Here is a 72,089-nt window from a genome sequence, read left to right as displayed (position 1 = left end):
GGTGGTGGGGGAGAGGGGGTGGTTGGGAAAGACCGGACAGGACAGTACAGTACAGGACAAACGCATATAGACACAGACAAGCAAACAAACAAACGAATGAACAGATATCCCCGCCTCCAGTCGAGTCCCCAAACCCAATCCCATAACATTGGCAACATACAAGGCCATAAACTCACCCACACACACACACTCAGAAGCACACATACAGTGGCAGGACTTTGCAGGACTATTCAGGACTATAGATCGAGTCGGGTGATACATATTCAGAGGCAAGGAACGGACCCATCCTTGGACCTTTGGGGGGTTGCCAGTGTAACTGGAACTGCCGAACTCAAACTCGCCGCGCAGGACGTTGCAGGACCTTTTATATTTACATGTCTTAAAATTTTAAAAAGGACACACGGGATGGGGCTGCCACGCCAACTGGCAAAGGACCTTGGCATCTGCTTAGCATATAAACAGGGAGAGAAATTTTCATAAATTTAGAAGAAAAGGTTTTAAAATCGGCCATCAATGTTTAACAAGTTGCGACTATTTTTGTTCAGTGTATGCGTGTGGGTTGCCTTTTTTGGGTGTAGTTTTGACAACCAAATTGCTGTTGTTGTTGTTGCTGCTGCTGGGGGGCATTGTGTATGCATGTGTTTTGTGGTCCTTTTGGGTGCCGCGGTCCAGGGAGAGACCCTTGGTCCTGGGTCCTGGGTCCTTTACCGACTTGGTTCCGTTTCATTAGTCGGACTCTCGTTTCGTTTACCTTTTCCTCACCCACACATACACACATGTGGAGTATATGGCATATCCTTGGACCCTATATGGGCCGCCGAATGCCGAATTGTATTTATACGTGTATAATAAAAGTACTTGACGGGAGGGCCAAAACACTAAATGACTATAAAAAGCACTTTGAAGAGGGTCAAATGGAGATAAATTTGCAAACACACATACACATACACACATACTGACATCGTTGTCGCTGGTCCTTGTGTTGGTAAAGGACATGCGACTGTGGAAAGGATATTTGCTTGTATCTAATGCGTTTTTATTCTTGAGCTCGTTTTCGTCTTACATTTTTACGATTCGGACGGTCACTTCGGACGGCATGTTTGGACGAGGGATAAACCCAAGAAAATATATAAGAAATTGGCAACGGAAGAGGGTGGTGGGGGAGGGGGAAAAGGAGCTGTTGAGAGGGTGGGTATGTCAGTTTTTTTTTTTTTTTTTTTGGAAAAACTGGTTGGGGTTATTTTATGGCCACTGTTAAAGCTTTTTGCGGCAACAAGCATTTTTTCGCCCCTCGCCTTTTGATATTTCATCGCCGTTGCCTTGGCCACTGAAAATCCCAACATCCCCTTTTCAGAGTGTCCTTTCGCCCCCATCCCCCGGCTCTCGTCCTGCTTTCCATATCCTTGCCCATCATTCACTTATTTGAATAGTCCTTGCCCCACGTCCATTTTCTATTTGGGGTCTACATACCACTCTACCTACCGACATATGTATGTCTGGGACTACTCCTTTTTTTTGCTTTCTGTTCTTCTGCTGTATCATTGAAGGATCCTTTGAGGCGAAAAGGAATTGTAACGCAGTAACCGGGATATTGGGCTTATTTTGTGATTAACTGTAACTCGATATACGCATTTCGGAAAGTGATTTGATATAATTTCACTGCCGAGCTAAATCAATTGGAAGTTCCTTTTTTTATTGCCTGGATATTGGGGATTAAGAATTGGAGCTTAGGCTAAGTACTCCCACTCTTGAAGGAAATAATCCTTAAGCCTTTAAATGATAACTGCCCTGTCCTCACACCTCCTCACAATCGATTATCCTAAAACAGCTTCAAAATATATAAAAGCCACATAAATATTGAAAACATCAAATGGCACTTTGAGAGGCCCAAGGGGACCTGGGAGAAGGTTAAACCTTCAGGAGGAGTGACCCAACACCTGGACACTCCAATCGATATTCGACTAGGACACTAGGACACTAAGACACCCCAGAACAAAAAAATTACTCTCCGAAAGTGTAACCTGATACTTGGGCAGCTTTTCTGCATCGATTTCTAATTGCGATCTGTCAATTATCCGGGAGAGTTATGGCCCCGGAAAAGTTACAGCTACGGTTACGGGCTGGCAGTGCCAGGTCCCTGGGTCCCGCCGGGAATTCTCCTGGACGTCAAGTGGCCTGGGCCCGCATCTGGCAAATGGTCGGCCAGTAAATTTGCAATTTTTATGCTTTTTTATGGCTTATAAAAAAGCAATAACAACACCGAGTCACCCAGCCATCCTTTTGCGGATTGTAACTCGACACCCCTGGCCCTTCGTCCTGCCATCCTGTCACCTCAAACTTTTCAGTTTCTATTCTTCCATAGAAACACTCTTAAAATGATTAATTTAAACTTTGATTTTTTTTTGTCCGGCTGTCGTGGAATAAATGCGATCAATCATCTCAATTTTCCGCAGCCGCATTTTCCGAGGCTAATGAAAAGCCTAATTGGGGTTCCTGGCATTTGGCCCTGGCTTGTGGCTGTCCTTTGGTCCTTTGGTCCTTTGACTGACCACTGGTCACCTTCGATGCCGTCTCAAGGACCAAATGGCCCGCGAGGAACCAGTTCTCACCTCCTTAACGAGGGGTTGATGGCCATCTTGGCCTTTAATGTTCCAGGATCATCTGGTCATCTTGATTAGCCGTCAGCCAAAGTTCAAATTGCTTAGGGATCTCAAGGGTTAGGACAAGAAAACTGAAAGGGATGTTCTTAAGGACGAAACAAGTATATTTATGAGAAAGTTTGGAATATTTATTCCAGACTGAACAGACTCTTTCAAAACACAAACACTTTATAAACTTAAGAAATTATGAAACCATCTTGTTTTCAAAACTGTACCCCTTTTTAAAAAATTCACATAAAACTGAAACAGCTGCCCCGATCGTACCAGGATCGTACCTTGTTTTCAACTGATTTCGAGAACCTACAATTTCCAAAAAGATCCCTTTCCGCTATCCTTGCAACAGTCGTGTCCCGAATATTGATTACATCTAGGACCGTAGGGGTCACCGAATAGTCCACTCCCCGATCTGATCAGAATTTTCGGTCAACCAATCGCACCTAGAATTTTCCGACTTAGGGGTGGCTGGCGATCGTTATCCTCGATCAACCCCTAACGGTATCGGGCGGAAGAGAGACGACTATATGGCTGGGTGAATGGGGTTGCTGTGCTTTCCGAATATCCTTTCAGGAGATCCTCAAAAAAAAAAAAAACGGAAATGTAAACTCGTGGGGCATTTACATAATCGGATTAAGTTACAGAACCTAAACAAAAGACGATCGTTTGGAATTCGGAAACAGAAATTAACATTTTCAATGGTTACAATGTAATTTACAAGATGCCTATCGCAAAGGGTTATATTCTTGTTATTTTTCAATTAACAAGGATGTGAAAGGCAAGTTGGGAAAGGGCTATAGTTTCTGAAAAATGCAAAGAATTGCCATCCCAAAAGAATGTTGAAAATATTTTAATATATTAATATTATCCTTGAAATCATCAGAGTTATGGGAGTGTGTGGGTGTGTCGCATCCTGGTGGGAGGTGAAACCGTTGGATGGCGGTTGGAAAGGAAATGGCAAATGTGCTGTCTAGACCTGAAACAATGAACGCCGAATATCTGTTTGTGATTTGTTTGGAATACTTTTTCCATCATTCGCTCACACATCCGGTTTCGGATCCGCGTCCATGGAGTTTGTTATTTAAATATTTTTCATGTAGTCCCCAAATTAATTTACACCCAAACGCACAAGGATAACCCGAGTGCCATCAAGTGACAATTAGAAGGCAAAAAAGTCGAAGGCACACACATGAAAGGATGCGTGTATATGGCTATATAGGATGGATGTCTCTCAGGACATGCACAGACACAGATACAGACAAAGACACATACATACGTGCCTGGGAAAACAAAAGGTTAAATTCGCTTTCAAATGGTCAGAATCTTTTAATGAGAAAGGGTCCTGCGTCCTGATGATGGCGGACAGGCAGGCGCACTAAGTGGGTGGCTTCTCTGCATTTGTATGAAAGTGTGTTATGTCTGTTTGTGTGTGTGTGTGCGAGTCCTTTTTCAAGTGTACAAGTTGGAAAAGGGTTAATGCTGCCGGCAAGCAAACACCACCGGCTATCCTCAGCGGACAAATGGACACACGGACACATGGACACGCGGCCACACGGACAAAAGGACACATGGACCTTTGAGACCGTAAATCCACCCGCTGCCGCCATTGTTCTTCGTCTCTTTCTCTCCGTCTAACTCCCTCTCTGTCTACAGAGTTCCACCCACGAATGTTGAATGGCTTGCTAGATGTCCTTTGGCCCAAAGGATTACCAATAATTAGAGAGGCCCGTTGTACACATCTCATTTGTGAGCTTATGAGGCAATTCTTCCGATTAGGCAATTAATTAGTGGGGCCAATCAATTCTTGACGATATTTTTGTAATGTCGTTCTGGCATATTTTAGTTGATGATATCCCTGAAAATGCGATCACACTACTCAGAATTTCACACCTCAGAATTTCACAAAATTTTAGTCAGTCAACGTTCGCCGCTCCAACGGCTAACATCAGACTCCGCATTAAAAAGTCTATTTTTTATTTTATTTATTTTCTTTTATTTATTTTTCTTTTATTTAAATATAAAATTTTTTTGGAAATTATTTTTTGAAACTATTTGGATAATATCAAGCAAGAAGATTTTCCTTCATACGATTGTACTCTGTGATGGCATTAATATGGTTTATTTCGCCGCTCCATTGGCTAACATCAGACTCTGCATTAAAAAGTCTATTTTTTCTTTTATTTATTTTTCTTTTATTATTTGGAAAATATCCATTTTTTATTTGATTTTTTAATTATTAATTGGTTGATCTTGTAGCCCAGCCTAGAGCCAGGATGTCCAAAAGCAAGAAGATTTTCCTTCATGCGATTGTACTCTGTGATGGCATTAATATGGTTTATTTATTTATTTATTTTTTCGTTTTTATTTAAATTACCTCAGTGATAAATATTTTATTTATTTTCTTGGTACTTCGGATTTCCTGACCTCCGATTTTCTTTTTATTTTTTTGTATTTTAATTATTTTTTTCATACCATTGGGGTTGCTTTTTTAATTTTATAATGAGAGCAAGAAACACACGCATGCCTCAAAATATTTACACACAACCGACCAAGAAAGCCCGGACTCTCCAAGCCTCAGTCCTTATGGCAGTTGCCTGGGATGGTGGGTTGGCCGGTCAGGATGGCCAGTCAGCCGTGGCACGTTTGGCCTTTGGTAATTCGTCGAGCCAGGGCCTTACAGTTGGCAGGACCTCTGGCAGGACATTCGATGCCGCTTTCGGCGTTTGCAACCCCCGTGGAAACTTGTTTCCTCGCCATGGCGGACAAGTTTTGATCTTCAGCTGCTTGCAAATCGGCATAGAAACAGGATTCATGTCCTGCCAGAGGAAAACTGGAGGCACGCACGCAGAGATTAAAGGTTACCACTCGCGACCTTGCCCAAAAAAAAAAAATCCCAAAAAAAAAAATTAAATCAAAAACAGAACGGGAAGCAGCTTGTGGCATGTACGTGCTCCTTTTTAAATCGCATCGTAAATCATTATGAGCTGCATAAATGCCAACAAAATGTTTCAATGTTTTCGATTGTGCCGCCGCATCTCGATAAACATTTCGATAGCATTGTGCCCCAAGCAGTTCATGAACTTTGAACGCGCCACGGTTCTGATTTCAAAGATATTGTTTTTTCTTATTTCCTGATTTTTATTTATTTCCGTTTTAATATTTTGTTAAAAATCTTGCAATCGCTGTTGTTGATAAACAGAAACGAGAGCAGAGCATCCTGCTTTTCTGATTTTATTTTATTTTCAATTAATTCTTTAACATTATTTAATTATTTTTTTAACCTTGCTTGCCTTGGGTTCTAATATCTACTTTATTGCCGCAGAGGAATGAGCCTGGTATATATTTATTTTTATTTTTATTTTTTTCGATTTATTAGTTTGCCTAAAACTTTTTTTTAAACCTTTATTGCCCATGGATCCTACGTCAGCTTTATTGCCATTGAGGAATGGGCCTGGTTAATATTTATTTTTATTTTATTTTTTTCGATTTATTAGTTTCCTTAACAATTTTTTATTAAACTTGCTTGCCATGGGATCTTATATCTACTTTATTGCCGCATAGGAATGATCCTGGTATATATTTATTTTTATTTTTTTCGATTTATTAACTAATAGGAAACTTCCTTAAACATTTTTTTAACCTTGCTTGCCTTGGGCTCTAATATCTACTTTATTGCCGCATAGGAATGATCCTGGTATATTTATTTTTATTTTTTTCGATTTATTAACTAATAGGAAACTTCCTTAAACATTTTTTTTAACCTTGCTTGCCTTGGGCTCTAATATCTACTTTATTGCCGCAGAGGAATGAGCCTGGTATATCTTTATTTTTATTTTTTTCGATTTATAAGTTTGCCTAAAATTTTTTTTTTAAACCTTGATTGCCCATGGATCCTACGTCAGCTTTATTGCCATTGAGGAATGGGCCTGGTTAATATTTATTTTTATTTTTTTCGATTTATTAACTAATAGGAAACTTCCTTAACAATTTTTCATTAAACTTGCATGCCATGGGATCTTATATCTACTTTATTGCCGCATAGGAATGATCCTGGTATATATTTATTTTTATTTTTTTCGATTTATTAACTAATAGGAAACTTCCTTAACAATTTTTTATTAAACTTGCTTGCCATGGGATCTTATATCTACTTTATTGCCGCAGAGGAATGATCCTAGTATATAGTTAATAGTTTGTTTAAAATTTTTTTTTTTAATCTTGATCTTTTAATCTTTTTAATCATGGTTTTTACGTCAGCTTAATTGCCATTGAGGAATGGGCCTGGTATATATTTATTTATTTAAAATTTTTTTTATTTTAGTTTGTTGAAATAACTAAGAAATTTAAATTTAAATTTTAGTTGGAACCTCGTTTCCAAGTACGCAATCTTTGCTGATTTTTTTTTATTAAAATCTGAAACAAATTGCTATAATTTCTATAACTAAGGCATAGATCGTATATCAACTTCTTACTTTCCATATCATTTCTAACAACTGGGCTTACAACCTTGGCTTTGGATTGTAATTATTATTTGTATTTTTTATAAAAACTCTTATTTATTTATTAAAATTATTATTTTTCCAATTTTTAACTTGCATATGCTCTTGTGTAAGTGAGCATGTGTGTGGACGCCACTATCTTGCATATGTGTGGGTTCTCTATAAGTGTGAGTTGAGAGTCTTTTTTTTTTTATCCTGATCCTGAGAGAGGGGAGGTGGGGAGGTGGGGAGGTGCGACGCAGACCTAGTCAAATAAAACACTTTCTAAAATTTGACTTGGGCAGAAACCACATTCATTACTCTTGGCCGGGCCAGGGAGAGTCCGGGCCACTTCTCGCTTTCCCTTCGGCCAGGAATTTACCGTTTTTAATCTCATTTCCAAAGTCCTTGCCGCATCCACACACACACTCATGCCTCATGCCTGACTTCAATGTGTTAGTGTGTGTGTGTAAATATGAGCATTGGTCTAAAGTTGGCTAGTATGGTGATGGAAAAATAAGTTCTTCTGGGGGAGAGATTGAAAATGATGGTCCGACAGATTTTCAAAATTACCAGCCGTCGGGCAGAAGTTGCAAGTTGCCCCAAGGGGGAGGTGTGGGGTTGGCAGAAGGGAAAAGGACAGCACAGGACAGGACATCCAGAGCCACAGCCACACATCCGTCTGGTTGGCTGGCTGGTGGAGAGGAAACCGCAGGACCAAAGCCTTGAGCTGGGTAAATATTTGTGGTTACCGAAAGGATACTCTTAGCTATGCGTAAATTCAAAAAGGCAAATTGGCAACTTCTGAGCTCTTCTAGGCTTCTGCTATCCTGTCTGTGTATTAGTGGGAGTGTGTGTGTGGCTTATTTGTCCACAAATGCGTGAGTGTGTGTGTGTGTGCGAAGATACAATATCCTTTGGCAGTGCGATTGCGTGAGGAATACAAACAAACACTGGCAGACACATGGGGCATGCCCCCTGGGCAGCCCAAAAAACAGCCAGCAGATTGAAATGGTTTCCTCAAACTAAAGTCCTTTTTTCCCCCAATCCCCCCTCACCACCCTTGGCCATATCCAGCCGCTTCCTGCCCCTTTGGCCCTGCTGATTTCATTAAGACGGTGACCAAATAAAATTTATTAATCCTTGGGCTAATAAATAGTGCGACATTAGCAAAAAGGCATCCAACCACAACCAGATCCAGAGCCAGTGCCAGTGCCAGAGCAGCCTCCAGCATCGTCCTTCGTGTCCTGCCCACCCCAGAGAGGGTTGACTTTACCATTATTTCATGGAAAAAGTGGCCAATATTTTGTAGCTCTTTTCTGGTTTTGTTTTTTTTCTGTTTTGTCCAGAGGGAAGCTGCCTGGGTCAAAGATTATCTCAATTAACCCCAGTGATCCCGATCCCGATCTCGATCTCCAGCCGGAAGCTGTGTGTGTGTCATTCGGTAACATCATCACTCTCCAAATGGGCTTAAAAACTAGTTATTTCTCTGGACATTGCCCGACCTGTTGACCTTTGGATCTTTTATTTCAATGATGCTCTCAGCATCATTAGCATCTCTCGTCCAGGGGGATGGTGTTGTTGTTTTGGAAAAAAGCTTATTAAATGGGTAATTTATTATGGATAAAAAGTGGATAATTTTGTGGAATAAATGTGTGATTATTATGTCTTTAAAGAGGGTTTCAAAAAACAAGGGTCCCCTCTTTAATCTCAAATTGAAAACTTAATAGAAACTTCCGAGTGACATCCCAAGTGGGGAATTTAATTAGCAAAGGGTCCTGCCTGATTTCTCAGGTGAGATCTGGTGATACGTGCGGCTATGCAAATCGCAGGACTCAACTCTTCTCTTGCCATAAAAATTTCAACATGTGCTGCTGCAATCCCAAAAGGGGTTTCCCATCCAAAACGGGGGGGCAGGGGGTTGGCAGGTCGCTACGGGCACCCATGGGCAATTGTCATAGGCACGCACCATCTAAATTCTCACTAATTACGCAATTAGACTTTAATTAAACAACACAAAATTATTTTAGGTAATTTGTTTAATTTTTTTCGCAAGGATATATAGAGTCCTAGTCTTAAAAAGTCCTAGATAGGGCTTGAAAAAGGACCAAACTATGAAAATAAATTCTTCTTCATTGTGTTTTATTGTTGGCTATTTTTAATTTAATTTTTTATTCGGCTACCCAAGAGTCTGTTTCTTCTTTTGTAGGGGATATGGGTTTTGGGAAGGACTTAACACTTGAAAGCTCCTTAAGATTACTTGTGGTTTTTAAAAGGGAATATCATATAATAAAAATATTTGTGGTTTAAAGGGTTTATTTCTAAAAGGATTCTGGTTCATTATAAACTACATTATATAATATATAATATCTTTATATTTATATGGAGATTATAGGGTATAAAAAGGCCGACTCTCTAACAGACTTTCATTACTTTTGTAATTGTGCAACAAAATTTCGTCCAGCTCGCAAAATGTAATTGTTTGTGTGTGACTGAATGTGTGTGTGACACAGGTGTGTGAGCCAGGTGGACAAATGGATTTTCCAAAGTAAAAGACAGAGACAGGGACACCAACTGAAAGAGAGAGAAGAGGAAGCCACAGAGAGAGAGAGAGAGAGAGACAAAGAACAAAGCCAAAAGCCAACTCGGGATTGCATTCGCATTCGCATCCGCGTTTTGTTTGAAACAACAACAGCTGAAAGGCGGCAGTGGCGGCGACTAAAAGGGGGAGTGGCTGGGGCACAAAACCATGGGGGATGCGGGGGGCTTTCCAGGAGGGGGTGGCTAGAAAGAATGCAAACAACCCAGTGAAAAGTTAGAGAAGTCATTGAATGTCAGCCATGCAAGAGGAGAAAAAAAAAGCAAGCTATGGCGGGGAAAGGTGGAAAAGTTGCACTCTCCACTGGCCAGGTTTTCCATGGGTTATCCTGTCCCACACCTGTACACCCCCTCCGGGAGTCCCCGCCTCTGTTACTCACACGATCCACCGGCTTAATGATTCTTTTATTCATTATTTTCCTTTTTTTTCTGCACGCTACCATTTGTACTCGCAAAAAGTTAGCATACTTTTTGGGGTTGCTTTTCAATTATTCATTTAAATGGATTTTAATATTAAATTATAAATTTATTCATTAGGATAATTCAAATAAAATTATCAAGAAAGTATAGTCTTTATTTTTATAATTTTAAAAATTTAAAAACTGTTTTCTAAATGTTTCTAAATTTAAGGATAATTATAAACTAAAAACTTGAATTCTCTTAAATCTTATGACTGTGTAGCACTCCTTTTCCGGGTGCAATTGTGTTAGTGTGTGGACAGTGGCGCAAAGTTAGCCAGTGTCTGGGGAGAAGGGGTCCCCATGGGCGGAGGGTGGAGGAGGTGGGCCTAGTGGGCGTCGGGGGATGCCGCCGGAGCTGCGCTTTGGGGCTCTTATTAACGAACCAGCGAATGCGCGAGCGAGCGTGTCCTGTGTCCTGTGTCCTGCCGTGTGTCCACACACATTCTCCTAAAGGATGTGAATGCGTATACGTGTGTGAATGTGTGCAACTCTAAACACAATGAGAGGGTGGTGTTGGTGGGGAAAAGGACTGCACTCCACACACTCATACACATCGCTGTGTTTCCAGCACGCACACAACAACACCAAAAAGGATGCATTGAAAGGACCTCGACCATCCGCTCTCCAGCTCTTTTTCCTCCCCAATGCCCCCACTTCCACCTCTCCCCTCCTCCTGTTCTATATCCCTGTCTCTTTCACTCTCTTTATATCTTTATGGCGCCACAAAGGTTCATGGACAGTATGAGAGTCCTTAGCTGGCACAAAAGAAAGGCTTAAGTTTCCATTTGGTCTCTAGAGCACGATATCCAGCATCAGGACACTCACACACACAGGCACACATGCGGGGCATGTGTTAGAGATGGCAGAAAATGTCGATATTTATTAATTAGAGGTATTAAACCATACAAATTTTAAGTTAAAATTAAATCTATTTCATAAAAGCCATTTCGGATAAATTATTAATTAAAGTTTGAGCTTCCTGTGTGGGGCTGTTTAATAATTTGCTCATGTGTGAGTCCTGTCACTGTCCAAGCCCAAAGGACTAGCCATCAAAATGAAACAAAACGCAGTCTATGGTACGTTTCAGCTTCAGATTCGGATTCAGGTTTTGGATTTGGATTCGGTCTTGGTTTGAGATCTCGCTTCCATTTTCGTTTTTCGGTTAGGTTTTTGGCGGCGCGTGCATCTTTTACGGTTTGCCCACTACCCTGTAGTCCTTCAAATGTTTGGGGTATACAGAGTCTTAAGAGTATTTAGATAAAAAATATAAAAATAATTGTTTTTAGACCCATTTACTATACCCCTAGTATTTAACTTAACCTCAAAAGTTCTTTAATTTCTTAATCTTAAATATATATTCTTTAATTTAAAACCTAAGCCACACTTCTTAAAGTATTTAAAGCACATTTAATAGTCTGTCATTTACGAGGACTTGCTTGCCGGCTTTACTTTTTGGAGCCGTAGACATTTGTTCTTTGACTTTCCCGGCTTTCCGGGTTAGACACTCCCTCGTCTCCTCCTCCCAGCCCCCCCTGCCAGAGGCGTGGGCTGTCCCCCGTTGCCCCGCAAAACCAAAATGCCCCTCGAATCGCGTCAGTGTGCAAGAAGTTTGTGGTATCATTCCATTGGCATTGGGAAGCCAAAAACAGAGATGCAGCCGGCTGTTTGGGGCTGTTTTATTGTTTTTCCAAACAAAAAAATATTTAAAAAACAAAAAAATTATATATAAATGATAAAAAAAACAAAGAAAGACCTTAAAAAGAGACAAAGTTTTTATAATTTTGGATCTCCAATTGGAAGATCTCGTATTCAGAAATAATATAACCCTTTGGGTGGACTGGCCGCCATGTTTGTTTAACGGTTCCCATGCTCCGCAGCCTTTACCGTTATACCATTACAGTGGGTGGCAGCCATTCTCCAGGCAGGACTTTCAATTAAAACATCACCCACCGCCCACCATCCCCTTGCCCCTGGCATTCACTCTGAAATTATTCAAGTGGTCAGATGGTGTTGTTCATTATTTCAGTAGTAGTTCAGTTGTTTTTGTAATTGTGCACACTCGATGGGGTTGAAATGCTAACAAACACATACATACATATTTAAATGCACATATACACGCATACATAGAGAGAAAGACTCCGGTTCCAGACTCCGGTTACAGATACAGATACATTCCGTGCATCCGCTCGCGTTCACATTGGGTAGCCATAGCCTGGTGCTTCAATTCGAACATAATAAATTAATTTATCATCAGAAAAGAATCTCGGCGAGCTAACTGTAAAAGTTTCACCCTTACAGAGTCGCATGTGTGCGTTATCCTTACATGAATGAATATATATACACACACACACACTTAAATTAGTCGCTGCACGAACAAATGTCCTGCGAGCTCCAAGTTCTCGTTCTGCCCCAAACCGACCACCCCCCTCCCACCCCCCCGAAAAAAAACAGAAAGCCAAAAAAAGGAAAAGCCAAACCACACACCGAATCGTAGTCCTTGTATCCGCTTCGAGTTTGCCGAAGGATAAGACGACGCCGGGGCAGGCCGAAGGCGAAAGGACGAGCCAGAACGGGGCAGAAGGAGGCGAGACGAGTCAGGACCCCATGCAAATGGAGAATGAATAATGCGCGCCAAGTGGGGTCCACACATTCGGCAGGGCCCTGTTATTAATTGCCCACCTTCAACCGCAACAAGGAAGGAACGCCGACTTCGGGCCTAGACGAAGCCTCGATACCCTCGCAGATAATGGCAAATAGCTCACCTACCGCAAGCACATGGTGTTTCCCGAATTTAGGTATTAGGGAAGTAGGATTGTGGGTAGTTTTTTGGGGATATGGTTTTTAGAATATGTTTTTTTTTTAACGAAAAGGGAATCTAAGCCAGTGGAAACAGTGTCCTATTCTTTTCTATAATTTATAATCCAATGTTAATTACATAGGTTAATTACCTATCCTTATAATTTCTAATCTATCTTTCAGTTCTTATGGAGAACAAGGAAAGTGGAATCCAGACTTACGTCCTGAAGTTCCTGATCCTCCTTCCTGGCATCAAAGAGGTGGTCACAACAATGTCTATGGGGCTAAAGAGATCCTGTGCTGCAAATTGCCACTAGTGCCTGGAAGTCAACACCCGAACAAGTATCCTTCCCTGCCCAGCGATTCCAGACTAACAGCCATATACTTATATGTATATCTTTAGAACCTTTTTATACCCTTGCCGAGGGTATTATAATTTTGGTCAAAAGTGTGCAACGCAGTGAAGGAGACATCTCCGACCCTATAAAGTATATATATTCTTGATCAGGATCACCTCCTGAGTTGATATGAGCATGTCCGTCTGTCTGTCTGTCTGTCTGTCTGTTTCTACGCAAACTAGTCTCTCAGTTTTAAAGCTATCGACTTGAAACTTTGCACACACCCTTCTTTCCTTTGCATGCAGTATATAAGTCGGAACGACCGGAATCGGCCGACTATATCCTATAGCTGCCATATAACTGATTTATCGGAATTGGTATAACTTTGGTGTTTTTAGAGTTAGAGAGTTCAAATTTAACATGAGCGCTATTTTTGGCAAAATAATACGACATGCCAACTTTCATAAGGATCGGCCGACTATATCCTATAGCTGCCATATAACTGAACGATCGGAAATGACCCAACTTTTTTGTTTTTGAAGATAGAAGTTTGGGACATTTTTAGGTTTGGTTTTTGTATTATAATAAATTGGGTTATATTATCATATTCTCATAAGGATCGGCCAACTATATTCGATGTTTGCGATATATATCCGGTTTTAACTGCAAGGGTATATAAACTTCGGCTTCGCCCAAAGTTAGCTTTCCTTTCTTGTTTTCAAAGAATTCTAGAATGTAATATTCTGTGAAACTAATACTACATCTTATATAAAATAAAATTAAATACACTTTATGGATATTTTATCTTGCCTAAAAAAATTGTGATTTTTTATGAAATTTTTAACAAATACCTCGAACATTAGGTCATCGATTCGGAAACGGGACACCATTTCAAAATGCATCAAAAGATGGGAAATACTATGAGGCAAATAAATTTTAACTTAAATTTTATCCAAAATCATAACCCCTAGAAAAAAATGTGAAAATTGGTAAAAAATTTTCTTGCCAAGTTTTGATATAAAATTATACTTCTCGAAGTTCTAAAATCGGAAATGTATAACATTTCACGATATCTCAAGTATTAGACGAGTTATTCAAATTTTTCCCCAAGAAAATCACAAAAAGTGAACCCGTATTTTGGTATTTTTTATTTTTCCAAAATCTGAACTTTTGATGCACTTTTTAGCGAAAACTTGTAATGCAGATCGAAGGATATTCATGTCCTGATTGCAAAATGGTATCGCTTTTTGAAATCCGTTTAGAAATGGCCGAGATATGAGCTTGGAAAGATCTGCCTGGGCGCCCAACTCGCAGAGAAACTTTCTTGAAATTCGTATGGAACGAAATCTGAAGTACCAGGCGAACAGAAATCAGCAGAAGGTGGCCGAATTCAAGCAGTGTAAGCAGTTCATGATCATTTTTCTGAGCTAGCCATGTGTGGGAAAGGGAGAAACCCCTCTTTGCTGGTGCTCCACCCCCCCATTCACCCTTATGAAATGGGGATCACAGCAATCATACTCCATAAGGGGGAATAAGATGCTGCTACCCATCATTATTAGAGGGGGAAAGGTAGACAAATTTGGCTGTACAAGTGATGAGAGAGCAGGAGTTATTTCGAACGGCACTTGGCACGCGAGCTCAACACGACTCGCCGTTCCCATACATTGTCGCTCACGACAGCCCCATTTCGTGACACGCGCTGAAAATCAACGTGTGCCACTTTGGTTTTGCCATCATTAGGTGGAAATCACCGTTGTGGATCGCAAATTTGGAGGCTGGGATTGGCCATAATGGACCATAGTATCGTTTTACTACAAAATACGAAAGTTAACCCTTCACTCGTCTTTACCTGTATATATTTAATATTTATTTTAATTAAGCAACAAAACTGCTAATTTAGGATTATAAAATCATCATTCAGTGAAGTAGAACGTATAAAAAATGCAGTAAACATAATAGGGGGACGGTGGGGCAACTATATATTGTCCTAACAATTAAGTCGGACATGAGAAACTTGGATGGGAATGTGAGGTCCATGGGGCCGGTAAAGGGACAATCGTGCAGTTTTTCTGTTGAAGCTAGGGCGAGGGGGGAGGTGAAACTGCTTGCACTGCTTGAATTCGGCCACCTTTTGCTGATTTCTGTTCGCCTGGTACTTCAGATTTGCTCCCATACGAATTTCAAGACATTTTCGCTGCGAGTTGGGCGCCTAGGCGGATCTTTCTAAGCTCATATCTCGGCCATTTCTGAACGGATTTCAAAAAGCGATACCATTTTGCAATCAGGACATTAATATCCTGATTATAGAAATCAAATAAAAAGCTAGCTAAAATTTGTAGCTAAAATTTCGCAAAAATCCTGATGAAAACTCAAAAATCCCCTTTGAAAAATCTCAAAAATCGGGTCCAAATTTTTTTGTTTAATTTTTGGAATCTTGGGATGCAATTCGAAGGATATTAAAGTCCTGATTTTGGAATGGTATTCCGTTTTGGAATCGGTTACGAATTATTTAAAATAGTCGCTAAAAAGGGCATCAAAAGTTCAGATTTTGGATAAATAAAAAATACCAAAACATGGATTCACTTTTTGTGATTTTGGGAAGGAAAATGTTTTAAATTTTTATTTTATGTGGTTCATAAGGATTTTTCATCATATTTTGATGAATTCTGAGCAGAATTAGCTTTCTAGTTTTGCTCTCCCACCCTCAAGGACTTTCACCCGAAGGTCCGTTTGCAACCCCCGACCGAAGTTGCTGGACGTCGAACTTGTTCGACTGCGAGGCGCCTGGCTCGACAAGTTCGAACCGGCCACTGGGCTCTGGTTGCGGGGGTGGCTGGGTGGTGGGCTGCGACGCCACTGCGCTGCCGGCGTCGCGTGTGTGAGGCTCAGTTTGGTTGGGGCAGTGCTAGATATTATCCTGGCATGTGTAGCATGTGTGGCATGTTGGATGCCAATTGAAGTTTCCGCACATGACAATTGGGGCGGCCAGTGGCGTTGGATTGGTCACTGGTCAGCTGCCCGGGTGTTGGGGGGTGACCAATGGCGACTGTTGGGGTCACTCTCTCTCGCTCGCACTTTCTCTGGCTTAAAGTTCCTTCAGTATCCCCCAGTTTCTATTTTCTATTTCTCTAACTTTCATCCGCAAGTGAGCGCCCTCTGGCGGCGAGGAGCCGCCCCTACCAGCCGATTCTTCGTTTTTATCGCGATCGTTGCCTACTTTTAAGCGCTGCTCGATGCTATAAAAATCCCATTGCGCCATTTATGGCAAATAAAAGTCTTGTTTATTTTTGTAACACAGACAACTATCTTTTAATTATTAATTTTTAAATTGTTTTTCAAGTTTTTCCGTTTTGTATTTCATTATTGTTACTTTCAAAAAATTACACACATTTGAAAAATATTTTTGTTTTTTGTTTGTTTTGTTTTGTTTTTTTCGGGCCAAATGAGACAACAACAATTTGCTTGATTTTTTTGTTGTCCTTGTTTTTTTTGTTTTTTAGTATAAAGTTTTTTTTTGTTTTTTTTTTTTATAGCTACAATTAATTTTCTAAGATTTAATGATAGTTTTAGTTTGCTTGCTGGCTATGTTTCGTTTCTTTTCGGTTTCTGTATCGGTTTCGGTTTCCTCTTTCATCCGCTTTATCGCTCATCCGCTGTTTCTGCTGCTTTTGGAATCAGAACACAAAATAGAAGAACAAATAAAGGATATAACCCAATAACGGTTAAATTAAAACTTCCATAAGCTTACGGGCCAGGTTCGAAATCAAATAAAACATAATTGGTGTGGTTTTTTTTTTTAAATTTTCATGGATTTTTGTTTTATTCAGTTTTTGCTTTATATATATGTACTATATATATATAGATATATTTATAGGTATATATAGGGGGGGTGTATAGCTGTGTATACTTGTCTGGATTTCATCTGAAACACAATGCATTCAAAACCTCGATCTTAAATTTATTACATCCCTCGAATTCGATAAATTATGCACGGTAAACTTCGTCTCTGGCTGGAGAATCGCCTGTGCCATTGCAGTTGTCCTTTGCCAGGATAACTGCAATGGCAGGGGGGATTTTTGTTGCATTTTTTTTTGGTGGGTTTTTATATAGGGCTTTGCTTTAAGGAGGTTTAATTTAAGTATGTGTACAAAAAACAAACAGACTTTAAACTAATGCCATATGTAAGATGTATGTGGGTTGTGTTTGCGTTTGAATTTTGCTCACAAAAATGTATTTTTACTAAAAAACAATCAATTAAATATTAATCAAAATTTTGGATCGCAATCTTTTCAATCAAATAACGAAAATCAACAGCAAAAAAACAATTGATAAAAAAATGTACTCGTTCTCGTTCGCGTCCTCGTCCTCGTCCTGATTCATTCTCTTCAGTATCCTTTACTCCCAATGTCCTTTTTCCACTATTTTGTCCACTCTCACCTATGCATTATTCGACTTTCTCCCACTTTCTTCGTCGACGTCTGTCTCTTTCGGTTGCTTCTGTCTTTTTTTTTTTATAGCAAGAAAACAAATGTCGTTCTCAGTTCTTCAGTCTTCTAAATCTAGTTGTTGTTGTTGTTGTTGTTTTGCTTGTTTGTTTGTTGTTGTTGTTTCGGTATTTCAATTTTTTTTTCATTAATTGCTTTCTTAAATATTTTCATTTTCATTTTGTTTTTGTTTTTGTTTTTTTTTTGAAGTTTTACGTACAAATTTGCATCCTGCCGCCATTTTGTTTTTCTTTTCGTCCTTTTTTTCAATTTGCATTTCTTTCTTAATTTTCTCACTTTTTTTCTCGCATTTATTGCGATTCTCTTTTGTTTTTCGTTTGCATTGTCATCTTAGGACTAAGATTGTTTTTTTAAAAAAAAAAAATTTGTGTTTTACATTTATATTTTATTTATGTATGTATGTAAAAAAATTTGATTATTTCATTTGTTTTAAATTACATTTAATAATAGAATTATGCCTATGAAAAAAAATCATATACCATACATGGTGGTGGTATACCGTGTGTGTGAAAATTATAAATAATAGAAGGAATTAAGGAGGCGACATCAAAAACGCGAAGAAATCAATTAAATTCCTCACAAAAACTACCATATAATTAGAGTTAGAATTTTTACAAGTGTTCGTCTTTAGTGCTAGATCTTTACTTTTCTAGATTTCCTACAAAAATGTACATTGATGACAAAAAATATCCACTCACTCTCCCCCACTCGCTCCCCCACACTCACTCGCATTCGATACCATACATATATATATATATACGGACGTATATCCCTAATTACTTTTCGATTTTTTGGATTTTTTGGGGTTATAATTTTTTGTTGTTTTAGTTTATGTTTTTAGATTTTAGTAGTTTTGGTTTTTTTTTTTGTTGTTTTTTTTTACAAATCCTTTTACTTAGTCCTAGCAAATACACTGGAAAATGTGTGTCCTTATACCTAGACGTTTACGTATTTAAATGCTATAAATTACAAGCTCAAAAAAAAAATATATTTTAGGGTTGAGGGGGGTTTTTTGGAAAAAAAAAAATTGTCTTCGGGGATGATGTTTTTTTTTGGGTTTTCTGTTCGATTTTTTTTTTTTTTTGGGAGGGTTTGAAACTTTAAAATTATATTACATAATGTTTATTGCTTTGGTATTAAATGCCTCTGGTCGTTTTTGTCGCCTGGAAGTTTTTTTTTTTTCGTTTTTTTATCTGAGGGATCGGGGGACGTTGTTGTTGTTGTTGTTTTTTTTTTTTGTCTGGATTTAGTCAGAGGATACTTTTTTTTAAAAAGCTTATTTACAATTGTGTCATCTTTAGAAGATGCGCGACATAATGCGACTGCGACTGCCTGGCCCCTGGCCCGGCCCCTGACCCTGACCCTGACCCGGACCCTGCCGTGACCCCTGCTCGGGCTGACCGGGCTGAGGTGGCAGCGACTGGGGATGGTAGTGGTGGTGGTGCTGCTGCTGCATGGGTGGCGCCATAAAAAGTCATGCCTCCTCCTTGAGGGAGATGGGATGGACGCCGGTTAGGCTGGAAGAGGCATTCGAGTCGTTGTCGCCACTCACACTGCCCGGCAGTGAGATGTTGTGTCCACCGACGAAGGCGGGGGCATAGCCGACGACCCCGAGGGGTGACAGTTGCTGGCCCTGGCCCTGTCCCGGCTGGGGTACCTGACCCTGGGCCTGCTGCTGCTGTTGCTGCTGGGCGGCCTGGACGGCTGCCGCCGCCTGGAGTTGCTGGGCGGCCGCCTGGGCCGCCTGGGCAGCTGCCACGGCATTGGCGGCCGCAGCCGCCTTGCCCTGGTTGACGACGCACTTGCGCATATGCTTCTCGAGGGTGGAGGGGACGCTGAAGGGCATGTCGCAGAAGCGGCAGCGGTAGACGTCCTTGCCGGTCCGGCCGTGGGTCTTCATGTGCCGGGTCAGCTTGGAGCTCTGGGCGCAGGCGTAGGAGCAGAGCTCGCACTTGTACGGCTTCTCGCCGGTGTGGCTGCGCCGGTGCACGGTCAGGTTGGAGCAGTTCTTGAACACCTTGCCGCAGAACTCGCACGTGTCGTTGCGCTGCCGGCTCTCCTTCTTCAGCAGAGGCCCTTGGATCAGCGAGTTGGCGCCGCCGAGGCCCAGTGGCTTCAGCTTCAGGTTCTCGAAGAGCGCCTCGTTGCGGTGCAGGGCCTGGGACATGCCCCACCAGTCGCCGCCGTCCATCTTGATGCGCTTGCTCAGCTCGAAGGGGTTCGGGAAGGGGTTGAAGAGGGGCACCTGGGTGGGGGCGCCGCCGTCCTGCGGCTGCTGGAACATGTTGCAGTTCTTGGCGAACTCGTCCCGGAGTCGCAGAGCGGCCACCGGCAGGCCGTTGAGCTTGTCGGCACCCGGCGCACCGCCAGCACCGCTGCCGGGCACACGGTTATTGTTGTCAACGGCGGCGGCTGCTGCGGCGGCGGCTGCGGCAGCGGCCTCCTTGCGTCCGGACTCCTGGAGCGCCTGCTTGTAGGCCTCGCTGTACTGGGCGATGTTGGAGAGGCCGAACTTGTCCATCAGCTCCCCGACGAGCGAGGTGGCTCCGGAACTGGTGGTCTTGGGACTCTGGCTCTTGCCGTCCAGACGGTTGCTCACCGAGAGATCCTCGGCCTTGTAGTCCATGTCCTCGCACTCCTCCATCTCGTCGAGGTCGTCCTCCTCCTCGCCATCAAGATCCCCATCACCGTCGGCATCGTTAAGCTCATCCTCGGAGTCCTCCGGATTGGGATCCTCGTCGTGATCCGCCTCGTTCGTCTCCAGCGAGTCGGCGTTGCTGCCCTCGTCCTGGTTGTCCTCCGCGGGCGGGGAGCGGTGGACGCGCATGTGCTTCATCAGCTTCTGGATGTGGGAGCACTCGAAGTCGCAGGCGGTGCACTTGTAGGGCTTCTCCCCGGTGTGGGTCCTCTGGTGGATGATCAGGTTGTTCTCGAACCGGAACTTCTTGTCGCAGTAGCCGCAGGCGAAGCAGTTGTCCTGCGAGCTGCTGATCTCTCCCGTCTTCGAGGGCGGCGTGCTGGCCGACCGCGGAGTGCTGGCCAGGATTAGGCCCAGGTTGCCGTTCTCCGCCGAGTTCTCGCTGCTCAGCTTCTCGGGCGGGGTCAGCGAGTGGGGTCTTTGGAGGGGAGCCTGCTGCTGACCTTGCTGCTGTCCTCCGAGGTGCTGCTGCTGCTGCTGCTGCTGGGAGGGGGATGGGCTCGCAAAGTGCGGCGATTGTTTCTGTCGAGGACTCGGCGAGCTCGAGTTAACAGTGCTGCCAGCTCCAGGGCTTGTTGTGCCCGCAAGCTGACGCAATCGCTGCGAGTAAAAATCCATCTGCTGCGGTTCCAGTTTCAACGGGTTGTTGGCATTCCCCTGCCCCTGCTGCTGCTGCTGCGACTGCTGCTGCTGTTGCTGCTGCTGGGACTGTTGTTGTTGCTGCTGCTGGGACTGTTGTTGTTGCTGTTGTTGTTGTTGCTGCTGCTGTTGCTGGGCCTGCTGCTGCTGCTGGGAGCTGAGCGACGGTGGGGGCAGGGCTGCCGGTGGGACGGATCCGCGCTGGCTGCCGCTGCTGCTGGAGGATGGTGGTCGGCCATCCTGGCCGTTGAACTGGGCCGCCTGGGCTGCCGCCGCTGCTGCTGCAAGGTTGAAGCCGTGGTGGCGGAACTGCTCGCTGACCAGCTGCTCCATGCGGTAGTGGTCCCCGGGCCGTCCGAACAGTGGGCCGACTGTAGGAACTACGTTTCCGGCCTGGGCCAGGGCCGGCGGCAGCGGCATTCTCAGCAACTGGAAGGGATTCGGGTGCATGGCCTCCGGTGGCGGCAGGAGCGGATGATGCCGCATCCCAGCCGCCATGGCGGTGGCCAGACTCTCACGCTGCTGCTGCTGCACTCGCTGCTGTTGCTGTTGCTGCTGCTGTTGCAACTGCATCTGCTGCTGCTGCTGCTGGTGCTGCTGCTGCTGCGGGGAGCCCAGGCTGGAGTTGCTGCTGTTCACCAGGGAGTTGGAGGAGGAGCAGACCGAGCTGGCGGACAGGTTGGCGGCCAGAGGGCTGCTGCGCTTGCCGGCCGGACTGGGGCTGATCGTCGTCGGGGGCGGAGAGCTGGCGCTGCCGGATGACGCCGAGGAGGCTGCCGCTGCGGCCGCTGCCAGGGCCAGGGCGCTGTTGTTGAGGGCGGCGGGTGTGGCCACGGTGAGGGTGGCGCCCCCGATAACTCCCGGGCTCTCCACGTAGATCTTGACGCCGTGCGAGTGCTGGACGTGCTGGATGAGCCGCCAGGCGGAGGTGTAGCGGGTCTTGCACGTGGAGCAGGTGTAGTTGCTGGGTTCTGGAAGCACAGAGAGAGAATATTGGTTTTAAAGGCTATTATCTCTTGTATGGAACTGGCTATAGTTTCTCCCAGTGCATGTCCTGGTTGCCTGGCAATTTCGTTATTAATTATTAATGAGCCTTTTTGGGGGGGCGTTGGGAGCTGGTGGGTGGGAGTGGCGCCTAGTATTTATTTATTTATTGATTTTGCAGCGGTTGGCATGCCAAAATGGCAGGCAGGACACGCATGAGCCGTCGGACGGAGATTGGCAATATTGCGAAGGATATTGCCCCGCAAACAGGACACACACATATACACACACATATGGCGATGTCCTGGCGTTAGTTTTAGCTGCCCTCGTTGTTGCGGTTTTGTCGCGACATTTGTTAATTTGGCATAGCGGAAATAGAAGCCGAAAAACCGCCACAACACCACCCATCACCCATCACCCACCACTGCCAGGACATGTGTGTCCTTTAAAGTCCTGACGCGTCCTAAACGCCACAGCAACAGATGTAAAATTGGAAAATTTTGATGAAAAATGTGCGCCACACTATCGAAAGATGTTGCCAGCGAGCGTTTTATGTGTGTAATATTCTCAATATTTTCTATTTTTTTTTATTTTATAATAAATAAAATGGAAAAGAGGAGGACCACATGTCGCCAGCGAGGACAACAAGGTGTTAATGCCCGGAAAACTATGGACAGGATATTGAAGGAGGAACTACCCCCGTTTGTGCGCCAGGCGACGTTCACTGAATTTAAATGACGTCTTTAAAGGACGAAATGGAAACTGTTGAAGTCCTGGCACGAGACAGGACAACAGCACGCATTCTCCACACTTTTCCTTTTTTTTTTATGGGCAGCTTCCTCTCTTTTTTTTTTTCTTTTTTTTTTGGTGTCCTTTTAGGAAAGGTGAGGACTCTGTGTTAAACATGATTTCGAATGCGACGACCCTTTGGCAGCAAGGATCAGGGATCAGAGATCGGGGATCGGGGCCCGCATGCCACAGGAAATGCAAATGAATCTGACAGATAATACGGCCAACCCTTTATCATCTTCGCCGGGGGTTGCCGCGATCGTTAATACAAAAAAAAAAAAAGGTAAAAGTTGTCGAAAAACATCAGGCATTATTTGTCTGATCTGATCCTTGAAGGATCGGGCTCGCGATGCGCACGCGTATTTATTATTCAGAAATTCATGAAAAAAATAAAAAGTGAACAAAAGGGCGCGGGCTTGGCACGTTCTGATTTTTTTTTTTTTTGTGAAATTCTAAACTCGATTCTGGAAAGTTTCAGCTGCCAAGCTGCGGGTTTCTGCCTTTCCACTCGCAGAAAATGTAAATTAATAAAATAGTTTAAGGGATTTTGTTTGTTTTTTTCTTTTTTTTTGTTAAAATCCTTTAATAATAATTTATGCCACAAACTAATCGAGCCATGAAATGAAAAGCGAACTCTATTCATCGCTTTCCCTTTTCCGATTTTACTTTTTTTTTTGTTTTTTGTTGAAAGTGCAGAACCGAGTGGAAGAGCGACCGGAAAACGGAAGTTCCCAAAAACAGGAAATGGCAAATTGACCGGCAGGATGTGCAGGAGGGCCAGGACAACAGTGCGTATGAGCTATCCAGGCAGCCAGGCAGCGGGTGGGCTTACGAAAAGGGTTGCCCTGTAATGGGATAATTGTTGCAGCTCTGCCAACTGTCAGGATACCGATGGCAGGACATTTGCATGATGCCCCAGCAGCATCCTTTTCGAAGGGCTAAGCCCTCTGCTGTGTATCCTTTTCCGTTTCTTGCTTGGCTCTATTTTTTTACTTTTTGTGAAACACAAAAGGACACAGGACGCAGGACTCTCTCTCTCTCTACAGCTTCTAATCCCCAACGACGTGAAATTGCATGAGCCGAGGGCATTAGCCATTGATTTCGACCATTCGAGCAAGGATCTGAGCGGGAGGTCATCCTTATACATACATATATATCTATTTTTTTTTGGGTGTCCTTAGTGCTGGCTTAGTGCCAGCATGAGTCAATAATTGAATGGCGAATTTGTGGTGGCCCCTTGCGAGGTGTCCTTTTTAACCCTTAGCCCTTAACCCTTAACCCACTCGACCGTTGATGGTGTTTCATTGTAGCTGCGGTCGCGACATGCTGAGCCACCGAGCCACCGAAAATTGATAATTAACACTCACACTCGCAACAGGATGCGCTGACAGGTGGAGGACGACACCGACAGAATACAAAAAATATAAAAAGGACATGCTTGCATTTGCAACAAATATCCATTTTGTTGACAGTTCGAAAGGCGGGAGGTTGCCATGGTATTTATAATTACCAAATGGACAAAAAGTCAGAGCCGGAAGGACATCAGGACGAAAGGACGGCAGGACGGCAGGAAGGAAGGAGTTAGGTTGGACAGCCAGGACATACAAAACCAAAAAAAAAGAAATGTATCGCAAAAATAAAAAGCCAGCCGAGAGGCGAAAACAATGCGTAATTAACGCACAGCTGTAGTTGTATCTTCGCTTCAGTATTCACTGTATCTGCGTGTATCTGTGCATCTGTGTATCTGCGTATCTTTGTATCTGTAGCTTGTCAGTTGCCATTGTCATTTACGTGGCAACAACTCTTGTCACTGACTCGTGTTGTTCACTTTTTTTTCCTGCCTCAGCCTCATCCTGCCCCCTCGTCGTGTCAAAAGCTCAAAAGTTCAAGGGTTAAATTGCTGTTGTCACTCGTGTATGGATAGAGCGATAGATTGTGTAACACATGAGGTCCAGGTTGTGTTACCTGCTTGACCTTTGACCTGGCCACCTATGTACCTAGTCTCCTAACCCTTCTCCTAGGCGAGAGGCACGTGTCCGAACTGACCCTCCAAATAGCCATCTCTCTCTCTGTGTTGGGAATGTCCTTTGTGCGTGTGTCAAGTCCAGTGCGATATTTCGTCCTTTGTCCACTCAAGTGGCTCCCCCCCTCCGCATGCCTCCTCATCCTTCCATCCTTATCCTTCCTATTCTATTTCCCTGGCATTCCTTGACTGTTTTTGAGGCATTCAAATTACCCTCGAGGGCAGCTTCAGCTACAGCTTCTGCTTTAGTCCGAGAGCTTTGTTGTCCTGCCTGGTTACCCTCTCGGCCTGTGTCCTGTGTTGCCCTCCGCCCCTTCGTCCTTTGGCTGCTTCGTCCGTATTTTTATTGCTGTCTTTGGCTTTTCATCATCATTTGCATTGAAATGTCAAAGTCAAAGGCCAGCTCGTGGAGTTGCGAGGGGAACTTTCGATTGTCACGCTGTCCGAGTGTCCTTTTCGTCCTGCTGCCGTTGCAGTTATCAGCTTCTTTCTTTTTTTTCATTTTTTTTTATTATTTCGAGAGCTGCGCTTTGATGTCCGCATTGCCCGCAGTGTCCGCGCTTTTTCTCGGCCAGCAGACAAAAAAAAGGGAGTTTTGTTTTTTTTTTTTGTTTTGGATTTTTGTTTTGTGTGTCCAGGACTCGGGATTCGAAAAATTTTTGTGCAGCTGCAGCTGCAGCTTATCCCGATCAGCTTTCGAATACACACACACACCACACCCACACACCACACCCGCACACACCACATCACCCACACATCAAACACATTTTTCCAATAGCTGGCCGAGGGAATTTTAATATCGCCCTCCCCCATAAATATTTCCGCCAGCTATTCCCTGATCCTCCTCTGGCATAGAGGACATCGAGCAGGACACTCACCTGTGTGGACTGTATTGGCCTCGGCATCGACCAGTTCCATTTTTGGCCGCTTGGCCAGCGACTGTTCCGGCTCCTCCTCATCCACATCGCGTTCGTCCTCATCCTCGTCGCGATTCTGGGGGGCGGTGGTTTCGTCCTCGAACGGCTCCTCCTTGACCTTGGCGGGCTGGTCGGCGTCCTGGTCCCGGTCCAGTTCGCAACTGCTGTCGCGGCTGGAGGACCGGCGTGGCTTTTGGCTGGCCAGTGGACTGCCGGGTGCGGCTGTGTCCTTGTCCAGGGTGGTGGCGGCTGTTTCAATGTCCTTGGGCGTGGTGTTGTCGTTTTCTGCAAAAGGATGCAAGGATTCAAGATTAGTCTTCTGGCTTCTAGATTCATCTTCTGGTCAGGACTTACCATCTACCAGCCGTTTGGGCGTGCTACTGGCTCCGTCCGCCAACAGATCCGCCGGACTGGGTGGTGGTGTGTGTATCCTCGAACCACTGGCCGCCGTGGCCGCTGCTGCCGCCGCCGCCGCTGCTGCTGCTGCTGCGGCAGGACCCGCTGTGGCCGAGGCCGCGGCAACGGCGGAGGATGTGGAGGAGGACGACGAGGAGGAGGAGGACTTGCGTCCCGAAATGGGAGCGGAAATCGAGGGCCGGCGATTGACGAGGCTCAGTGGACGCCCCTCCTCGGCGTCGCGATCCATTTGCGGGTTCTGGGTGGCGCACTGGCCGTAGTTCTCCTTGTTGCACTGCAGGACCTTGTGCTGGATGAACTTGACGATGTCGGAGAGGGCGAACGCCTTCTGGCAGGCGCCACAAGTGAGGATGTCCTGCGTGGCCACGGCATCGTTCTCCGTCGAGTCGGAATCTGCAAGAGGAGCAAAATAGGACATCCTTTTAGCTACTGAGTTCATAAATATTCTTTCGATTTTGGGCTGGCCGGGTGAGCGAGAGGCCATCAATTCTGGCTTAATACGAGGTCCTTGGAATCTCTGGAATTGAATTTCTGTGGCACTGCCACTGCCACTAGTGGTGATGGTGGTGGTGGCTTCTGGTGGCACACTCCCAGATCCTCTTAATTCTGTCACATTTTTATGGGGCGTGCCTAATTCTCAGAGTGTATTAATTGTTTGCAGTGTAGGAAGGGGCCAACCCCGCTGGCATTTACATATGGCGCGATAAGAGTAAGGACTAACCCCACTCCCACTCCCACTCCCAGTCCTCACCCAGTTCTAGCCGAAAAATCTCTGTGCACTTTAATTTACGAGTATTTGCGGAAAGCAACAATAAACGGAGGGAGTGAACCGTAGCACCCCCTCGGAATGGTATGGAATGGATTATTTGCATATATGTTGCGAGGCAGGACCATAAATTCCAGTGGCTGGCAATTAATTTGCGCCTCAATCTATATAGATTCATATGTGTCGAGGTTGTTGCGGCTTATCTGTATCTTTATTTTTTTTTTCTGGTTATGGTTCTGGTTATGGTTCTGGTTATGGTTCTCGCATTTGCAAAAATATCCAGCCCTGAGGGCAGTGGAACTTTTTTGTTGGCGAGGACTTCTTGATTGACCAAGAGAGGTGGTGGTGATGGTGGTGGTCTGGGGCCCCCAGGATATCAACTTCAAATTGGACAAGTTTTTGGGTCAAGAACCCTTTGGGGTTTCCACCTCCCACCACCCTCATAACTTGAAAAAAACACCCAGAAAGAATAAAAACAAAATACAAGATTTATTTCAAAACATATCCTTTAAAAAAAACTTTAATATTTTTATTCTTGTACTCCCTCGCTTAGGTTCTAATTGTGTGACAGACATTATAATCAATTATTCTCGCTGGAAGGACTCGCAGTTGTCAATTAGGAAATAGATCCTTGAATTATTGACTCCCTGTCGCTAGCCACTCTCTCTATTTTTTATGTCCATTCCGGGGGCAGTTTGGCCAATTTGCGGTCCCCGGGTCCAAACAATAACTAATGCGCCCTAAGCAGGGATATCCTCGCACTCCCCACCCAGTTATCCTCTGCCATTGTCCTTCCATCAATTGATTGTCCTGCCGTCTGGGGTGACACATATGTAATTTCTACTGATTGCCTGGGCGGGTCATGGCCAATTTTTGCTTTTTTTTACGCATTTTTTTGTTGTCGCAAAAAAATATGTTTCCATCCTCCGCCCCCTTTCTGGGAGGATGTAGTGATTATTATTGTATTTAGGACTCGTATTTTGACTTTATTTCGAGGATGAATTATTGATCGGGGCAGTCTTCTGGTTGGCTGGTCTATTGATTGGCCAGAAGGGCCCTGCAGGCAGGTAACAACTGGCCTCTTACCTGCCAGGGGCGGGGCATCGAGCGGCGGTACGCCCTCTATTTGCCTAACTGATTACGAGATTAGAGCCTTAGATCCTTACAGTCACTATTTATGAAGGAGTTGGAAACAAACAGACGTATTGACAGGCCAGGATAATATTGCGCCAGCTGAAGGACCTTTAACCTACGAGGGGGGAGAACTGTCAAACACCGCTGACAAGGATAACACTGACAAGTGTCCTTACGCCAAATAGAAAAATCATAAAAGTGCCAGCTTAGAAATCATAAATTGCATTAACCCTTTTTCGGTGACCAAATCGAATACGATTTCGAGGACAACAGCTGGAGTTGGTGGTTATTGGTGTGATTGTATGGTGTGATGATGTCATCCCTTACCCCCCACCCCACCCACTTAGTCTTAGTCCTTGCTTAATTAATTCGAAGGAAAATAAATTGAAGTGCGGCGATTTGTTAAACGCAGAGCTTAACTCAAATATTTACGAGCTGCGACTCTGGCCCGAGGACATCCTGGCCATTTAATGCAATCGCTCCTTCGGGCCATTAATATCCTGCGCCCAAGACCAGGACCCAGCTAGCAAGAGGGGGAAGGAAATCAGGAATTAACATATTAATAGAACTTTTGCGCAAATTAACGGGGGGGCTACATGAGGGAGAAAATATGAAACCAGAACGAGGACGACTTGTATTTTTGTTATTTATAACCTTCTCGTGTTATTGACTATGGGTGTGGGGGGTGGGGGAGGTGGGCGTTTAGTGGGGCGTGGCAAGTCGAAAACAATACGCTGATTGTGCTAATTTATGCCCCCAACCCGCAACACACACACAGACACACACATGTGTGCTCAGAAGACAAGAAGTCGAAGGATTCGGTTTCGGGTTTTATGGCCAAAAGGTTATGGCCCCACTACTATATTGCCCAACAGAGAGAGGCAGTGAGAGGGGGCAGGGGGAGGGAGGTGTCTTTTGCCATAAAAACCAGGCAGGCAGGAAAATACCGACTGTTTTTAGGTGCCTCCTTTTAGCCTTCGTTTTCAGGCAACAGCAGCCACCGAATGAAAAATGGCGTCAACCTAGGAACAGGAACCCACATAGGGGTTAAGGGTTTGACTCCGCCTACCAGCCCAAAGAGGAAAATTAATAAATATCTATATATATTTTTTAATTCTTTTATTTATATTTTTTTTTATAAACTAAATTGTGAATAATTGAAAGCAATCATAGTGACACCAAGTGCTCTACTTCGTGGAGGTTTTCAGAATAAAAAACGACCAGAAAATGCTGAGTAAATATTTAAAGTTAACAACAAAAAAAAAGCGGTATTTTGTTGTTTTGTTGTTTTTTTTGTATTTTGGCCAACTCATTTAAAGTTTTTAAACAACAAAGCCAGAGACAGAGCCCGAGCCAGAGACAGACAAAAAAAAAGGTTAAACAAATTCGAAATTCTTTTTTGTGGCGATAACAGTCAGTGGGGGCGTACTGTTATAGTATAGGTGTACATAGGTGTGTGTGTATCTGTGTGTTGTGTCCAATACAAATACAAATGCAGAAAGCGTACTTGTATATACATATATATTTTTTAACATTTTTTTTTTTTTTGGCTGACAGTGACAAAGCGACGTCAGCAGCTGAAATCAACTGAAGCCGCTCGGCCCCCGACTTAATTTGTTTAAACAAATTACGTGTGGATAACCAACACACACACACACACACAGAAACACACACACAGATACTGGTTACTAGTGCACTGGCACAGATACAGATACACTTACTGAAAGGTGTTTAGCAGCTGAAACTATAACAAACACACCGATAGGCCGACTCTACCCTGTACCCTCTTTTTTTTTTTTTGGCTTCTGGCCTGGCAATCACAATGATTCCTGTTGTGTGTGGGTGACAAAAAGCCCCCCCCCTCCACCCCTCCTCTAACTAGCTGTTATCAGTAGGGCACTGAGAAAAAAAATTAACTAAGCTACAGAGAGAAAAATTACTAGAAAAGGGCCTTAATTGAGAACTCTCATTAGTCTAGTGGCTAGAGCTCTTGTTGAACTTTAACTCTTTTTTATTTTATTTTTTTTACTTTATTTTTTAATTTAAAAAAATAACCATAATTAGCTTAGACCATCTAGTTTCTCTCTCTGTATTATGGCCGCCTTTGCAAAGTGTTTTAGCATACAAAATTTGGTTTTATTTGCTCACTGTCCCCCAATAGACCCCTACGGGCATTGCATTCTGGGCCGCCTGGTGGTTCTGCAGAGGGCAAAGGAGAGGGGGAGTGGGAGTGGGAGTGGGGGGGGGGGGAGGACAGCGGTTAGCCAAAAGCTAGCTGTACTGATAACACCCGCATATGGCGCGGCAAGGTAAGCGACTGGATATCTGGACAAACAAATGAGCAAACAAATGAAACCCAGAGACCAGAGACCAGAGACCAGAGACCGGAGACCTGGAAACACCGGACGGAGACCCGTAGACGGCGGACACACGGACACACGGACACACTGAAACCGAAACTGAGTGAATGAGCCATATGCAAATATGTTCGCGGCCTGGAATCGGGCATTAACATACACACTCCCATACCCATACCTATGTATATAGCTCTTGTAGTCCACGTGCGTGTGCGCCACAAAGCTGGACACACATGCCAGTGGTGTGATAAGCCCCAAAGGAAATGGGCACAAGGCAACAAAAAAAAAAAAAAAAAAAAACCTTAAATAAATTACAACAAAAACAATAATAGGGGGGAAAAAAAGGAGAGCATTCAACTGCATTGCCCAGGGCCCTTTCTGATAATAATTGCAAGGTAACCTATATGAGTCCCATTGGTCTTTATTCAGATTGGAATAGAGGTATACCCCCTAGCTGGACTAGCTGGACCAGAAAAGAAGAAAGCCATACCGCCTCTATTTGTCCAAAAGAAAGAAGAGTATTTCATTGTTCGGGTATTATACCGATAAGACTTGTGACCTGGCCTGCAACTTTTTTATTTCATTTTTTTGTTTATTTTTTTGAGGTCGTTTTTGGTTGCTAAAATATTTGTTTTTTGTGGTGCAAGGTGCAGAGTGAAGAGGGTGGAGGGGGAGGGGGTACATGTTTTATTTCCCAAAAAAAAAAAGAAAAGTCAACGGACATGTATGTAAATATAGGCTGCGATCCGATCCAAAAGGTAAGTAGGTTGAACTCCCCCACCGACTTGTGGTTTGAGTTGTGGGTGCGGGCATTAACTTTTCTTATCAAGAATATATATATGTATATATATCTACTTTTTTGGATTTTTTTTTGGAGAATTTGTGGTTCTGGGAAACTTACGGCTCAGGGAACGGAATCCATGATCCTCACTGATCGACAGCATTTTGTTGTACATTTTGTTTGGTGTTTCAAAAAAATAGGTATTCATGAATGATGTTTTATTTTTTATTTTTAAAAATAGTTCTTTAGTTATTTTTTTAATTTTTTCTTCCACACATCACAAAGTATGTTTTTCAAAAAAAAAAAATATTTAGTTTTTTTTGGGGTTTCGTGAAAAAAAAAGATTCGTGAAAGGCACTGGAAACGCACACGATCGTAGGTAATCCAATTGTCCTGCGTGTGGTTCTTCAAGGATATGGTATAGTATAATGACACTTTCACAAGACACGACAGTAACGGTAAAGGACTTCTTTCTCGTGCGTTTCTCGAGCGGTTTAACCGGCTAGTAGTAGTAGTTTTTTTTTTCGAATTGGTTATTTTCGAGATTGGTAGTCCCCAGGAGGTTGTTAGGCTTGGAGGGCAGAGCGCGTTTGTTGTTGACCCCTCGGAGGCTTCACGTGGACTGACAATTCGACGGCTTCCTGGGACGCTCGATGCGGTCCGTTGTCGGCTGGTCCGCTGGTTACGGTCCGCCGCTGCCGCTGCCTCGGTCGACGTCGGCAGCACAGCCTCAGCCAGGGTCGGCAGGACAGCGACATTTTTTTTCATTCGAACTCTGACCCTCGCCGCCGGCAAGGAAGCCAGTCGAGGGGGGTGGGGGGCGGGTAGGGAACAAAAAAAACTACACACTCACATGGGCAGGGGTTGGTGTTCTCACCCCATCTCACTCTCGCACACACACACATGGGTCGCACGGTTCGATGTTGCGAGTGGACGGAAAGGAAAACACACAAGGGGGATGAAAAATCTTTCGTCTTCGGACCTCGGCGCAGCAGTCGACGTCGACAGTGGCAGCGGCAGCGACGCAGCGCCTCTGCCCCAACGCAAGGCACACACACATGCACACACACTGTCCCCCGCTCCCCTTATCCCCTTCCGGTGAGAGTCTTCATATGCAACCAACTGGCCCTGCTTCTCGGACTAATCACTGTCCAAATTAAGTTGTTTCCAAGATTTTCCGGCACTAGAGGGTTAAGCCAGGGGTAGGGGGAAATGGTGGGGGCTAGGACTATCCAGGGGGTGGGTTAAGGGCCAGTAGCCAAAGGGTATAGGACTCAGGACACAGGACACAGGACACTGACCAACTGGACAACTGGCCAATGGGATGTGAGTTGGGGAGAAAGAGTTTTGGGGATGACTTCACCCCAATTGGGAGGAGACTTCTTTTAAAGTTTAATTGTAAGTAAAAAAATATTAAATACTAAATTTTAAATTATTTAAAAATAAATTAATAACACAAATAGACTAAAATATTAGTTAATTATTGAAAGTTTGTTTCAAAAAAGAGGGTTCATCTTATTGGGTTTCTTTTTCTCTAAGAAATAGTTTAAATTTTAAAACATTTCCAGCTTAATTTTAAGCATAAAATACAACTTAAAAAATATTTATTTTTTAATCTCGTAGTTTCTTAATTAATTTAATAAAATCCCAAGCCTTTCTAGTTACCAATTACCAGAAAGATAATTTCTGACAGGCATAACATATGAGAGAAACCCTCATCCCAAAGAAAAAAGGGGTTTCCAACTCAAAATTAATTAATTTTAATTAATTGCCCAACAAATTAAGATATTACAAAATTAAAAAATTTTACAAATTAATTGAGAAATCTTAAAAAACTTAAAATTAGATCCAAAATAGAGAAATTTTCAAAAAGAAACTCCTTTGAGGAAGTTAGAGTAGCATAGCCCCCAAGTATCCTGTCTCCCTCCATCTCCCACAGCCATCTTGCATCTCTTCCTCTTCTCTGATCCTTTGGGATAATGTGCGCAGCAGCTCCTGGGCTCTCGCTTCCAAGGAAGCTGCGCAATATCCTTTCAAATCTCTAATAATAGACCAGCGCGATGCTGGAAACGCTCGAATGGACAAGCTGGATGCGTAACATTTTCTAAGATTCCCTTCCCCCCGGAACCCGAACCCGATCCCGATCCCGATCCTGATCCTGCCCCTCTTGTTACTTAATCCTTTCGCTTGTCAGGGGTAAACGATTTTTTTTTTGTCGGTTGTGTGTGTGTGTTTTTTTTTGTCCAGACCCTAAGCATCCTTAGAGCGAGGTCCTCTTTTTCTTGAGTTTTTTGCGCGCGCATTTGTTTTACCCCCTCGGCAGGACGCACAGGACTCACAGTACAGGACTCAGGGGACGCGGCGCCTGCGCAGATGCCAAGTCCTGTAAAAGGATGCTGCTAATGTCCCCACCTCCTTTCCTGCCATTGTGCGCCGTTTTTAATCAAAACGGCATTCATCGGGCCGAGGGGAGGATACCCGGGATATCCAGGACATCTAAGACTCCAGGACCCGCGTCCTGTCGCCTTGCAATTATTTTTTATGCAATTTTTTGCCGATCGCCGCGTCAGATTTTCTTAAAGTTTCCTTTTGTGTGTGTGATTTTTTTTTTCTTGTCCTACAACCCCTGAAGAAGGATCGCAGTTGCGAAATCTTGTGTGTGTATGCGAGTCCTGTGTGGCTGCCCAGGTAGCAGCCCCGTAAGGACACCCCATGTCCTCGCTGAGCGTGTGTGTAACGGCATTTTTTGTTCTATGCAAATTTTTTTTTTCCCCGATATTAATTTTTTATGCCCCTCGTGCGTGTCCTACCCTCGTCCTTAAGGTCCTTATTGTTTTTTTGTGCCCCAGCCGGATGAGTTTCTTGCATTTTTATTTTTTGTCGTTTTTTTGGGGTGGTGGTGGCCAAGATTTTCCCAAGATACGAAAAAGGTTGTGGCCGGGCTGGGGTAGGGTGTGTCACATGTGTGAGGCAGGGTCCTGGACAAGGACGAAGTAGCAGAAGCAGCCGGCGCAGCTTCGCATTGATTACCGTCGCTTTTTTAATTCAATTCAAACAATAATGATAAAAAGGAAGATGGTCCTGGGTGCTGGGTGCTGGGTGATGGGTGCTGGATTTCACCCTAAGACGGGCAATTGTCGTCTCCCCTGGCATCTTGTTTTTTTTTTGGTCTCGTAGTCCTTGCTACCTTTGCGTTGATAATTTTTCCATAGTTTTTTTTTTTTTTTGTCAGAGTTTTGGTTTAAATGAGCAAATCGTCCTGGAAATGCATTCGTTTTTAACGGAAAATTTATGAGTCCCAAAAAAGGGTGACCGGTTTCGGGGCTTTATTTCCTATTTTTTTTAAAAGATTTTTTTGCTTGGCTGGGTTTTGCGTGTTGCAGATAAAAATCCTGTGGCAAGTTTGAAAATCAAGAAAAGTTTTAAAAAACTAAAAAAAATCTAAAAAAAAAAACGAGAAGAATAGTTATGGAAATTGGATAGTTTCTGTAACGGTTTTGAAGGGATTTTCATAAAAAAAATAGACATCTGATGGAAAGCTTAGGGAAGTTGCTAGTTTTTCTTGTTTTTTCTAGAATCTTTTTTTTTAAAAAAAAAATGAAACTTTAAGAAAAGTAACGTTTTCTTAATAATACTTTAACTTTCACTTTCCTTTTAAAATTAGTTTCCCTTTGGAGGCTATTCTTCAGGTGCCACCTTATATCTCTGATCTGATCCTATCGCATTCTTGACCAGAACCTTTCCCAACCTGCCTCTATTTTTTTTTTTTTGTGTGAAAATACCCAGGAGTCTCCTTTTGTTGTTGTGATTGGATTTGTCATCTTCGGGCCTCCTCCGGTCGGTCAAATCAATCAGTTTTTCCCGCATTTTCCACCTTTTTCCTCTGGAGTACTACATGGACTTTGCTAAAACCCATCGCTGGATAGAGAGGGAAGGGGGGTAGAGAGCTCGTCATGCATAATAACCCAAAAAAAAAAAAACTCTCTAAAATTATTATTATTATTATTATTTTTTGACAATTATTGTTCGGGGTGCTCCTTTTCACGATCATCGTCGTCATTGGATGATGAAATGTTGTCGGCGGACGTGGACACAGGTCGTTTGAGGTCCCAAAAGGCCCTTTCTCAGATACACTAAGATACAGATACAGAGATACAAAGATACTCCGATACAAAGGCACTGCCCAGATGCCAGCGCTGAGATACTGTGCGAGGTGGGGGCGCTGGGCGAGCCATACAATGCCACTAAATAGCTGCACGTTGGCCGGCATTGCATCTTGGACATGCCAAACGATTGGTGGAGGGGAGGAGGGGATGGGGGTGCCTCTGAGAGGGGGTGTGGGGGTCAGCGTCATCATTGACACGCAGTTTGTGAAACAACAAAGGCCACAAAATGTCCAACTCGAAAGTCCGAAAAAAAAGTATCAAGATACAGAGAGAGAAATGAGAGGGAGGTTGTTTAAATAAATAATAATATTAAAATAATAGAAATTATATTAAAAAGCTAATAGAGATATAGCTAAAGGTCTTAGAACTCTAGACCTCATAGATACTTCCTTACTTTCTGATTAACTTTCTTTAGAAATGCTACTAGTATTTCTCTCAGTGGACTGACAAACATATGTAGAAACTTTCCTCAACTGGCGGCTTTTGTGTGTTTTTTTTTTTTTGTACAGCAGGTACCTTGGAAATAGGAACCTAAGCTGCCAGAAAGAGGCGAGCGTATGACGACAATTACTCAAGTGACATCCCCATACCCAGCTCCATCCCCAGCTCCACCGCCAGTTCCCCAGTTCCATCTCCATCAGCGGACAGAGATCTTTGGGCCACTGGACGTGCCCATCTTTTGGACTTGGATTTTAGCCTCAATGCGGTTGTCCGTCGTACGTGTACGTGTCTCGAATATTGAAACGACTTTCTTCCATATATATACATGAGATATATATAATATATATAACAGCATTAATATTTATTGGGCAAAACTAGCTCATAGCCAGTTAAGAAAGGAGTTCTTTAGCAGCATATGGAGTCTCCTTATCGGTTATCCTGTAAGCCGCATCTCCTAATGAGCTAATAGGCGTGTCATGGCCCTAAAAACACCCACAAATAGCCTATAGAGACCCGGGCCATAATTTATCTCCAATAAAATCGAGGAGACAAAAGGACCTAGCAGGACAATAGCGCTAACAGCAGGACAGTAGGCCTGGCTAACGCCCATGGCAGTAGCAGCGGCTTCGTTTGTAGGGATATTGGGCATGTCCTGGCAGTCACAACAACAGCAGAAGGATAATCTGACAACAAGTGGCGCCTGGACACCTATCTCTTGGCCACTCTTAGTATCCTAACCCATCTGCGGATTAGGTTTAAACCTCATCTAACCCAACATAACCCTCAAAAATCGATTATAAATCATTAATCAAATTATTGAAAACTATATCGAATGGCCGGGAGACGTGGAATGCGGGCGCTGCAGGAAAGGGTTAGACCGACTATTACCCGAAATTATCTAAGCTAATTTCATTTTACAATTTAATTTGTTTGCCGCGTTTCCACATGTCCCGCATAAACGAACAAATTTATTAGCGACGGGCCTGCGCGCATGCGTTGTTGCCCCTTTTTGGGGTCTTTTTTTGGGCTTGGCTATGGCTATGGCTATGGGTGTCTTATCTGGATGATTCAGTCCAAGGTAAGGTCTTGGTGGAGAAGAAATTGGGTCAGGGAGGCGGCACACATAACACACAAGTATGGTATGGGGCGTACACACTTCCGGTCTGCTTCCAAGCTCATATTTCACGGCTGATTGAGGTGGAAAGCTGATAGACCCCCCCCCCTTTAAGGGGGTGGAGTGGTAATAAAATTGTTGGCCAAGATTTTTTTCTTTCTTTAAGCAAAAGGCTTGTCTAAATTTGGCATTAATTGCTTGGAAAATGTCGCTCTGGAGTGGAGGAGGAAAGCAAGGGTCATAGCTGGAGAGGATGGAGAGGATGGGGTTGGGGGGCCAGAGAGTGGGAGGCAGATGCTCGTGCAGTTGCAACTTGCAATTCCAGTCTTTGTCGTCGAGTCTTGGTCGTTGGGGACAATAAAAGTTCGTGAGAACTTGATGCTTATCGAACTGAACTTGCAGAGACAATGAATCCAGCACACAACACAGTGGGCAGCGCCAACCATCCCAGCCACCAAACCAAAACCAAATCCAATCCTATCCCCCCAAGAGGAGGTAGTGTAGGGAGGGGGGGTACTACTTTGATTAGCCTGAAATGGATCAAAATCGAAAAACCAGAGCCAGCCTTACTGGAAAAATTCCCACACTCGGTGCCAGCTGGGCCTTTCTTTCTTCAATCGATCGGCTACCCCGTTCGCCCCGTTTGGCCACCGAGTCGTCCTTAATCCTTTTTCTCACGCACCAGAAAAAATATCAGCCAGGACATTCAATTGTAAAAAGAGAGCTGAAGGGACATTCTCAAGCATCACCATCGAGATGACACGTTGCAAAAAAAAAAAACAAAATTCACAAAATGCACACTCATTGTCCTGGCGATTTCGCTACAAAAACTGCCCCTGTGGCAGTGTCCTTGCTCCTCGCCGTCCTTTTGATCCAGGTAGCAATCACAATGCATCGGCATCTGCATCCTCGTCGCTCGAACAATGGCTCGGATTTGGAAATCACGATCAATTCAATTACCAACTCCCCAAGCAGGATCTAGGCTGGTATCCTTTGCCACGTTGGTAAGGAGCCACGTCACCTGCTCGCCATTCCCATGACAAACCATGAGACTCTACCATGAGACGGATGTCCTTGGTGAAGTACCGAGTATCGTATAGCCGCCTTTTTTTTCGCGACTAGCTCTATTTTCTTGGGAGCGGCTAATCAAGTGGCCAAGGCCCAAGGACTGGCAGGATCTTTTCGCATTTCCATCGGCGCTGCTTTGTCTGCCGAAACATGAAGCGGCCAACAAGTGTCCGGACAGGACAGGGCTGGGCTCACAGGAATTCACACACACAGGACTCCTGTATATATGCGCTTAGTGTAATGGGATAAGCTGCCAGACCAGACCAGACCAGACCAGACCAGAAAGACCAGCATCCTTCGTCCTTCTTCTGCCTTTCTTTTCTTTCATTTTTCTTTTCTTTTTTCTCTTTTTTTTTGGCTACAAGTGCGCGATAATGAAATTTTATACTTGCCCCCGTCCAGCCGATCACTTTGCTCGGGAAATTGTGGGAAAATCTTTTTTAATCCTCCGCCTGATGAATTGTTCGATCGACTGCAGGTGCACCCTATTGTCTCGATCGCAAAATGAGATCTGCCCCCCCCCTACCAGTGCCCCCTCCCCCCATCCTTCATCCTCTATCCAAATCTCGATTTAGATTTCGATATCGATGGTGTGAGGGCTAAGCCGGGCTTTCTGGTCTCGATTTGCACAATTGCCGATCGCAGATCCCAGGTGCCGGTTGGGGGTAATATTTATAATGGAATTTGGGCCAATATTGGCTTAAGGACAGGCCCCCGAAGCGTTTAAGGTATTTTGGGAAAACGGCTGCAAATTTGAAGAGATGTTTCCATAGCAGGGGTCAGTTGGTTAAAGCTTGGGGTCTTCTCAGAAAAAAATTTGAAAAAATTGGATTTAAAGGAAAGTTTTCTCCTTTGGGTGCAGATCGATGGAGAATCGATCTAGAAATCGTTTAAGGTACTCTGCTTAAGAATCTGGTAGATATCAACCAAGATATAGCCTTCGGATGGTCGATATTTTGGAGTTTCATGATTTTTCACATTTTCGAAGGGGATCCATCAGAAAATTTTGAAAAAAATCGGATCAAAAATTTTATTTTCAGGTTTTAATGCTGATCGATGGAGAATAGATCCAGAAATCGTTCAAGATACTCCCTTTTGAAATCAGATGGGTATTGGCCAAGATATGGTCGTCTAAAGGTCAATATTTTTGAATTTCATGGAGCATGCTCGTCCAAGCCTGGAAGACTATCCTTGGCCGAGACTTGAGTGCCAGACTTGGCCAATATTTTATTACCACAACCGCCTAGTACTTGGAACCGATGATGGGCTCCTCTACCGGGATGAATGGCGTTAGGATCTGATGGTCTCCCAATCTCATCAAGCTCCTGTGGGAGACTCCCCAGTGGTAGTAGCCAAGACATTACTTACGATCTACGATGAGAGTTGGCATTTTCCGGGGACTGATGATGTTGGGGCCTGGGAAAGTGGTGGTGTGGTTACCGTTAGACTCACCTGAAAGTAGAAGAGAGGCCAGGCATAAATTATTAATTAGTGCAAAATAAATTAGCACGCAAGAACCGTTCTTCCGCGCCCCCACACTCCATCCAGGGTGACCAGTAATGACCCCCAAGGAAAGGGCCGTGCTCCATTCATGTGAGAATGGTAGGCGGAATTTTTCACACTGCACTTGAAGCTCTTTCCCCGATCGAGGGAAACAAAAGAAGAAGTTCGCATAACTGGAATTAAAGCAACAGTAACAGTAAGCAGCGGCAGTGCCGCAGTGCAACATGCGGCATGGAGCATTTTGTGTGGCAGGGCTCGTGGGTAGCGCGAGTGCTAAATGGGCCAAGAGCTGGGCGCTTTCTTGGCCGCCACATGCAATCGAATCGAGTGGACAACTTGCCACACTAGACACTAGATTTGCCCCCACACACCCCTCCTTCCCCTTTGTGGCAAAGTCAGTCACCCCAATGGAAAATAGTGGAGCCTCCTCCTCATCAGAGTAGACAATGGTGGGAATATTCTCATATTAAGAAATCGCGCGATCTTCAGCGCCAGATGTGTCCGTGTTTGTATTTAGTGCAACGCCAGGTCAGCCAATGCAGCCGCCCACCGCCCACCACCCACCATGCCACCATGCCACAAAGCAGTACCATGTTCATGGCAAATTCGCAACGTGTCGTGGTCGTGCCTTTGTTGTCATGTCCGATCCGGGAGAGTGTAACAAAGACCTCGACCAAGTCGGATGCGGATTCAGAGCCCACCTAACCACCTAACCACCTATCCACCCACTGCCCTGCGCCCTGTACCTTCTCACCCTTGCCACTTCCACAACAATAATTGCATTACACATAAAAATAAATTGTAATGAACTTAAAGGTAGGAGCTCACCTTCGAGCTGCTCCCAGCCCAGCTCCCCAAGCTGGCCAATGTGAGAATCGATGCGGAAGAAGAGCTACCACTAACATGGTGGAATTTGCAACTCCAATTCGACTAACTGTAATTTTGTTGTGCCACAGCCTCAGACAGTGCTTCTGGTGGTGGTGGTGGTGGTGGCTGTTTAAAATATATTTAAATAACACGCCATCAACATGAGCAACTGCAACATCAGCATGGCAACAATGCCACATAGCCGAGTCTGGAATGAGGAAGCTCTGAGAGTCTGGATATCCTGGGCAGGACCATGCTGGACACTGGGCTACCGGGCACTGCGAGAAAAGGATCTTCAGGCCTGCCTACCCGGGGGCGCCACTCAGGAAGGTCAGCTTTGGCCACTGTTGTGGGCGGCGTTGGTGGAGTTCACTCGGGAGCATGTACCTAGATCTGATTTAAACCGAAATTAGGAATAATGGCCACACAACCACATACACTCTCTGAACGAAGGGGGGCCCCCCCCCTAGGGTTACCGTCTAAGCGTTGACAGGCAGCAAATGCGAACAAGACGGTGGCTTATTTTTTTTTTTCTCAAAAGAGAAGAAAAAGAAATTATCTCACGGATAATCCGAACAACACGTTCAAATTTTTTTTCTTTCTTTCTTTCTTTTAGTTTTCCTCAGATTTTCTTTGGGTTTTCCTCTCTTTTTCATTTGGTTTCTGGCTGCCGTTTTCTTGAACGGATTCCCCCGTGGGAGGATGTAGAACAAAGCGGGCGGCAGTGGGGGAGCACGAGGGCAGGTGATGGGGTCTCACCCTTTTGGGACCGGCCGAAAACATTGACAGTGCGGGGGCGCCTCGAAACAATGGCAAACTCAAACCGAAACTCGACAGAAAATGCACCTGACGTGGCTCCCTACACTGCCACAACTCAGAGCCATCCAAAACTTGGTCATGCTGGTTAGATCAACCTATTTTGTACAGTGTACGGACTGGAAAGTGTCGGCCTGGCATCTCAGCCTCTGTGGTTGGTCGTCCCTCATTGTTGTTGTTGTTGGTGGTGGTGGCATTGCAGAAAAGCCATTTCGTATTTGCTTAGTCTTTGAGATGAGAGAAAGGGTAACAGATTCCCACACTCTGGGGCCTGTCTCTGAATCTCTGTTGAATACAACGGTACTGGATACTATAGTGGGTACACTGGGTACTGGGTAGCCTCCCCACCAGTGCTGGCCGTTGACAACTTTGCATTGTGCCCCATGAATGGAATGAATAAGTGAGTGTGAATGAGTGTGAGTAAGTGTGAGTGTTTTGTGGCCTGATTGATGAATGTCATGAATGCCGAAAGTGTGAGGAAAGGCCAAGCTGGGCCGAGCCGAGCCGCCGCGACCAGGACAGGGCCAGGCAGGGCAGGGCAGGGCAGGTGTCATGGGAACCTGTCGGCTGAAGGTCACTTGTCAAAACGGTGAGAATCGAAATGTGGCACACACACACTGTGTGGTGTGTGTGGAGGATGGCTCCAAAATAAATCCAAAATCCCGAGTGTTTGCCCAGCTCCTGTCTCAAAGATGCACTCCAAACCTTCAATTCCATAAGCAAATATGGCAAACGTGCAACGTGCAACAGGCATTCCAATTGCTAGCGGTCTAACCTACTGCCAGATAACTCAAAAAAAAAAAAAACTAAAAGATACAAAGATAGATAGATAGACACCCGAAAAGGGAATAAATAAACAGCGAATGCGAATCGAGAGATGCAAAGTTGAAAGTTGAAGTCGCGTCGAGTCGACACTTGTATCTGCCAGATGCGCGGATGCTCAGAGGCTCAGAGGCTCAGATACTCAGATACTTAGATACTCAGATACTCATATACTTAGATACTTGTACTTGAAACGATGCGCACTCTGCTCCGCGTGATCGACCGACTGTCGAAGCGGCCAAACGGACTAGCGGACAGACGGACACACGGACAGACGGACAAGCGGACAGAATGGACTGGCGTAGGGCATCCATATGGATGAGCTGTTTGTATTACGTTTGAAAGTCATGTTGCAGATACTTTTTTTCGTATCTGCATATCTGCGGGCACCTGCAGTTTCCTTTAGATACTTTTTTTGTTGTTGTTGTTGCTAGTGTTGTTGTTGTTGTTGTTGGTAAGTCTGCCACCCGCTGTATGCCGTTACCATCGCCTGTCGTCGTCGTCACTTGCATATCAATGTGGGCAAAAATAAAATGTGACGTCTCGAGGTGCACGATTAAAAGTAGAGAGAGAGCCTCCAAAAAAACTAAACGATTGCAAATGCGGCATCGAGACAAGTGCAGATGCAACTCCAAAATGCAACTTGCAACAGACAACACACCAACAACAACAACAACAACAAATAACTCAACCCAGTGCGTTGCTGCTTGTCGGTTTTGTGACGCAATTGAAGAAGACGGTACTGTATTTAAGAATAAACAAAGCACTGATCAGGACACTGAAAGAAAAGGTTTTGGAGAATCTTTGGAGAATTGAAGAGAATTCGAGGAGATATTAGGGAAGAAATAGTGGCAGTTGTCGGGTCTTGTAGGGTTGGTATCTAAGTTCCTTTATAGGATCTGTTTGGGATCTACTTCTGTAGAGGTAGTTCTAATACGGAACTTAACTTGGTTTGGAACTTCTTCTAAGCTTCTAAGACTTGTACTAACTTCTTTAAAACTAAGAATCTAAAATTCTTCTACATTTTATTAAAAATCCTTATAGAAATCTAAGAACTGTAGCTTTAGTTTTGAAACTCTTAAGATCTTTTCTTAACTCTGTTGGGAATGATGGCAGTTATACATATGTCTTGTAGATGTAGTACAATAGTTACTCTATAAGATCTGTATAGTACTATAGGTACTTCTAGTTATAGTACTTCTATCTCTACAGGTATATATAGGGTAGCTATATCTTTATATCTATATTTTATATTTTCGAGATATGATGGCAGTTATATGTCTTTTAGTTTTAGTATTATAGGTACTTTATAAGATATTTATAAGAATAGTAGAAGTAGTACTTCTTTTTTTATAGGTATAGCTATTTAGGAAAAGTATCTAAGATTCTTATAAATTTTTTTAAAGATCCTTATAGAAATCTAAGAACTATAGCTTTAATTTGGATCTCTTAAAATATTATCTCTCCCTAACTCTTCTAGATATGATTTATTCTAGATAGTTCCTCTATAAAATCCTTATAGGAATAGTAGAAATAATAGTAGAAATAGTACTTCTTTTTGTATAGGTATAGCTATATCTTTATACCTATATTTTAGGAAAAGAATCTAAGATTCTAATAAATTTTATTAAGAATCTTTAAATAAACCTAAACACCTAAACCTTAAGATCTTTCTTCTAGAACTCTCCTATTTTTATCAACCAAACTATAGATCTTTAAAGACTTTAAGGTCTCTGCGCTGTAAACTCCCTAAAGTTTAAAATATTATTTAAAAATACTAGAAAGTCTAGTCAAGCAACTCTTTATTTATTTAAGCTTCTTATACCTTATTTTTTAACTTATTTCCTAATATCTTATCCCTCATATCTTTCTCTCAGTGCCTTAACTTTGGCTTTGGAGTAACATTGAAAGTTAAGCTTCGATGGCGTCGTGTTGGTTCAGTTTAGTTGCTTTGGTTTGTCTTGAATCTTCGTTTAGTTTTCTTTTTTTTATTTTTATTTTTGGTTTTTTTTTTTCTGGCGGTCTTCAGTTAAGTTTAGTTTTTGGTCTGGCTGGGTTTAAGTAGTGCCAGTACCAGTACCCATACCAGTGCCATCGCTATTTGCTCGGTTCCAAACACACAACAACGACTTTTGCCGTCTGCGGTCGGCAATTGAATTCATTGAATGCCCCGTGTGTCCCGGCCAGGCCTGATTTGCTTAGTCTGGTCTCTGGTCTCCCTACCCTGGTCTCTGGGCTAAGGCTATATAGTCACCTAACCGCAGCAGCAATAGTTGCAACAACAGCAGCTACAACAAATGTTGAACAGACCAAAAGCTGAGTCGCCCTGGTCGCGGTTACTTTTGCAATTTGTATTAAGGATTTGCAGTTGAATGTTAAAAGAGAGAGGGGAAGACAGGAGGGGGGTAGGGTTTCAGGGAGAATATGGATAGGATATGGACACGTCTGCGGTCTCGCCGAACATTGGGCATTTAACTAAGGACCCAGTCCTCGCCCCGTCCTGGCAATCCAATTTTCGGCCGAGCATTGACAACATTTGCATTTACACGCACTTGCCACAAGTTGGACATGCCACAGGGTCCCCCCCTCACTTAGCCTTCCCCCCCTCGGCTTATACATACACGTTGAAAGCATCAATCGGCTTCAAGGGGATTGGAATTTGAACGAAAAGGACTAAAGAGCAAGGATTATAGAGTTCTTTCTTTTTTTTATTCTAAAAGATACATTTTTTAAGCTCGAAAGTATCTATATTTAAAGCTCACTTTAACCTCTGTCCTTGCCACACTTAACCCATGACAGCCTCCCGCATCTAGTTTCCCAACTGACAACTTCTGGCACTTTCATGCATTGACACCTTTTCAATGATTTCGGAGTGGGGCAGGATGGGTGGATGGTCTTGCAACAGAGTGTGGCAGGCTGTCGCGACTGGGGTGTGGGTGGCAGGCAGGTAGCTTGTGTTGCATCTGCGATTTGTTTCAGTTAGTTTTCGTCCTTTCCGCGGGAAAATTTGCGTACTTGGGCTTAGGGGATTGTGTAAGACAAGCACGCAACATAGCCACATACCACTTGCCACAAATTTTCCTCACACTTGCACCAAGCCATACACGGCAAGAAATGAGGTACATACATATATCTAGAGGTCTATCTACTCCACTCTCTATCTCTGTGATTGAGACCCTACTGGGACATCCATCCAACAGTCAAGGCCACTAATTAGTTGCAAGTTGCAAGTTCCAGTTGCAAGTTCGAGTCGTCCATGCTAATTAAGCGACGATGCATCAAAGTTGTTCCTCTGAAAATTCTGCGTTCCTATCCAGAGTTTTCCTTCTGGGTTTTCCCAAGCCTCGACAACAACAACCTCGGACATTTGACATGACCACTTGCCACAAAAAAAACAAAAAAGAAAAGAAAAGAAAAACAAGTTGTATTGAGATGTCATCGGTGGGGTTTCTCAAAAACACCGACAAGCCGACCGACAACTAGTGGCCCTGGAAGGAGGATCATCTTGGCCTGACTTGGCTTCGAGATTCCCGTATGCTTGTCCACGGTTGTCTGTCGCTCAGTGGTTGCGTCACCGACTACTACTTCTTACATAATTAGTGGCAAGTCGAGCCGACTCTGGCTGCCCCAAACGATTACACGCGCCGGCCCATGTAATGGGGCCATGTTCTTGGCCCATCTGATTGAAATGCCAGGCCAAGGATCCTCCTGCTCCTGCTCCTCCTCCTCCTCCCTCCCAATACTTGGCCATGACATGGGTCTGCTTGGGAACAAAAAAAAAATACGACAGCTTCTGGAGTCACTCACCTGCAAAGAAAAGAAGGTTATATATTCAGGAATTAGTTAAAGTTTTTTGGTAGAAAATAGTAAAAGTTTGTAAAGTAATAGGTCTGGTGTTGCAACTCAGGTGTGTGCCATTGAGATTCATTCTCCCACGCATTCAGTGTCAGACCTGAGACTCTGAAGTGGCCAAGAGATCTAGAGGCCCAGTCCCAACCCAACCAAAGCAAACAAAGGCAATTGGACCTGGTCTTAAGTTCAGCTTAGTTCTAAAAAAAAAAAACCATATAAGTATGTATATAAGTCAGAGATATATATCCATATATCTACGTTTGAAGACCGGTTCGCTTCTCTTTATTTTTGTTAAGGTTTGTTTGTTGTTGTTGCAATAAAATGAAACGTAAATGAAATCTATTGTATTCCATATGAATAATGAGACAATTTTAATAATTTATAGACAAGTTTCGGTTAACCGCAGAAGAGTCTCAGCAGAGACAATGGTATTGGAGTCTCTCTGGTCTCTGGTCTCTGGTCTCTGGTTGAGGAAAACTCGGATGTGGCTCGGATATAGGTATGGTTTCCTTTTGGTTTTTTATTGGTTTTTCTGGTTGGGTTGGGTCTCTAGTGGAGTCTTGGTCCTGGTCGTTAGCCATGATAACAAATCGCGATTGGCATCGCTTCCGATCGCAGACAAAGGTGAGAAAACTGTGGACCATTCACGGGACTCACTCATTCATTCAATTCATTCAACTCATTGACCGCAAGACCCACAGGCCAGGCCAGGCCATCGTTTGTAATTGTATCTGTCGCAGCAATAAGTCAAAGTTGTCGCCTCTGGCCAGGCAACGTGCAACATTCCAGGGAGTAGGGATGCTGCTGATGCTGATGCCACATCGTGTCGTGGTAATGGTGGTGGCCCGTGGTCGAGGGTTTCAGTTACATTTCTGGTTACACGATCCTCGCCTCCATTTGCCTTCTGGTATTGTTTTATGGCTTGGTTATTAGCCCCCCCCTCCCCACCAGCATCCGGGGGAGGAGGACGTGCCCCAGAGTGTGGCAACAATGCAAACTAATCTCTGAAATGGTCAGCTATTAAATGGCTTCAACTCGTTGCCCCCGTGCCACAGGTGACCTGGACTAGATCTGTTTTATTTATAGGCCCGATTCTCTGCGGTTGGCAATTAATTTAATATTTAATATCATTGTTTAGTTAGTTAATAAGAGGAATTAATGGAAACTTTCAAAGACAAACAACACACCAATAATATTTACACAAGTGTCTCTCTCTAACGATGTGAGTTCAGGTGTTTTTCCACCCAAAAGAGAGCTTTTGGCCGAAATGGGCGGAGTTCTGGGAGTCACACATACGCCGAGTCGGACACAGGACACATCCCCACTGACCGCACGTTCCAGGTCGTCCTCCGAACTGGCATCCCTTGCGGACAAGAAACTCAGTTCTCAGCCAAAATCAATAGCGCCCCAATGTCGGGTTATGTTTGTGTGGAGGAAACAGGAGGGTGGGGGAAGGAAGGACACCATCATGTGGGTGGTGGTGGGAGGTCCTTGTTCGGACTCGCAGTCGAACTCGGATGCCGGACAGCCGGATGCGACACTTAAACGATGTGCAATGCCAATGAAGATGGGGCTAGGAACGAAAAATGGGTGGCAAGCCGAATGTGGCAATGTGGCAGGCAGGTTCTCGGGATGGTGCACGAACGTCCTTTCCTCTCCTCACCGCTCCTCTCCTCTTTGGTTTTTTGGGGGTGGTGCTGAAACCGAGAACCCCGCCAGGGACCAAATGTGGCCGATGACGTTGATAGTACACGTTCTTGCCACACACACATGCATGCAACAAATACATATATATATAGCCAGACAAAGATATACATATGTGCATAGGAGTGGCAGTTGCAAGTAGCAAGTACCAGTAGCGAATCCTTTTGCCAGTATCCTGGCCCGGACTTGCTTCTTCCCTCCCGGGGCAACAATAAAAACTTGAATTTTGTTGATTTTATTCGCTTGCAGCGTCGAAGCAAGGAGTTTTTGGTATCCGAGTATCCAGCATCCCAGTGTCCTACTCCTCCTCCTCCTCCTCCTCCGTCGCTCCTTACTCCCTCTTGGCCATATCCTTGGAATCCTGGCTACGGCTGCCTGGCAACTGTTCACCCAGGAATCGCCCAACTTGAACTTTATGCGCTGCGGCTGAGTGATTCGTGTTGGAGTCGTCTCCTCTTGTCCTGTCGCTCCTCTTGCCACACATACACATACCCTATAGAGTGGACCTTGGACGCTGTCTGGCAAGAGGAGTCCCGCCACATTCCTAACCCATTCTCAGTCCCATTCCCATTCTCATTCCAATTTTCCCAACTCTGAACCATCTGCAGATGACTAGATAGCACGCGTCGTTTTTGCCACTTATTGGACAGTCTCCAGTATCCTCTTGGTATCCAGTATCCTGGATCCAGGATCCTGGTGGCCCACCCCCCTCCTGAGAGAAGGATGCTACGTATTTGTGCCGGCCATGTCCTGTTCCAGACTCCAGCAATGCTGACTGCAATTTGGAGAACTTAACCGCAACTGGCAGAGGCAGTGGCAGTGGCAGGGGCAGGGGCGTCGCTACCAAGGAGCGAGGTGGACTACTGGCTGGGTAACTGCCACCGCAGGGCAGGACACAAATTGCGAACAAATGAAAGTAGCGAAAACGTTCGACTGGAGCGAAGAAATTGTGCGGCACTGAGAGAAACTCTAAGTAATATTTAAAAATATAAATATTAAAAAAAACTAAATAATAATTTTAAGGTTTTATTTTAAAATAAAAAATATATTTAATAGTTTAGGACTTAAGTTTATCCTTCGAATGCTTCTTATGCCTTTTTCTTGTAGTGTCCTTATCCCTAACTATACATGTGTTCTTCTGGTCTTAGACCTCGGACCAGGTCCTGTTGGTCCTGTTTCGGTTACAGCTCCTCCTTCACCCCCCTCCCCCCTTTTCAATCTTGCCGCCATCTTCATCATGGGGCTGCCCTTTTTTTGGCAGTCTTAACTGGAGGTCAAGAGAGTAAGCCATGAATCCGAGGACGATCCTCCCGAGTATTGAAATTTATGGTTGGGAGGAGGGTCAGGAGGGGGAGGTGATCTTTGGAGGAGCGACTATTAGCTCTGATGGACCTCTAACCTAACCCCTCTGATTCCATATTCAAATATGCGGTTTGGCGCTCTTGCAACAACAACAACCATCCATAAATCACACATGCACGCGGGCAGGGGTGTAGCCAAAAGGGGGGTCTACAATATATGATAGATATTAGTCCAAAAAAAATAAGGCTCTTAAGTTAAGGATCAGATCAGGTTTATTTTTAAGAGAACCCCCCTTTGGAGAGACTCCTTACGACGCCCCTGACACAGCCATGCAAATACCAACCATGTACGAGCTTGCATTTTCTTACACACAATTGTCTCTTTTCTTGTCTCCTCGCACAATGCCACTCCCCCTGCGCCACACCCCCTGAGCCACTCCGCCCCTGAAAAGGACGAGGCAATGTTGCCGTGGAGGAGTGGCCACTGGGAGGTGGCTTTTGTGAATTGGTGTCCAAGCGTTTTATGTTTCAATTATGCGCAACTGGCGCCCAACAATGGGACCTGCCTTTCCGCCCACTTCGCCCCCCGCCCCCTTTTGAAACGAGGCTGTAAAAGGACCAAAGGAACCACCTCCCACCTCTCTCTCTCTCTGGCTGCTCCCAGTGGCTCCCTTGGATTTCCATCTTTCTTAACGTCTGTCTGTGGGTTTGTTGATGCATAAATTCCATCTCGCATGCTTCCAGGAAGCTTCAAGCATATCCTTTCGGGTGTGTCCATGTGTGTGTGTGTGTGTGCGTCGGCAATTTTCCAGACCAGTCCCAGTCCCAGTCTCAGTCCCAGTCCCAGTCCAGACCAGGTCCTTTGGACTTGGAAACTGGCCAGAAACGAGGTCCAACTTGGCAACTCCAACTGGGAATTCAATTAGGAAACCTCTCTCGACTTCTCGAGGTCAGCAGGCAAGTACCGTTACGGACTCTAAGAGGAGGTCCTTCAGCGGCTACTCCTCTTTAGTCCTTTAACCCTCGTTTTCGTGACATTTTCGATCTCAAGCTGTGCCCTTAACTTCAAATACCTAAAGTTTGTTTAAAAAATGAACTTTTTTTTTGTTTTTTTTTTTACACGCAACCAAAATGGCGGCCATAGGCGTGTGTAAGTGTGTGTGTGTGTGTGTGTGTGGAGCAAGCTGCGCAGCCGCAAAAGTCACAAAATTGCAACAACAACAACAACATGATGACGATGCTGTGGCCAAGCCCAGAGCGAGATGGCTATGGTGGGTGCGAGCGAGAGAGCCCGAGGAGGCTGGCCGGGCTGGCATGGGCTGGAGAGGCTTGGCCCGGGTTTCGATGCCGATGCCGATGCCGATTCCGATGCCGATGCCTTGGCTTTATTTATCAAGGTCTGACCAATCAAAAAGACCAACGCACACACCTGGTGGCGAGCGAAAGAGAGGCAGCGAGCCAACCGAAAGAGATGGAGCGTAATGGGGGGGAGAGGGGGTAACAGGGGGGGGCAAGTGGCGATCACCGAACCGACAGAAACAGACAGGTGTGAAGCGAGACAATAACAAATATCGTAACACGGCGGCAGATAAGAAAGTGGGCCACGGGGGGGAGCTGGGGGAGGACTAGGTGGGTCGGGGGCTGCGCGTATCGGTAGGGGGAAGGGCTACGACACTAAAAACCTGCTCGTAAGCTCTTATTTCCATAGTTTCTAGAAAAAAAAAGAAAAAAAAACTGATATTCATTCAATTCGCTTGCCCAATTCGACTTGTTTATAGCCCTCTCCCGCTCTAGCCCCACTCAGTCACTTGCTCGCTCGCTCACTCACTCACTCACACCACCCCAACTGGCAGACGATCGCCAACGAAGTGGCACGAAGCCGAAACGGTCTCGGTCCGAACCGGTACGAGGCGGGCAGCCAACGAGCAAAAAGCAAAAAAGGCAAGAAAACAAAAAGCCAAAGCCCCAAAGCGAGTAAATAAGTTATCAGCGGAATTGTAACTGGAAACTGAATGAATAAATAAAAGGGGAGGCGTCAACGAGAGTCTCCCCGGACCGCAAGAGAGAGCGGAAGATGGGGGAGAAAGAAGGAAGGAGGAGCTGGCGATCAGTGATCAGAGACTGGAGTAAGGCACTCAAAGAAAAATTAGTATTAAACCTAAATACATTATTATTTTTTATATTAACTTTTAATTTATATTATATAGTTTAATAGTAATTTAGGTTAGTTAAATTATTTCTCATAAAAGTCCCTCTAATTTCTTTCAGTGTGGAAACTGGGGCTTCACGATGATTCACTCACGCACACAAATCGCCAAGAGAGGGAGAGGCTTTTGGGGGTTTTGGGGAGAGAGAGAGAAGCACAACGAATGGCGAGCCAGCAAATCGAGAAACGAGCGCGTGCCCATACACGATACAACAAGAAAAAGCATGCATATAGTACACCAACAAGCACAGTGACGAAAACAATGAAGACAAGACGCATTTTTTATACGGGATGGGCCGAGAAATATCAAATGCTACGACTCTATATGGCCTTTTAAAGATGATCCAAAGGTGACGAGGGAGTGGAGTGGGGAAACTAATCAAAAAAAAAAAAGGTGGGTATATTAATAATATTTAAATTATGGCCCAAAATGTGGCTTGCAACCAAGGGGGGGGGGGAATGGAATCGAAAGCAATTTATAAGGAGCCTGGCATCGCATCGCTCACATCCACCCACAGTTTGGCTTAAACTCCTCCCTATATGGCTGTAGGGACTTGGCTTCCTTCTCCGTCTCCCTGGGGGAGAGGGCCATCCTCCAACGCATCCGTCCCGGAGCTGCATTCCCTGAGCCCCCGCCCCCCTCCCGGGCGAGGCAGCTCAGCTCCACTTTAAGGTGTGCAATGCTATGTGACAATGGCATCTTAATGATAATAATTATGCTGATAAGATGCGTGGGGCAAGCCAAGGGGGCACCCGAGGGAGAGGGGGCCTCGAGAGGAGCCTCCCGAGAGGTAGGGAGGGCATCCATCCCAGGCGCTGATATAAATCGCTGGCAAACGGAAATGGGGAGTGCCATGGACCTCGAAGAACGAAAACCGAAGACATTGCATGCATTTGAGGTGGGGTTTCCATTCCCTCTTTTTTTTCTGATTTTTCTGATTTTATTTTTTTTTTGGCACAGGGCTCCCCCCCTCTTTTGGACCGTTTCGGGCCGTGATTGATTTATTTATTTGAGTTGGGGCAACGCATTTCGGTTTCTTGGTTTCGTTTTAAATCAGTAATCATTGAATTAAATTATGCCAAGCCGGGAGAGAGCAATACATCCATCCAACCAACCATCCATCCATCCATCCATCCATCTAGCCATCGGAACACTCGTCCAAGCCTTTCGGCCGCACCCACACCCACCACAATCATTGGGATTGGGAACCAAAAGACTGGGATCTGGGATCTGTGGACTGAAGACTGGGTTTGGGATTCGGATTGAGATTGAGATTGAGGAGGAGTCGGTCACATGCCAAAAAAATCCAAAGCTCATTGGCTGTGAAGTTTTTATTGAATTCGCTGCCAAAAAACACCCACATTTGTCCCCCACAGGGAAGAGTCTTCTCCCCCTCCAGAGGAGATCTCTGAAGCCGCACAGTGCGTATCGTAAATGTAAACCTCCAATAGATACTTGTACTCTCGCATTGTCTTATTAATTATTGGCTTGGCGACTAAGTAGGTGCCCTGTTACCACAGGTAGGCTGTGGGGCGCTCCTTACAATAGCCCCAGACACGGCTATGCCCCAGACACGGCCCAGGGTGAGGCAGTGGCTCTGTACCCCGACTCCAGCCCGGGTCCAGCCAGCGATTGTCGATTGCGTGGGCCGTTCAATCTCCTCGAAGACTGAAGACCGAAGAGTCAAGACTGAAGAAACCGAAACTGAACCGAGCTATTTATAAACGCAATGAATGGGCAGTCACCCATTCAGCGGTGCAAAATAATAATTGCTTAGCTCAATTAAAAAAAGAAAAGACTACAAGACTGGAAGACTGGAAGAGACCCCATGCCGAACCTCAAAGCCTTTAAGACAAAAGCCAGTCAGGTCGTCTTCGCTTCGGAGGTTTCTTCTGGAGGCTTGGACTTCTCTGACACTGCGTAGGAGGCGCCTCTTGCCAAGCCTCTTGCCGTGTGGATATTAATGAATGACTCTGAGACTGGGACTGAGACTAATCATTCTACCTCCGAGTCTCTCGCACATCTGAGTTATTTGATCTTGGCCTAATTTATGCAAAATCATTATTTCATTTTTTTTCTTTTTTGTGCTTTTTTTTTATCAAAACAATTATTTGGGAATCTTTCGCATTTCCGGTTATGGGAGGATACTGGCACGTGCTCGAAGCTCGCTCCACGAAGGGATGAGGATGAGCAGATGTGCGGAAAGAAAAACGAGCTGGGATAGTAAACAACAACAACAACAACTACAATAATATAAGGAGGAAAAACCATTGAAATTTTGTTCGCGCCTAGCCAGCGCGTGCGCAGGGAGCGGGAAAATATGCTACAGATATAAGGATTTTAATATTTTTGAAGGAGGGATGGTCGGTAGGGAGGTTGGAGCGACTAGGGGCGCGACAGGATACTCCACCTCCATCATCATCAGCACAGCTCACAGTCAGATGTTCGGCTTCGAACATTTTGCGGTTTGTTTTGCTCGCCGGCTACGCAAAAAAAATAAAAAGGAAAATCATAAAAAAAAATAAAAGAAAAATAGAAGAAAAGAAAGTCAAGTAGAAAAATGAAAAGAGAAACAGAAATTGTGTTTGCAGAGACACCAAAAAGGGTGGGAGGAGGTGGCCAAGGTGCCAAGTTATGCTGCACCACCCACCACGGCACCCGGCACCCGGCACCCGCTCTCGGCTCCCCACTTTTCCGGCTGAAAGTGAAAAGTTTGCCAAAGTGCGAGAGGCGGGAAATCATAAAAAAAAAACGAAACATTTCACCAAAAAAAAGAAAGAGAAACAAAATCAAAAGCGAAAAAAAAATGAAAATCCTTCTAAGGAATTTCCAGTCAAAACAAAGAAAGAGAAGTCTACAGAGTCTACAGTCTAATTTGAAGGACTTCCCTGGGATTAATGGGCGTATGATTGATATTAAGTATACGCAAGGTGGGTTTTAGGGCTTCGAATAAGGCTATAAGAAGCCTCTTAATGGTGAGAAGTACTAGTGACGAAAAAATCTCATATAGGAATACAAATTATAATCGCCAGCCTGTCTTAAGTTAGTATCTCCTCGAAAAATTCCCCCAAAAACTTAAAAAAAAATGAAAAGCCTGCCCCCCCCTTATGGGGATTGGAAACAAAAGCCAAAAACTGAGTGGAAAACAAAGGCTGGGAACAAAACAATCCAGCTGGGAGATTGGGGAGACATTGGTAGATGGGCCAGAACAGGACTCGCCGCGGCCCGGCCCGGCTGGCAGGACATGCAGGCTAGCTGCAGGATGCACCTAGCTGGCAAAGCTGGTAGACAGTTTCTGGACCAAGTCCGGGGGACGTCCTTCGGGCCGACTCGCCGCAGCGGAAGTAACTCGCTGGGCGCTGTTGTGGCTGATTATGCTGCCAGTGGCAGCAACAACAACAACAACAACAACAACAAGGACGAAGAGGGGGGAGCAAACGCTGTCTGGACCATGTGAGCGGCGGCTTTCTGTCCCTCCCGCTGTGATGCCAGTACGGGCCAGTTTCAATTTATAAAACATATAAATTATATATACAGATATATATATATATATATATAGAGGTACAGTTATATGTGTAAGGATATCCTGGCAGCCGCCATGTCCTGTGTCCAATGTCCTTGCCCCCCGCGAGCAAACAAAAAAGGAAGTACCCCTTCCACAACAATTACACAACAAGAAAAAGGTTTGAAGAAAAAACAAAGACTCTCTGATGGAAAAAGGACTAAAAGGATATGTTTTAATTTTTGAATTATTAAATAAAAAATATTATAGTTATAGTTCATTTAAGAAAACTATTTAAAAGACTAACTAGACCTACTGGCTCTATTTTCAAAAGCCATCAAGCTTAGTCCTCCCTGTGACCTTCTAACCCCTTTTATCCTTAATGTCCTTGCTGGCCCAAGCCTTTAATAAGCCGTTTAATTAAAGCCAATTTTAAATTCCACTGCTGGCCAAAAATTTGTGGCCGCAGCTGGACAAGACTTTGACGTCCACATGACGACACTGCGTTGACACTGCGGGTTGCAGGACAAACAGGACGCAGGTCCTGTCCTCTTCTGTGAGGCGGTGGACACTGGCAACGGTGCAGAGTGCGGGGGTGAGGTGGAGGCAGTTGTGGCACACGCTGTTATTTGTTATAACAATTGCAAATGCTGAAAACGCGAGGAGGACGTTGCCATGGCAAGGCGGCGGCAGGATAACAAAAAGCCATCGGCAGTGCCAGTGCCAGTAGCGGTAGAGGTAGCGGTCGCCCGGTCGCCCGGTCGGTCGGTCGGTCGCTCATTTAATGGACACTGTTTGGTCGATAATCAAATTAAAAGAAAGCAAGGTGGAAAAGTCGAAAAACAAGAGCAGCCAGGCGCCACCAGGACCGACGACCATGAGATGGTCACGGTAGGGTCAGGTGGGTCAAACAAGGGTTAAACGGTGGCTAGTGGGGTTGGGTTAGGCAGCAGGTGCTACATATAAGCGTGCCGCTCGATTAGCACTGACCATCATCGATATAGCCATCGAATCCTGGCCAGGATGTTTGTTTACTGAAGCCCAACGGCCGACAGCTGGCACAACCCTGGGGTTAATGTGCATGATAATGGGTTAATAGTTGCTTTTTCGGGTTTCTCCCCATTGGGAGTAACCTCTCCACCCCACCCCCACCTATTTCCTCAAAAACTCCCAATATGTTGTCGTACATGAACATTGCGGCTTGTTCTCGGAAATTACTCATCAGACCATTGTCCCCCCAAACTGTCGGCCCCCACGGTCCCCCTCTGATAAGCGTAGCACCCATGGGCGGCATGACGAAATGTTGTAAAAAATTCATATTGTTCTTGTTGTTGTTGTTCCTCAGTGAAGATCAAAAAGATTCCAAAACACAGAACAGAACCGAACAGAAGAGCAAAAGTATCAGAATCGAAATTGAAATTGTAGCAATTAATTATGAGGTGGGAGGGAGGGGAAGGGAGGTGGTGGTGTGGGGGCTAACAACAGCAATTTTGGGGACACCATAAGAGAGATATTGATAAGCGAGAGTGAGAGTCGCATTCCCAGGTCCGATGCTCGTCCGATCGTCAGCAATTAGGCCTTTTTCTTATCAAGGCCCTGTTACCAGTTACCAAGAAAAGAAGAAAACCCATTGGGGTACTTGTGTTGATTTTGATTTGTAAGACAAATAAACCCAAAAAAAAAAAAAAATACTAAAAAAAAGACACAAAAACAGAAACAGAACCAAGAACCAGAATAGCAAACAACTTTGCGAGCAATTAAAATTGTTTGACGACATGGGGGCGGCAAGAAAATAAAAAAAAAAAAAAAATAAACACACAGAACCATAGTTGTAGAAAAAGGAGGTGGGGTGGGGTTAGAGGTGTGCCTGGCGGTGGTCGAGGAGGCAAGTGCGTCAGTGTCCACTCGGTCTTGTTATCTAGATAGGACTGATAACGTCCGCTTGCTCACTCTACAAATGGAAAATCTGTGCAAAAAAAAAAAACCAAAAAGAGAAACCAAAAAGAGAAACCCAACAACACCAAAACAATATGCCTTTATGGTGGGGACAATCCATATTATGACAATGATATGAATGTGGATACTCCAACTCGGTCTTTATTACGGCGGGTTTACGGCCCTGATTTTCCTTTGAACTTGGCCGTTTCTCGTTGCAGACTTAGCCAGCGTCCAATACGCTGAATATCTAGAATATCTATATACCCACCCCCGCACCCCCAACAACACCACTGGAATCCAATGGAATACTACTCCAATAATTGACACACACAAGCCCCACACATAATAACAAAAAATCTGAAAAATCATGGCTAACACACCCCAGCGAGTGGCTCTGATTTCGGTATTGCGATATCGCAGCGATAACCGCACTAGATACAAAACAGAAAATATACACCAGAAACACTAAAACAGGAGACTGATATGGCCTGACCATAGGCCCAGTTAACGGGCCCATCACTACAGTATACAGTTGAGATCATAATTCGTCGAAAGGTGACCCCGACAAGGGGGAGTGGTGACCTCAACAGAGAGCAATCAAAATTGGTCAGGTTGGAAAACCAAGAACCTTTATGGCCAAGTTTCCGAATATTAGAGATAAGCCGGCTTTCAATCGAGTTGGAAAACAAATAGAAACTTTAAAAGGACATAATTGGACAAAAGGTGACCCCGACAAGGAGGAGTCAGCTGGAGAATAGTGACCCCTATGGAGAGCCATAAAAATTAGTCACCTTTACAGCCAAGTCATGGTGACTACAAGTCATTTTTCAAAGAGATCCTAAGAACTCCCCCTATATTCCCCTATATATACCTAAATATATATATAACTCCAATTGGAATTTATTCCCAAAACTCCTCCAATTCTTGAACTTACCTTGTGCAATTCGAACCGCGGGCATTTTAATTCTCATTTTTGTTTCCAGTTTCCGAAGGTGTTTGAAAACTTCGCAGACACGGGACCAAATACCCCACCGAAGGGCAATGTCCTGGGTGTCCTGCTGCTGCCGGTACGATGGCTCTCCAATTGGTACAAAGTGTTAGCTTTCTCAACCAAAAGCCTTTTACGAAAATCTACAGTTAGTATATTAGGCCTAAGCTTGTCTTTTTTAGTTTGTATTTTTTAAATTCTTTTTTTTCAGGTTAAAGATAGTTTAAGGATATTGCACTTGTTTCGAGAAAAAAAAAATAGGGTTGCTTCTTCTAATCAGACAGTTTCTGTTTGGTTTTTGTTGTTGTTGTCATTTTGAGGGGTTTTTCGCTCTCTTAGCCATTCCATCTTAGCCATCTTATGTTTTCATGAAATAGACATGTTATTTTTTTTTTTGTTTCATAAAAAACACACTACTATTACACACTTTTGTGATTATTTCGGTATTTTTTTTGTTATTGTAGGAACCTTTTAGCACTTTTGCTTTTCTAATTGGATGTTTTGGCGCTTTATTATAATGGTTGTTGTTTGTTTAGTGTTGTTTTTGTTGTTGTTGTTGCTTATCATTTGGCAGTTGTTGTTGTTGTTGTTGTTGTCACATTTGCACGCGGTTTTCGTATTCTACTAGACTTTAGTAAATATTTTCCAATTGGAGTACGGAGTACGGAGTGCCAATCCCGATTCCGATTCAGATGCCGATGCCGATGCCGACACCCCAGGCTTATGGTTGATAATCCCAATTGGTTATATTTCTCGCACACACTATATGCGCGACACTTGAAAAAAAAAAATTGCACTTTGTTGTGTGTTTCTTATCTCGTATATCCTTTTGTTTTTTTTTTTTTGTGGCAAGATTTGGGTTTTTTTGTTGTTGTTGTTGTTAGCGGTCAGCTAACGGTTTTTTAGCGGCTAACTCGCAACACTCGGAACTTACAGCTATCGCAGCAGCTCCGACTAACGTGTGCTAACGGTAACGGCGGAAGTACGCGACTACTTGCGACGATTCGCCGCCGCTGCCTGCTGCCTGTGCTGCCAGTTCTGGCTGATGCCTGGTCGGTCGGTTGGTCTGCTGCCCTCTGTCGCCGCGCTGGTCTGCTGCCGCTGCCACTGCCACTGCCACTGCCTCCGCCGCCGCCGCCGCCGCAGCGCTGTTCAAAGCCCAAAGGCCCAAAGCCCACAACCCACACAACAACAGCAACAGCAACCCACACACACAAGCGTGCGCGCACCAAACACCATACCATACGCGACGACGCGCGATGCCCCCGAACGCAAGCGAACGTGTTGGAAGCGAGCCGAAAGCTCTCGCAAAGTGTCCACAACACACCACAAGGGAGATACCCCACAAACACACACACACAGAAAGAGAGTGCGAGTGTGAGAGAGTGTGAGAGAGAGAGCGGCTGCTGGTGCTTGGTAGCTTGGGGGAGAGATTGCGAGCTTAGGCGAACATGTCCGAACGCGACGATGTCCTGCGAGCGACTGCAGATAATTCAATTTTATTTCAGGCTTTTGCCTTTGCCTTTGCACTTTAATGCCAATCTGGCAATTTGATTTTGGCTAAAGCGAAGCTGACGCCGCCACCGCCGCCGCCTGCGTCGCTGCCACTGTCGACGCCAACACAGCCCTTTCCTAACGGTACTGTTGGGTGGTGTATCGGGGGTGGGTTAAGTTTGGATGGGTGGTGCGGCGTTTGTTTATTTGCTGCCTTCGCCGCCGGTCATGTGCGTTTATGTACGATTCTATATGTGTGTGTTTGTATGCATGTGTGTGGGGGTGGACATGCGTGCCAGAACGAGAGGCACACACACACACTCACACCAATGCAAGGGGTGGTCCTAAAGTGGTCACTCTGGTCACTTTTCCGTTTACAACCCTCTCAACAGACAGCAACAACAATAACAGGATTTTAAAGCGCGCGCGCACCTTTGGCGCTACAAATCAAAGTCATTTAAAAGCAACAACAACAACAACAAAAACATTAATCCTTTAATTATAGAGAGTTAAGAACCGGTTTCTATATTATTTACATAAAATAATACATAAGTGTATTAAAGGGGGTTAGTTATAAAACATAAATATTTATAAATGGAATCCCCATCTCCAAGCTCTTCCATCCGCTTTGGGGAGCCCTTCCAACCAGAAGGCCCAAAAGCGTCTGATGGAGCCTTGCAACTGCAACTGCCGGCCGACCAGCCGGAGCCGGCTCCAACCGAGCCCCAACAAGTTGTAAGCTCGCTGCCAGCGGCGATCTCTCGCCAGCTCCCAAAGGTCATACTCGCATATCCCTGAATGAATGATCTTCCCCAATCGTGGCCACCTCTCCCCCACTCCACGCCATCTCCTGGGCAGTTGCAACATCAAACATGTTCGGCCCAGTGGCCCCCCGAAAGTTTTGAAAAAAAAAAATAAATAAAAAACTGGACGTTCTGCCGGCGTTGAAGTTGCGGCGCTTCTGCCGCTGCCTCTGTCGCTGCTGCTGCTGTTGCTGCTGCCATTAATGTCAGGCTCTTTGATGTGAGAATCAGAGCTCTCTTCGGCGTCTCATCTCGTCGCGTCTCACATATGGGCGCTTTGTTTGTGTGTCGGTGTGCGTGTGTGAGCGAATTGTTTTTGTTGTTAATTGGTCGGTGGGTGGTTTGGAGAAGGGGTGGGGGGGACTAGGGGGGGGATGAGGGTTGTGGTTTTCGGGGTGGGGGGTCATGTGGCTTCTTTTATTCTCAATATTTTTGTTTGCCATAAATATCCTTAACCCTTGGCGGGACTTGGGCTTTTGGGGGCTTGAATGGCCATGCCAGGCACACACAAACACACACATGTATTTGGGGCTTAGGCCTTATATGCACACGCACACTAACACTCACACATTGAAACTCACACATATGTGGCGTCGCACACGCGCGTTCGTCATCGATTGGCCGTCGCCTGCTCTCGCACATTTGTTTGACAACCGCCGCCCTCCCCTCGCGCCTGGACCCCTTTCACCCCTTAACCCATCAGCCTCACCAGCCTCCCCAGCCACCCAACCCCCCCGGGCAGCCCACCCACCTGCTGCCGCTCTCTTTCGTCGCACAGGTAGCCCAGCAAGAGAGCGAAAAGGAAACGAAGCTCTGCCGGCGCCGACAGAGACACGGCCGGAGAGAGCCAACCCTCTCGCGGGCAGAGCAGCGGGCCGAAACAGAGAGAGAGAAAACAATGTGTGCCACGAACTGCCAAGGTGAGGGCTAGTTTCTTTGGCCTCCCAGGCGGTGCGGGGGGAGGTGGGCTGTTAGCTGTGGGCCTTGGGCGGCAAGGGGTCGTCGGGCATCGCCGCATCTCTTATCAGTCGAGCGGCGAACGCTCACATGGCCAAGCCGGTCAGCGGACTGACTGCGAATTTTTGGGGCCTGGCGGAGCTTTACTTGGAGCTCGACTTGGCCAAAAGGATTAAAAAGGACTTTATTTTTAGGCTTTTTAATAAAGAAATATCAAGGTCAAGAAAAGGTTTTATATATGAAGTTTTAAATATGAAATATTATACATTTTGGTTGGAAAATGAAGTTGATTTAATCTTTTTAAGCTTTATTTAGGGTTTACAAGCTTTATTTCCTATATTACTAAAATAATAATAATAATAATAATAGTGGTTCCCCTACCATAGATGACCTATAAACATAACACGTATACGACCCATTGAACTAGAATGTTTGGGGAATTACTCTTAACATTAAGAACCCATTTGTAACTCTTAAACCTCTCTTGGAGTATCTATATTAAGTATTAAAAATCATTTAATTAACATTTTGGTTAGGATTTTTAGAAATCTACAAGCAAAAAATATTACGTATACGTCCTAGGGACATTCTCTATATTTTTACCACTTCTTTTAATCATTAGTCAACTAAATCAAGTTCTATCCTAAAATAGTAAACAGTTTCTTAATCCGAGCTCGGAATATTAACTTTTTAGATAAAAATATTGAAACAAAATATTTTTTTAAATTTTAATTAATTTTTTGACATTTTGGCAAGGGACATCACAAAAATTGATTAAAAATTTTTAAAAAATATTGTTTTTCAATTTTTACATAGTTTAAAAGAGCTTTTTAATATTATTTTAAGGTATGCCATTCCAAAATCGAAGAAAAAATAATGGAGTTATAGTCTGGGGAATAAGTGTTTTTTTTCAAAAAATATGAATAAATGGAATTTCAGAATTTTTATCAACTTTCTATAACCATAACTCAGTTGCTATAAGTCATATGCCTAAATAGTAAACAGTTATGTAATCAGGGCTTTAAATACTATATTCTGAGATTAAAATCTTAATATGATATATTTTTCCAAATTTTAGTCATTTTTTTAAATTTTAGCCATTTAGGGTAGCATCATAAAAATTGAAAAAAATATTGAAAAATTAATATTTATCCAGATTTTAGCTAGTTTAATAGAACTATGTTTTAATATTCTTTTAAGGTATACCACTTAGAAATCAGCCAAAAAATAGAGGAATAAGAGCTTTAAAAAAAGTGATTTTTAGGAAAATATAGATTTTTTAAATTTTCTTATGATTATGACTTTTTATGATCATTTCTTAATCATAACTCTGCCAATGTATGTCCTATCCCTAAACATCCCTAAAAATCCTATAGTAAACAGTTTCATAATCAGGGCTCCAAATACTATCTTTTAAGATCTAAATCTTGATATGCAACATATTTTCAAATTTTAGTCTACTTTTTCAGGTTTGTCAAAAAAAATTGTTTCCCAGATTTCAGCATAGTTTTATAGAATTATGTTTTAAAATTCTTTTAAGGTGTACCACTTAGAAATCAGATCAAAAATGGAGAAATAAGAGCTGTGGAAAAAAGAGATTTTTAGAAAAATATGGATTTTTGAATTTTCCTATTTTTGATCAACTTTCTATAACCTTACTAATAACTTAGTTACTATAAGTCCTATCCCCAAATAGTACACAGTTTCGTAATCAGGGCTTTAAATACTATATTTTAACATCAAAATCTTGATAAGCCATATTTTTTTCAAATTTTAGTCATTTTTTAAGATTTTGGCAAGGGGTAGCATCATAAAAATTGCAAAAATACGGGAAAAAAATGTTTCTTAGATTTTAACCTAGTATATTAGTACTATTTGTAACTATTATTTTAATATATTCCACTCCTAAATCTCTCATGAATCGCCAGAGTTATGACTTCCCAAAGATGAGATTTATGCCAAAATAAAAATTTTTAAAATTATAAACTCAAAAGGGGGTGGCTGGCTTACCTTAATCCAAGAAATGGGAGTTATGCGGATGAGATTCGGATTCCGATTCCGCGGCGGTGAGATCAAAGCAGGAACGAGGGAGGACCGGACGGCGACGGAGGGATGAAGGGGGGCAATTATTCGCAAAAACCAAAAGGCGAGTGCGAATTTTGTCAGAGTCTGATTCGCGATTTCGAGAGGAGCCTTCACAATTGCAATGCTGGCAATCATTGGGGTAACACATATGCACATCCAACAGGGCATTATATATGCAGGGCACTGAAAGAAAAAAGGGCAGGTTTACTTTACTAAACTTTTGAGATATATCTATAAATGTTATGGTATATTTTATAGAACCTATTAATAACTCTACATAAGATTAACTTTTTTTGGGGGATTTATTCTCTCAGTGTATAGCCACACTTATAATATATGCAGATGGAGGCCCGGCTCTGTCTGCTATCGATGGACGGCATTATATGATCCGAACCAATATCCATTGTCGGCAAGATGTGAGAATTTCTTGACAAAAAGCTAAAAATAAAAAAAAAAACTCGAAAGAAAAAAAAACTTTAAAATTTAAAAACAAAAACACAAACAATAACGAAAATTACAGAATTGAGACCCGAGACCATTTAGGGGGTGGGGTGGCGGATTGCATTTTGTGACACATTTGTTAGAGGGAGAGAGGTTGATAGAGACGGTGCTTGAGATTTTGGAGTGCCCTCCTTCGGTTGCAAGGAAATTGCATTGCAGAACTGCAGTAGCTTGGAAGCTGCAAGCTGAAAGTGCAGCGGCTGCAACTGCTGCATCATTATGTCAGCTGGAGTCCTGCGGCAGCAAGCATGTCCAGAAAAAAGAAACAAGGAGCTGGTAGCTGGTAGCTACATAGTTGCCAGGAGAAGTGTCGACAAATTGCTTGAGATGCCCGAGATGCCCGAGATATGGTCGGGAATCTCCAGCCTTGGCTATCCATCAGCCTGGCCAGCTAACTTGGCCAACGGGCAGTTCTTGGCCAGCTCGTCTATTAGCCATTCTGGCTGCGTGAATTGCCGCTCGCCAAAGTGGCTAGCTTAGAGGCACTGAAAGAAAAAATGGGGGTACTACAAATTATAATTCTCCAAGCATTATCTTTTAAATAATTCCCTAATTTTAAATAAATCCTTTAAAATTAAGAAACTCTTTTTATGCCTTAAATATTTATTATTTTTCTAAAATGTAACCCTTTTTTCTTCAAGTGCATCTAAGACAGTTGGTCTTTCATTAAATCGTTTTGGCCAAAGGCTGACCATTATCACAGCTACCGGTTTTGTTTACCGCCCTAGGGGGTGGCTCTGCTCTCCCCCTCCCCCGTCTCTGGCCTACCCTCCCAATTATTTTATAGCTGTCCCCCCGTAACCCTTAGAATTTCCCAATCTCTAAGCTGGTCCTCCCCCTTCTTTTATTTTATTTTTTTTTATTACTATTATTAATTGTCGCGTGAACAGCTTTGTTAGATCGATTTGGGGGTCAGGTACACACACATACACATATATGCATATATATCTAAATAAATATATATATATATGATATATACAAGCTGGCTACCGCTATGTCAACCGCTGGAGCCACTCCTCCACGCCCATTTTCGGTGGCACCAATTCCGATGCCGATTCTCAATGCCAGCGGCCATCCGTTGATCGATTAAACGAGCCGAGGAAAATTCAGTAGACAGGGAGGGGGGATAGAGGTAGGGGAAGGTGAGGTTAAGGGGTGGTGGTCTTAAGGTGGTGCAGGTTGGTAGGCCCCGGGGCCAATGAGTTAATGTCACACCAAAAACGGAGCTGGTCGCTGGTTGACAAATTGTTGATTGACGCAATCCAGGCAGGAACCAAAAAAAAAACAGAAACCATAAGGACATGGTATCCAAGGAGCTGCAGGATTTATTGGGTTAGAGTTCAAGATGGTTAAGGACACATGAAAAAATTCCAAGGTTTTTAATTTTAATTATAAATAATTATTAAGAAAAATTCGATGAAAATCGAAGCATCAGAAAGTAGGTTTTATTTTGGGGACTTAAGAAAAGGTTTTAAAGAGAACTAAGAAATCGCTAAGAAATCGATATATATCTATAACAAGATAAACCCTACAATTCTAATTTATTTATCTACTCATCTATATAATTTATAATATTTTTTAAAATAATAATCAAGATAGTTACCTGGGATAGTTACCTAAGATGGGAATACCTGGGAAGACCTTATATTTCCTTCTATTTTTGGAACCAAACCAAAATATTTCTTGTGTGGAGCTTAACTTATTTTTGGGTTAGTCGCCTTTGGGTCTCCAGCTGGTGGGTTCTTTCTTGTGGTTTCCAGCTCCGAGAGCTTGGTCTTTGGGCCTCTGGGCCTCTCGACTCCGGCTTCTTGTTGTTTCCGCGCACTAAACAAAGTTTATCGATTTAACAAATTTAACATCGGCCAACCGAAGACGAAAAAAAAAAATATATGTATGGGACCCGGTGGCGGGGATGGTGGGCGAGTGGCACATTTTGAGTCTTTGGTACCCCCGGCCACTGCCTACACCCCATGCTTCTGCCCCTGCCCATGCCACTGACTTTGTTTAGATGACCCAACAAACTCGGCCTGTGTCCTGGCCACCCAAGTGATCGATTATACATTCGATGGCCATGAAGGCTAACAACACGGCCCCCCAGCCCCCAAAACCACTGGCTGTCCTCATTCCTGCGGTGGTTGCACCGACTTTCAATCCGAATCCTATTTAGATTCACATTCAGATTCGGAATATCCTTTGAAATAATACATATCCTTAAGGCACCAAATCTTAAGGACTAACATCTGGTTGTAGGTCGATGGGTAACCCTTCGAAAATAACCAGAACAAGTGCATTCCCACCACTTGAGTTTAGTCCTTGGGATGTCCTGATGGTAATTGGAGAAACCTCTCGAGTTAGATGCCCTTCTTACTGGATTCTGTCTCCTTTTTTGGTTGAAATCTACATTTAGCTTCGGCTTTCAAAATGCGGTTAACCCAAAGACAGCCAATCACCCACTTCAGAGTCGGGAGTTCAGAATTCAAGTGTCTGATGTTTTTTTTTTGTCGATCTTTATACTTTTTTTCCCGCGATGATGCGATCGCCATTCAAGTGACAATATTTTCAGGACACTGAGAAAAAAGTAGAGTGGATTTTTGAAGAGGGTTTCAAAGGGATAATGACTGGTATTTAGAGGAATCTATCATGTATGTACCTATTCTGTATGAGATCCCATATTAACTTGAGGCTATAGTATAGGTCCTTAGGTTTACCCATTATTTCTCTCAGTGTAAACAGTAGCGCCTGGCCATAAATAAAAGTCAGTGACAACAACAGCACTTGATATGTTATACAGTTTGATTTTTCGCTTCTTCGGTCTGCTGTGTCTTGAAATGAAAATATTTGGAAATTAATGGAATCTCAAGTGTGTCCACAAATGGAACAAGAAGTCAGGGGCTGCCAGGGGTCGCCAGTTGCCAGTTGCCGGTCGCCATCTTGAGAGCAAAATAACAGAAAAGAAAAGAGATTGGAGATCGTAGAGGATACTATACTATATAGTACAGCCCCACGGCCAGTCCGTTCCGAACCGATCCCACGGACAAACATATGGCAGACATGTGTGATTCCCAGCCAGAGTCTCCAGACCAGCCAAACAAAACTGTCTTCGGATCGGCGTAATGTTATTTTAAGCCACCGAATTCAGGGACAAGGAGAGTGGAGCAGGAGACTGGGGATATATATGCATATGTATGGGGAGGGATATAGATATACAGATGGGGTGGATGGAACACTGACAGTTCTGTCTTGACACCGACATTGTGGAATGGCATGAAATGGTTTTTTGGTTTTCGGTTTCGGTCTTCAGACTCTACACTTTCTGACCAGCTCCAGCTTCCCCAACTGGGCTGGGGGAATTCTCCAGAGGAACAGAGAAAGAGAAAAAGAGAGAGTGATGGCAATAGAGGGGGAGACTTTGTGGCAGATTCATAGCAGGGGGTGAACTTGAAAAATCTCATCTAAATGTGTGCTGGATATTTTTGTACGTTTTCACATTTATTATTTATAGTTTTATTTTGTTTCTTTTTTTTTGGGGGGTGGGGGTGAGGGGGGAGAAGTTTCTAATGGACAGGGAACTTGGTGTGGCATAAGGAATAAGGAATGTAGTTTCCAAGGTTAGGAATAGAATAAGTGGATTGGAGGAGAAAAATAATGTTTAAGGTCTTTAAAGTATGAACTTGAACATGAAAAGATATAGTTTAAAGAGGTGATGGATTCTAGATTTTAAGATAATAAATTCTTAATTTTTAATCTTTAAATTGTACAATAATTTTAATAAATAATCAATAATATTATCCTTTTTTTATCTCTTTGTCTTGAAAGGAAAACCAGAAGCTCTTAAGTATCATCGCCTTTTTATTGCGTGCCTTGAAGACTTTGAAAGGATGGGATTCGCAGAAGAAGGGCAAGAAGCAGCAGAAGAGAGGCAGCAGAAGACCGAAGACCGAAGACCGAAGATCCAAGACCGCAGACACAGTCACGAAGCCACCGATGAAGGGGGAGCGGCTCTACTCCACTCTAGCAAAAGTTGGCCTTTATCTTAATTGCAATATCTTGGGGGATATCTGGCGATGGCAATCTCAGAGTACAGAGTGCGCAGTGCGCACAATGCGAATTTATCGTCTATGGCATATAGTGCATGGATATATATCGGGCGATCTGTCGTCGGGTCACCCCCCTCCCCCTCCTTTCCAAGAGCGCCAAGAGACCGCCCCAAATGATGGACAGATATGACAAATGGCTCAAAGAATTCCTAAACAGAGTTCAACTGGAGCTCATTATGAGATTATGAGTTACCAGTTACCAGTATTGAGTACTGTACTATGAGTACTGCTGAGTAGTACGAATCATGGCCTTTTGTTTTGCCCTGTTTGCTCTTTAGCTTTTTTTTTTCTTGGTTTTTGTTTTTTTAGTAACGACATCCCACGCAGTCTGCGCTATGAATTCGAATGACTTGCCCCGGCCGGAGATCTTCCACATAATGAATGAATCGGTCTCTGGATGGTACACTGTGGGAAAGTGTTAAGATCTATTGGTTTCAGGATATTATTCGAACATTTAGGTACTTGGATAAAATTATTCAGGCTGTTCGGACGGAGACTTTCCCAAATATAAGCTATAATTTATAAGCTTTATGCTTTAATTTCAGTAAGACCTTTCTAGGTTTATCTCTCTAGATAGACCTCTTAAGTTGGAAAACCTCTTTAAAATCAATTACTTGTATTTCTCCAAGTGCTTTCAATTTTTTGTATTATTTAATTTAGTTTGTTTTTTGTTCATTTGGCTGGTGTTTATTGGGCCTAGCCCGACTAGCCCCGCAATGACAAATGAAACTGTCTGGCAAACGCTGTTGAGGTGAAGTCTGACACCAAAACGAAAACTACTGGGCCAAGTCCAAGTCTTGTCAGAAATTCTCTCTAAATAGGGGTGTACCTAAGGGGTACATACATATATATATATATATATAAATATTTATATATACTATTTAATAGTACATGTAGAAATGTGGTAATAACTTCCTGCTATATCCTACACACCGATTTCTTGGCCGTGCCCCACATCGATGAATATGAAATGAGAATGAGAATGAGCTCGGAGTGGATGTTGTATCTTTGTATCTGTATCTGGTGCTCCCCTTTTTCTGGTGTTTGGACTCGATATCTGCATCTGCACGCACTGAGGGAGTGAGATGGAGCTATGTATAAAAAAAAAAGAGCGTAGGTTGCGACAATTTTGTATTTGTAAACGATAGCACTTTTTTTTTTTCTCCTTTTGGATATCTTTGGGGTTTTGGGCTTCGCGTTTTGGGTTTTGGGTGTGCACGCGCCCCAGAGTTAAGACTGTGGCCAGGCCCAGACCCGGGACTGGGACTGGGACCGAGCCCGGTCGGTACCGGTGTGCCGGCACGCCCCCACCTCACCCTGCCCAAGTTGGGCAATTGACGGGGCATGCCGGCCACGCCCATGACTCTTTCCTGGTCATCATCAATGGCACAACGCGATCATCGCCATCGCACAGCCATAATAATGATGTAGCAAGTATTCCCAGATTTAGTTGAAAAAAATACAAAAAAAAAAAATAAAAGTCTGAAATCGAATTCAAAGCGTAGGCCTGGCCATCTGATGGATTGTCATGCTCTGCTAATCATAAACATATGTCTCGAGAGATAATATGTAGATATATGCCACTCTATAAAGAATGAAAGGGTGATTATAATAATAATGATAGGATACCCTAGAAGAAGTGATCTTCCAAGACAGAACTAACTGCTTTTCAGCTGCCTTTCTTTTATTATTATTATTACATATTATTATCACCTATTACTCTTCTTTTTTTTGGCAATTTCCCGGTTGAATAATTCCCCTGAATGGAAAATCAGCGGCCACTGCAAAATCGAAAGTGATTTCATCAAAGAATTCAGCTGGACATCAACGGCTTTGCTGACTCGACACTTTGCATTCGAAAATTCGGGGGATTCGTCATGCTGAGTTACAGATACTGTATCTGTATCTGTATCTGTACTGCAGGGATTGAGCAATGCTGACTGGAAAAAAAAATTGCCCAATGTGACAGCTGAGGGATCCTAGGCGAGGTGCTACGATGGATCGATTCGTAAAGACTCGAGATCCCATTGATGATGACTCTAGTACTCTGACAGATGTGAGGTTTTTGGATTCAGATGAGGTTGTGGAGGTGTGTGTGTGTGTGTGTGTGTGTGGATCATGCTCATCATGACGACGGCTGGTGGCCTCGACCCGTGGGCTCATTATTTAAACGACGCTGCCTGGGCTGCTAAAAGTCATCAATAAGCCAAACGGGGCTAGCCGATGCCAATATATACTCGTACTCGTACCCAGACTTCACTCATATCGCTGCTGCTGACCACCGGTCTGGGCTTGGCAACTCAACTAACTTGGCTAGCAAGCCAGCCAGCCAGCCAGCCAGCATGCAAATGCGAGTGGGTGGGCAGTGCATCTGCCCCTTTTGCCGCTCGGCTTCTTGGCCAAAACCGCACCCACAAAAGCCAAAGGCGGATGGGAGCAGCCGACACCAGGCCGGAGCATCATCTCTGATTTAAAAACCAGCAGAAAAATAATCAAGAATGGGGTTAAGCTGGGAAGTCTTCAAGGTTCCGATAAGTTCTTACTTAAGGTTTATATTGTCTTTAAATCTGAAAGATATCCCAGTTCCTAACTAATGGATCTGGACTTCAATGTCCACTTGTTCTGCAAACTCAATTACAGAAGCCTCTAACCAGATACCTCTAAGCATTTTTATTTTTTTATCACTTTGGCCATTTGTGCGGGTTTTTCCAGTACGAGGTCTTATGGGTGGGAGGTCTGAGAGGTTTTCAATTTTCCCCCCGGTTCCGTGTGGTTTACACTCGAGTGCCCACAATTAAAATACAACAACATGTCCAACTGATAAGCCTTCCTGCATTCTTTTGCTTTTGTCAAAGCTGGAAAATACAAAAAAAAAAAATTGAAAAGTTTAAAGAAGGTTAAAGTGGGTATCTGGGTGGAGTAATTGGGTGGGTTTTTTGTGGGTCGGTTGGTGGTTGGAGGACACGCACAACACATGACCATAACAGAACAGAACGGAATACACTTTTCCGGCCCACATTCAAAGAGTCTTTGAAAAGTTATGCGAACGCAAACAAAACTTTTAATTTGGCCAGTTTGAAAAGGTGCAAAAACAAAAAAGAAGCCACCAGCCAGGGGGATGGAGGATGGGTCATAAGAGATAAAGATGACCTGGCCAAGACGACCTCTGGCCCCGTATAAAATATTAATGCTGGACGCTTTTTTTTCACATGAGGGTGTGCTGTTTCTGAATTGAGTGGGTTGTGGGTGGGGAGCGGAGCGGAGCGGGGTGACGAGTGGGTGGGTGGCTCTTACACCAGTAGAAGGAAGGTCTAGATAGGGCCTTAGAAGGGTCTTAGAAGGGGGGACTGGTGGAATTTTTAATCACCCAAAACGGACTTCAGGTTCGATTCGGGCTTAGAGTCTACATAGTCTCTTCAATTGTTGTGTGTGGGCAGCGAAACATTGCCACTGAAAAGCCAATTTCAGCTGGTTCTACACTGAGAGAAATTATAGAAATATTAGAAATATTAAAAGACTCCAAAGAGGTTAGGGCTATGAAGAAACCATAACCATCACCCCCCCACTTCTGAGAAAATTATAGTACTAGTTCATTTAATTTATTTATTTATCAATTTTGTAATTATTATTTGTGTTTGTGCAGCAACTGCAGCAACGCGCTCTACATGCCACATAATGGGGCATCATCCCGAAAGGCCCCTGGATGTTTGGCTGTTCGCTTGTCTGGATGTGTGCCAAAGTGCAGAGCGGAAGTCATGACTAGCCAAACACGAAGCTTGCATCTTGTGGCAAGTCAGCCCAACGAGGAGGTTGGCAGCGGTAAAGGGCAGGGATAACTGAGGGGGGAGGGGGGGTGGATGGCAGCGCTGATGATGAACCCAAAAGCCAAGAAACTAAAATAAGAAAGTTCGTACATTATTTCGGGCAGACACCAAAAATTGCGCGACCGTATAATTTGTGCGCGTGAAAGTGAGAAAGGTTCCAATTACTTTGATGATTCCAAAGGCTTCCAACAACAAGGAGAGAAGACAGTATCCACTGTACAGTGGAGCACCCACTGACTGACTGACTGAGCTCGGTGCATCGTCGAAATTTGTCATAACCACGATTACGATTTGGCCCGTGATGTGGTTTTAGTTTTTAATTCTTTTTTTCTTTTCGAGACTTTTGTTTTATTTTCTTTTTTTTTTTTATTTTGGTGGTTCGGTGTGAGCTGACACGAGCATGCTGCACCACCGAGCTACTCCACCGAGCTGGCTGCTGCACCGCGCTTGTGTCCTAATCGTGCCGCAGATAGATTCGTGAGTTTAGCATACATATGTCGGATGTAAATCATTTGACAATTCCGCAGACTTTATGTGCCAGCTTCACCTTCTCTTCAGCCTTTCCTGATCGCATCCAGGTGCCACCAGTCTTGTGGCATCTGCCACCTCCGCAGAAAACCCAAAAATACAAAAAAAAAGGTGAGAATCTTTCCAAAAGGTAGAGAGAGTGGGCGCAGAGCAACGATTGCCTAAAAATGGCAATT

General features: G+C 44.0%; 1 protein-coding gene across 2 annotated transcripts; it reads right to left on the bottom strand.

The window, feature by feature from the left end:
- Positions 1–18,134: 18,134 nt before the first annotated feature.
- On the bottom strand, positions 18,135–58,476 carry Cph (BCL11 transcription factor chronophage). Of its 2 annotated transcripts, none has more exons than XM_017246934.3 (4): positions 57,571–58,476; positions 26,235–26,690; positions 25,842–26,165; positions 18,135–22,138 (listed from the first exon to the last, which is right to left on the bottom strand). In XM_017246934.3, exons 1-4 carry the CDS (start codon positions 57,605–57,607, stop codon positions 19,305–19,307), a joined length of 3,651 nt encoding a protein of 1,216 aa, XP_017102423.2. In that variant the 5' UTR covers positions 57,608–58,476; the 3' UTR covers positions 18,135–19,304. The 2 variants fall into 2 exon arrangements, with proteins under 2 accessions (XP_017102423.2, XP_017102422.2); XM_017246933.3 differs by lacking the exon at positions 57,571–58,476 and adding an exon at positions 31,456–31,566.
- Between the last annotated feature and the right edge of the window lie 13,613 nt (positions 58,477–72,089).

This window comes from Drosophila bipectinata, chromosome XL, assembly GCF_030179905.1.
Source record: "Drosophila bipectinata strain 14024-0381.07 chromosome XL, DbipHiC1v2, whole genome shotgun sequence".
Lineage (NCBI taxonomy): Eukaryota > Metazoa > Arthropoda > Insecta > Diptera > Drosophilidae > Drosophila > Drosophila bipectinata.
This window is presented reverse-complemented; position numbering and strand designations above follow the sequence as displayed.

Coding starts and splice junctions, on each gene's coding strand:
- Cph (XM_017246933.3), bottom strand. CDS start 31,543: ATGAATACCTATTTTTTTGAAACACCAAACAAAATGTACAACAAAATG. Junction 26,691..31,455: donor TGGATTCCGTTCCCTGAGCC/GTAAGTTTCCCA, acceptor CTCCTCTTGCAG/ATTCCGACTCGACGGAGAAC. Junction 22,139..25,841: donor GGCCAATACAGTCCACACAG/GTGAGTGTCCTG, acceptor CTGTGCTTCCAG/AACCCAGCAACTACACCTGC.